This window comes from Anoplopoma fimbria, chromosome 8 (assembly GCF_027596085.1).
Source record: "Anoplopoma fimbria isolate UVic2021 breed Golden Eagle Sablefish chromosome 8, Afim_UVic_2022, whole genome shotgun sequence".
NCBI classification, from domain to species: Eukaryota; Metazoa; Chordata; class Actinopteri; order Perciformes; family Anoplopomatidae; genus Anoplopoma; species Anoplopoma fimbria.
The window spans coordinates 7,864,278-7,936,366 of NC_072456.1; the positions used below are offsets into that span (position 1 = coordinate 7,864,278).

Below are 72,089 nucleotides of genomic sequence, written 5' to 3' on the forward strand. Positions count from 1 at the left end.
AGTGAGTGTGCGTGAATGTGCATTAGTTTGGCTCCTATGGTGGCACCTTACATAGCAGCTACTGCCATCAATGTAAAATGTGTAAGTGAATAGGTGAATGTTGACATGTGGTGTTAAGCGATTAAGTGGTCTGAAGACTAGAAAGGTGCTATATAAATGTAAGTCCATATAAAGTCCAAGTAAAGTCCAAGTCATTGGTCCATTTACCATTAAACAGTATTTTATAACCAGATCAAAGAGAATATTCCTATTTCACTTCCCTATAATAAATCCCCAGGGTATGTTCTCATTGACAACAAATTGTTGAAATCTGCAGGCTCATATATTGAAAGACCTGTTACGTAACTATTTGATCTTTCTTTTCAACAAGGAAAGTTTCCCTTGGAATGGAAACATGCGAAAACTCAACCCAGTTCCAAAGGATGCTAAAATAACTTTTACTGCACCAAACAGTCAACCAATTAGCTTACTCTCCCCCTGATCACATTTGGAAATACGTGGAAACTAATAAACTTCTTATTCATGCTCAGCATGCATATCACAAAAATGATTCTACTGAAACTGCTTTGATACATATGACAGATGAGCTGTCTTATTCCAACTACATTTTTTAATACAAAAGAAACAGTAACATTTGTAGAGTCCTGCCACAGTTTGAGATTATTCCAGCTGTGTGTCAAACCATTTTTATGCATCAAGGGTGCCGAAAACACTGAGGAAACACTGGTGTTTCCTCACTTATAGCTCCTCCGGCAAGCCTCCTAGATGCTTGCTCCTTGCTCCTTGAGATGCATTTTAGGAATTGGGACGATTTCCTTGTCACACACCAGATGATTTAGGATCATGGAGACAAGGATGCCCATTATTGTGAAATAAGAAAGATGCTGTGTTCACCAACCCTCCAGTTCCCCCTCAGGTAAACACTGTAAGCTCTGTCAGCACTGTTGCCGCTGTTTGCACTGTTATCAGGGTTAGCTGCGAGCCATGAGGTTAAAAAGTGACATACTGCCCAGTTAAAGCCACTAAATGGCAAGCTACAAACTGCCAAACCTAATCACTACTCAACAGATAAGTCCAATCATGGTTCTTTGTTTATTTATCAGGGGCAATGCACAATAATTGGCATTATGATAGAAATGCACCAGACAGAACTTTGCATTTTTCTGGGACTACCAAATGATAAATTCATTGCAATTAATGCTTTGACCTCACTTGAATTCTGTCAGGATAAATGCTCCCTGATCCAGTTTTGAAAATTCATGTCTGACCTGGTTCAAACTTTAATAACAATGGTTGGCTTTCAGAGCAATCAATTCTGACAAACACACACAGCTCGGTGTGAGCTAGGGAATTAATTCGTTTTTTTGTTCCATTTGAAACATCTCCAGATCAAGAGATGTGTTGCAAGGCCCACTTTGGTATTGTGCAAACATCTGGTACGAATTAGTGATGCATCTACAACAGAAATATGTCAACATTGCGATTAGATCTGGCAGATGTGCGTTCAAGGTTGTAGAAGAGTTCAAAGTGATGACCTTATGAAACGTACACCCTCCCTCTGAACTAAGTGTGAAACCTTGCCAGAACATAATGGATGCTGGGAAAGGCTTAGACAAAATTTGAACATTTAAATAAAGTACAAGTACCTAAAAAATTGGACTGTGGAACAGAATGGAAGATGCATTAGATATTCAGTGTGTCGAGGCTTTATTTTTCCAGGTCCGAGTGTGATCCTTAGAGCTCAGAGGATGTGAACCCTGAGGAACTGAGAGTCACTAGCAAAGTTTTCACAAGGGACCCACACAAGGAGATTTCCCACGCTTGGACTGTAATATGCTGTTGCGTTCCCTCCTCTAGTCTGTCTCTGTTCTCGCCCACTCGTCCAATATGTTTATCATGTTTCCTCCTCTCCTTTCTATCTGCTCTCTCTTACTGCACTTCTACTCCTTCTGTCACATCCTGCTCCTTGATTCCTGCTTGGTTACAAAAACACAGCAGTAGACAAGCACAAAGGGGATGTGAGGGACATCCTATGAGAGGAAAAGAAAGACCCCCAACCCTCCCCACCCGGAGGTCAGGGCCACAATGAGGTACGTCTGCCTGCATCTGAGGAGATGCACAGCACATGTCCACTCCTGGGGGAGATACTGAGGAATGTTCACATTGGGTCATCTACTGCTCTCGTCTTCACGGCCACAAAGGGGTCAGAACACTGAGTTTTCTCAACACCTATTTAAACTCCAGCTCATACTGCAATATGTGATGAAGACTGTCAGGGTTCTAAAGGGTTTGGTCTTATAATGAACTTATAGTATGCGCTCTCCAGTACATTGGCTCTGTTAACATTCAGGCTGTAACTGACGTTTGGGAAATGAGCTCATGACCTCTCTATTTTTTTCATGTCCATATCTACTTTTCACTCAAAAACATCAATCATTTATGAGAGGAATTCATTAATACCTCCTCAAAGTTAAGTGTAATTTAGATTTATGTTTTATTGATCATGTCATTTAAGTTTCATTTAAGATCAAAAGTTGGATAAACAAAGGAGAAAAAGAAGACAGGGCCTTGTATGTTAAGGTTTATTCACAGCCTTTCACTGCCCCCTGGTGCTGTAAAAAAAAAAACTCATGCAGGAATTCAGTACTGGTTTATCAACCTTGAAAAGCTACATTTTAAATCTATTTGATAAAAAAATGAATAATTATTAATAATTGATGCATTAATTGTCTCTGCTGTTATCAAAATATCCCAAATGTTGAGACTTAGTGTTGCTCAATGTTAAAAAAATAAATAAAACTAAAATGTGAATTTTTTTTAAAGACATTGGTTTCCAACTTTCTCGGTTTGTGACCCATTAAAATTAAGTAATGTCTGACAGATTAATTGGAATTTGATTGCAATTCATTGGAAAATACATTATAAATCCCTTAACTCACTGACAGGACTATTTATTACATTATTTCTTCTTTCTTTCTCTAACTAAAGGCTGTGTAGGATTTAGTGGCATTTAAATAACTATTATTCTTGCTCTGTCTAAGAGAATACTTTTCTGAAGTAGTATCTAATTGAGACTCCTTCACAGGTTATGGAATAGCTTATGAGCATGAGTTGAATTTTGCTCTTTTCTTTTTGTCTCTTTTGTTTCTTTTATCTCAGCTCCCTTTTTGTTAACCCCTGGTGTGATTTAATACTGCATTAATTAACAACTTTTCAGTAGTTGGCAAATTTAGTGATAACAACTCAAACCACTAGATGTCAGTGTCACTTCATGAATATACTCCACGGGACTGCTGTAGGAAGTACAGCACATGTGCAGACACATTTTACCAGGATACATCCAAGCTCTTTATGATTTAATATCCAAAATTATGATTATACAGCATCTAATTAACATGATTATTTAGTGAAATCCTGTACATTAAAAATTACTTTTTGTAATAACCATGAACAAAACAATTTGATTCCTTGTATTGAACCTTGTGTTAGCAAACAAACACTTATAACGTGTATTTATTTGAGCACACAACATTTTTTGTCTAATGTTGGACATGAAAGAGAAAATAAACTGGAGCATCCTACCCTGTGGAGTAGAGGTCAGCTGAGTGTTAGCTTGGAGCACTATGAGTGCTATTTATGGGCATGAATGTAACTATAAATGGTACAATCGTGTTATCGTCCTTTGCACTAATTTTGGCATCAACACCGTGGATACAATACCTTCCTTGTTGGAGAACATCACTTTGCCACTTACATTACATTACATTACATTATATTTAGCAGACGCTTTTATCCAAAGTGACTTACAGGAAGTGTATTCAACATAGGTATTCAAGAGAACTACTAGTCACCAGAAGTCATAAGTGCATCTCCTTTCTTAAACAAGCATCTAAGAGCATAAACCAGAGCAAAAGTATAGTGCAGAAGCAAATTACTACGAAAACAATAATTGCAACAAACTAATACGAATACAATAAGTGCTACAAACTAATACGAATAGGATAAGTGCAACGAACTGATACGAATACAATAAGTGCAACGAACTGATACGAATGCAATAAGTGCTACGAGGAAGGCTCCGGGTAGTACTTCTTGAAGAGGTGAGTTTTCAGCCTGCGCCTAAAGATGGGCAGCGACTCTGCTGTCCTGACGTCAGTGGGGAGTTCATTCCACCACTGAGGGGCCAGGACAGAAAAAAGCTGTGACCGGGTGGATCGGCCGCAGGGACCTCTGAGCGACGGGGCAACCAATCGCCCCGAGGCAGCAGAGCGAAGTGGTCGGGCGGGGGTGTAGGGCTTGACCAAGGCCTGGAGATAGGAAGGAGCTGTTCCTTTCACTGCCCTGTAGGCTAGCACCAGAGTCTTAAACTGGATGCAAGCTCTTACAGGGAGCCAGTGTAGAGAACGGAGAAGGGAAGTTGTGTGAGAGAACTTGGGGCGATTGAACACCAGACGTGCTGCAGCTTTCTGGACAAGCTCCAGAGGTCTGATGGCCGACGCCGGGGCTCCGGCAAGTAGTGAGTTGCAGTAGTCCAGGCGGGAGATGACCAGAGCCTGGATGAGCACCTGCGCCGTCTCCTCAGTGAGGAAGGGGCGAATCCTCCTGATGTTGTAGAGGAGGAATCTGCAGGAGCGTGTGACTGATGCAATGTTTGCTGAGAACGACAGTTGGTCGTCCAGGGTCACACCCAGATTCCTCACAGTCCGAGTTGGCGTCACCACGGCGTCACCACAAATGACAAGACCAGCTGGGTGTCGTCGGCATAACAATGGTAAGAGAAGTCATGCGAGCGAATAACAGAACCCAGGGATGTTGTGTAGATTATTAGATTACTTATACATGAAGTGTTATTATATTTCTATATAAATAAGATTGGTGATCAGACAGAGCTAATATGGATGAAAGAGACAGAGGCCTACTGATCTGTTAGGTCCTGAAGGAAATCATTCATTTCCGAATAGTCCAATCGGTTCTATATCTTTAGAGAAAAGTAGTTCCACTGTTCACAGTGATGTTTGTGGTTTAGTGTTTCTGGAAATGAATACTGCCGTGAGCATCACATATTCTGTTAACCTCGAGTAAACTGGTGTGATAAAAATATCTGAGAGGGACATCTAAAAACCACAGCAGATAGAATCCAATAAATTATCAAGTGGATCCCTACCAGGGAAACAGCAAAACTTAAAACAAACTTATGTCATGTGCTTTCCAAGCAACTGACCTCTTGTGGACGAGTGAGTAACAACTATCATCTCTGAGAAGCAAAGCTACAGTGTTCTAGCTAGGCAAAACATCTCAGGGAGGACTTCAGGATGGATTATTGGGGTGTTACATTTGTGTGAATTAAACACACAAGAGGACAGCACGGTTAATATTTTTTCTTTATTAGAGTGACAAATAATGTGGGATTTTTTCACTCCTGATAATTAACAAAGCACAGTAGACCATCTTTATTTATACCCAATTGTTAGCATTAGCGGTGTATCAACCAGAACTACAATCTTTACTTGCCCTTTAGCAAGTAGTGTTTTTAACTCACCTTTAGCATATGTAGTTTCTACATGAATGTTTTTGCAATCAGACCGGTGTTTACTGTACAAATCATTCACAAATAGTCTGAAAATCCCACCTGTGGATGGTGCAGGGGTAAACCAATCACCTTGCATTCTGCCAGTAAAGCTCTAAAGTTTAGAGCTTTACTGGCAGACTGTAAATACTGTTGATCTGTTTACAGTCTAATCAGATCAACAGTAGTTACAGTCATATAAATGAATTAAAATCTTGTCTACTTCCATCTAGCGGTTGGTCCATGTTGTCCATAATAAATTGCAGCACTTCATAATGGTACAATGAACTATCTCATTTCAGAAACATTAACCTTTCAAATAAAAGATGTAGCAAGATTTAGCACTGAGTTGGCCATCTTCACAAAACCACTTATCTGGAATTGTAAACAAATGGGAATTTTAAAGATGGATTAAATTATTTGTGGCCTTTAGGGGGCAGACATACTCAAACAAGCTGACAGATACACAGCCTCCACTAATCACTATCATATAGAAACTATGGCATAGGTGGCATCCCACTGTCACATCCATTAGACAGGGAGCAACATTAGCATTCATTTGGATTCACGTTTCTGTCTGCAAGCTCAATATTCAATCTACTTTAAGCTCTGGTTTTAACTTTACCAACAAAAAAATATTAGACTGAAAATATCAATACTCCACTATGTTGGATGCACAAACAGTTGCACGCTATTGTGAATATGTTGAGTGCAGTACAAGATCATAACCAATGTTTCAAGTGCATTTCGTTCGCAAGTGTCATAGAAGATTGTGAAAATTTGGCGTTTTATTTAAAACTTGATGTAAAAAACAATGTTTTTTCCTCCAGTATTTTCTATATATTATTGTAACAAATTAAATAATTAAATCTTCAGTCCGGAAAATTTAACATATACCTCTGCAAGGCACCTCTGACATTGTTTGCAATATGCCAAAACGTATAGAGTAAAAACAGTTTTACAGATGGCCATTGTTATGCTAAGATCTAGATCAAATGTCAAATGGTTACTATGGAGAGGGAGGCAGCATTATGAGATGTTCATATGCATCAGGCCTTTGGACCAGCTGTTGTTCACCTGACACTGGCTCCACTCTACACTGATGACATCTGAATACACAAAGTGGACATTTAGCCACATTTTGTACTCTGCCTGCTGCTGAAGTGCACCTTATCAATGCAATCACAATGGCAATAATTAACATTCTGATGAGAACTTATTAGATTACATTACATTACAGTCATTTAGCAGACGCTTTTATCCAAAGCGACTTACAATCAGTAGTATATTACATATCATTCACCCATTCACACACTGATGACAGGCTACCATGCAAGGTGCCACCATCAGACTCTAACTAACATTCATGCAACATCCAGTCCACACCGATGGCAAGCCTTCGGGAGCAACTTGGGGTTAAGTATCTTGCCCAAGGACACATCGACTGCCGAAGCCGGGTATCGAACCACCGATCCTCTGATTGGAGAACTACCTTGCTCTCCATTACGCCACTTTAACTGTAAAGACCTTGTTCTGATATTACTAAAGTAGCATTCTGCATGTCGGCTGCTATAGTCTGGATTTTGTGATAAGAATAAAAATAAACTTTTCTTCCTGCTTGTGTTCAGACAATTCTTAACCACCAACCCTCTGATTGGAGAACTACCTTGCTCTCCACTACGCCACAGCCGCCCGATAACATCATTATCACTGTAATACATGCAAATATTACCAAACCAGAGGGGTTTTGTAGTATCCTCTTTGTGTTTCCTACATGCTTGGTTGGCAGACAGCAGAGAAAGCAGCTTCGCTCTTATTTATTATCTGGAGTAGATGGCTTGTGCAAACAGTTGCACCTAATAATAAAGTTTTATTGCTCATCTATTACGTGAATGCTGTCACATAATCTCTCTGTGCTTCCTGTTTGCTAGAAAGCTCTTTCTTATTCACATGATATGGGACAATAGCTCAGGGCAGGCGGATGCTTACATTGTCAGAGGTCTTTATAAGACAGAGCAGAGCGGTTTCCAAGGTGAATAACAGTTCTGCACAACATCAGTTGCAGAAGGCCTCATGATTCAGAGCAAATATATCATTTAGGTCATGTGAAGTGTTTAACAAGCAGACTGAGACAGAATTTGCACGTGGTTTTGCATATACTCCACCTGACCGTGACATGTTTACATGTTATGTTTTATCTCTGTCACCGGGTTGAGTAGGTGAGATACTTAAAATACTACTGGTATCAGAAATGTCATAATAACTGTGTATTCATTAGTGATACTGTGTCATATCTAAGTGTGTGCTGCTCAGCAACTCATTGTAAATCCCAAAAATCAAAAGAATTCTTAAACCATGATCTTCTTTCAATAAGGACAACACATTTTAGTATTTTTTTTCAAATAATTTACTTTATTTGCATGGACGTAAAAAAAGATAACAGTGATATAAATATCATAATCTAAATTAAATTGCACATTTTTTCATGTTCGGTAAAAAAATGAAAAATATATTACAGGCAAATAAATAAGTAAGTACCTTACATGTCTGTTCATAAACAGTGTAAAACTTCAACAGAGAGACATTGCACATCACAACCACAAGCATTTGCCAATTGGCATAGAAAAAAGTGCTTTTCTTCTTCCCTCCTGTTTGATTGTCACTTTGATTGTCTGTTTTACTTTCACTCGACCTTGATGTCCAAACCATGTCTGTGTTCACGCAACAGTCCACTTAAGGCATCAACCTCCATTTTTTCCTCCATTGTCCCTTTCTCTTCAATCTTCGGCGTCTACAGAACACGCCCATCCACGGCTGCTCTTGTGGCGATCTGTGCATCTGCACCCGCAGAGTCCAGCTTCGTGGTGCAGCAGCTAACGCCATGCATTTCTTGCCTTCTCAAACCTTGAGGCGAACCACTAACAATCCTCGATGGAGAGAGTTCACACCTTTTTTTCCTGCTGGGGCTGCTTGTTGGCCTTGCTGGCGCTCGATGTGGCTTGGCACACTAGATCCCTGTAGGTCGGAGAGCGGAGGAAGCGAGGGTAGCAGTCTTTGGCCATGAGCATGTAGATCTTGTGCTGGGCCGGTTCAAAGCAAGAAGGGGAAGACACCAGCATGTTGGCTCTGGTGATGTCACGAGTTTCGTGATCGATGTTAATCTGGTGAAAAAAGGACAAGGAGAAAGAACCAGATTATTATTTTTTTTCATCTAGTAAGGGTTAGAAGTTTTATCAATGCCCAACTGGAAAGTGTGTTTTTGGACCTCATCATCTAACTTTTAGGATTCAGATTCAAATCCTTTGTTGAGGTTGGTGTTTCCTTACCTCTCGTGGAGCGTCACTGCCGATGAATTCATCATAGATCTTCTGGGCTTTGGCTGGTAATTTGGTTGTAGACTTGGTATTCCTGTAATCTTCACAGGCAAAGTAGAACAAAATGTTCTCCTCGCTGAACTCAGACACCAGGAAGGCTGTGTAGGCACACAGTCCATCTGAGGAGAGAGAGACAATTTATTTAATTTAATTAATTACTGCATATAATGGTCCCCGCAGGGGCTGCTTGCGTCTGTTCCCATCACTACAGTATGCGTTTACTGGACATGCTGCTTAGTGTGCTTATGTGTCAGAAATGCTAAAATTTTGATATTTACTTACATTTGCTGGACAGGAGTTGTTCAAAGGACTCTTTCCACCTAAGGCACTCCTCCAGGGTTGGCCTGAAAAAGATGAAGAGAGAATAGATTAGACCCAGAGTTTCAATCAAGCACACAGTGACAAAGGTAAAATGAAGTTTTAGTAACATATAGGACAGTGTGTGAGATGCTTACTTGTTTTGCCCTATTTTGCAGCAGGATAGATTCCAAGTGGATTTTTGCAAAATGCTTCCCAGCCTTGCTTTCAACTCCTTGGCTCTGTGAGAAAAAGAAGACAGGTTAGATACATTTTTCACAAGATCTTGATTTGCATTCTGACAAACCATTACTGTGCAGTAAAATACAGCTCACGAGAATCCATACTGCAAAGTCTAAATATAGCATAACCTGAATCTGACTCTTTTAGCTTCTCAAATGCTCTCACACAGATACAAAAAGATAAAATAAAATGCTGTCTTCCCTATCCTGTAATGCAAACATCAGCCATGTGGATATTTGCATGAAACTTCATGTACCTTTCCAAGCAGCCGGTAGAAAGCGATGCCAGTCCTTTGCACATACTGATCGAGAGGTTGGAGCTGGTAAAGTTGGTTGCAGGTGGCAGTTAAATATCCGTTTGGTAAAGCTCAGTAGGGAGAGAGATTTTCTGTGAGTCTGGTAAGAGCCAGAGCAGAGTATTTATAGTCCCACCTCCCCTGCTTTTTACATGTCATCAGCCCTCTCAGCCAACCACAGAGAGGTGGAGAGAGAGAGGTTGAGAGAGAGAGGTAGAGAGAAAAGAGGGGGGGAGGTGAAATGACAAAAGTCACTGATATTCTGCAGTACAGTATGTTTTTCTTGCTTGTCCCTGAAAACACGCCACAGTGAATCTTTTGGTGTTTTCTTTTTCGCCCCTTCTTTTTCAAAACAGCTTATTAACACACACGGAAGATTCCACTGTCTAGATGTGAGAAAATTGTTAAACTTGGCACATATAGTTTCTAACAGTTTTTCCTCATACATTGAATTTATAACAATCCTCACATAGGTAAAACCATGAAATTTGATCACTGCATTAAATCCATCTTAAGTATTTTGGGAGCAGTGGGCTATTGTATTCTAGCATCAAACTTGTGTTTTATCATCAAATACTACTTGTTACAAAATAGAGCTTGTATAAATTAAGGTTTCAATCAATCAGTCAGTGTGTATGATCTAACCTTACAAGCCAATACGCTAATAACGTCGAGTGGTAACTGCAATCACACCCAGCATCTTTATGGACCCTATAAAAGGAGTTCATTCAAAGGACTGATGGGAAGGATATGTGGTATTTACTCTGTTTAATTATATTACTGTAAGAAAGCTGGACGTAAAGCTCACTGCTCGCCACAATAAAGCTGAAGCGGGAACGTTTACCATATGGCGAGTTGCAGGTTGCTTATCAAAGATTTGTCAGTTAATAAATCAAATTGAATTGCCAATAGAAAATCTTAGGAAATACGACACTGAAGAATGGTTATAATTCTAAGTGCCGTACAGTGGCCTCTAGCTGGCATATTTCCAAAAACATATAATACAATAAATCCTAATAATGTCTTATGAATTTGTTGTTGTTCTCTTTAAAACTCAAAGACCTTGTGCCACCAGAGCCAACACAGGAACTAAAAGCGTTAAAGACTTTCAACCACAAATGACAATGGAAACATTGTTTTCCACCCGTTATGCAAGTAGAACCATCGGCATTTCAAGGAATTGAGACCCAACAGGGGCATGTGATAGATATAGTTTACTCCTCTCTAATAAAATATATATCAATAAAGTTTTGTTTTCAGATGTCAGTGGTTTTATTATGAAATGTCATACAAATGTGTTAATTAAGTCATTAAGAAGCAGCTATACACAGGATCTTCAGTAAGCGCAGTCAGTGTATGTTTTCCTCTTTAGATGGAGAGAGTAAAATGCCAAGAAAATGTTTTGCATATACTGACAAAAGGAACAATAATTACTTTTCATCTTAAAAACTTGTCATCCAGTTCAACAGTATGGCTCATTGATGTGTTTTATGTTATCTGGACAGCATGCAGAACGCAGAGGAATTACATATCCCAGGCTTTGGATACACAAGCAATACTTGTTTTTAGTAGGATCCACTCATTGTTGGTTTAGGTCTTTTCATGGAATTTGAGGATAATAAGAAAACTATATAACCCGAACAGAATTTCTTTGTACGTATGGCTTTGGTCATTTGTTTAAATGCTTAAAACAACCTTTGTGTTTTCCTTGCAATCGACCTTTTCCAGTGAATGATGATTGTGTCCTCTCAGATGCAATAGTCTTAGTAGACTAATGGTTTTAGACGATATGAAAAGACCGCTGTTTGCATCCCACTACCTGCCAATAGTTTTTTCCCTTTAATCATCGTGATCATTTCCTGACCTTCAAGCAAGACCTTAACCTAAGAGGTAGAAGATCAGATATTAGTCATGTTTGGAATAGCTGCTCAAATGGGTAGTTTTGAAAGGCGCTGGCATAACAAGGGGTTACAACTTACGCTTACGACTGTTGCCATATCCCTGGGCTAAAGAGGAAGCAGCTCAAAGGGCACTTCCTGTGATACAGAAGCATTAAGCAAGATCTCACCTTGTACCATGAGAAGGCAGCACTGATTAGGTTGAGTCAGCTAATGGAAATGGATGTGAAGAGCAACAAGGGATGACCTAAACTGTCCAGATTCATTGGACTTTGGAGGATTTAATTGCCCCTTTTTCGTTGCCAGGGAAGAAACAAAGGTTGTCTAAGAAGCCTGGGGGATCCCGGCCACCCACTCAACTACTCATACACTCATACTGTGATGTCAGCACACTTCTGCGCCTCTGACAGTCCTATTGACACGGCAAACCGGAAACTAGTCAATAAAAGAGCGACCATGGAGAAGAATCTGTATCATATTGTTGAGTGAAGGGCTTTTCTGGAAGCGAGACATTCACTGTCCTTGAAGCTCGCTGATGCAACACACACATACACACCAGCCTAACACGTCACATCACTATGTGCGCAAACAACATTTCTATTAGACTGATATAACACTAAAAAACTCAAAAAATAAAGCTGAAGAGGATTGGAACATGAAGAAATCAGCTTTGAAGGCAGTCCCTGTGTTTAAGCATTCAACCCTTTGTGACAGTGATAGTTAATAATGTTACAGACTGATGTGAAATATATATTAAAGCTGTGAGAGAGGGCTGTAACATCTTCTTTCTCAGAAAAACTCTTCCGGTGAAATCTCTAACTAAGATCTAAGCAACAGAGAGTTTCATTGTTTGATCAACCACCTCCTAGTGATGCCGTTGGTTGCCCTACGGTTATCATGCCTCCCTTCACACTTATGATAACCATATGGCATGGTACCCTTGAAAGTTTTGGGATTCAATTATCTAATAGTTAAATGGTCATTGCTAACATACAGGAATATCTGCCCTGGTTAATCATATTTCTGTAAAATACATCTTCATTCACAATCAGCTATTCAATGGGGGCAGCGATGACAGCAGCATCTTGTGATATCTGGAACCTGGTAATGCTCTGAGGAGGCTCCGGGCATTTTTTCCCTTCCGACAACACACTCTGGATCAACAAATGAAGGAGCCTCATATCTTAGAAGCAAGTCTTGAATGAGAGTTTTGTTGCAAGACATTTGCCTTAACTTCTTTTAGAAATGGTGAAGGAAACAAAAATAGTACTAAAAAATTATTTCAAGAACTCATATCTGTGTCAAAATGAATCCCAGTGTAGACTTTTTTTTATCTGCTCCGAATGTCAAAATGTCCTTTATACGCGAACAAGGGAAAAAAAACACCAAATAAATGAACAAAATGTATGTTTAATGTGTCGCGTTGTAATATTAAATAGCACCAAGGAAATGCTTCACCAGACAATCCTGAAGTGACATTTACCTGTATGAGTGAGTTTCCAACGAAATGTCACATCTCACTCCTAGCTTACTTCATCTCCTCTGGGACAGAATCGAGGCTGAAGCCGATTTAGGACACTTACGTCTCAGGGCCCTACTTTACCTCAACCCACAAATCTATTCAGATCATTTGCATTCGGACTAAGCCGTTTTACCTCAGGCTACCTGATATTAGAATTCGTTTTTCATCTCTGTTCATTTTGAACCCAGTGAGGACCTCTCTATTTAATATGGGCTCAGCTGTGATGGAGGGAAAGCTCATATTCAGCTCAGTGGGCTCCTTTCACTGTTCACTTCCAACTGCGGAGATGAAAAAACAGGATTGGGATCATTTGGGGGATTCTGTTATGCCACCCTGCGCAATGCATTGTTGCCGAAGAGAAAAATGACAAATAAATCAGAAGAGGTCCCTAATACCTCACTGTCACTACCATGTCATAAACAGAGTATGCCTGAAAAAAAAGACCACCAACAGGCAATAACAGTAAGATTTTGAATTATAAATTACACCCTGATGGCAACAAGTATTGTGTGCAAAAACTACATTTCTGCTCAAAACTAGTTTGCATCCATATCCTTGGAGTTAAGGATAACTGGTGGTCTAAAATACCTTACCAAGCCTAGCTTTAAGTTGAATTAATATCTTTCTAAAACATTCACCCCCCCCAAAAAAAGATGAATATGATAACTTCTTTGAGGATTAGATTTATTGCAGAGCTGTTGTATTAGACTGTATTATTTTCAATAAACAGGCAGCTGGTTGAAACACATGGAGCAGCTGTTGCGATGACACAGTCGAAGTTAACTGAACAAGTTGTCTTATGTGTGAACTTCCAGTGTGCTGCCAGACTGCTGATGCCTGTGTACACCATGTTCATGTGCGCTAAATAAAACTTAATGGAGTCAATGTGAGTGAGCTTCTCTGCAGACTTGGTATGACTTCATGCCTGAGGAAGTGCTGAAAGCAAAGCAGAAGCAATCTTATTTGAGTTATTTCCCCGCATTTGTTTATCTTGGAGAAGATAAGGTTAAAACTGGGGAAAACCCTACATCCTAGCCTCATGTCAATGCCACAGGAAGTGCCTGTAATGTTTCCTGGCACTACATCGGCGGCCTTGTTTGTTTGTTTTTTTCTCAAGGTCCGCCAGAGCGGTGAGTCAGTGAAGAGCCGAGGGGAACAGCTGAAAGCCCATTTAAACCAATAACTGAATGGAAACATTCAAACAGATATGAGTGAATTGCTGGGAAATTCTGGCCAATGGATCTGGACAGTATAAGACATTTTTGAAATGGAGATCCAAACAAACAAAATGGATGATTTAACTTATTTTGGTCCTGATGCTTATGCGTTGTTTATTCATTTTGTTGTTGAGTATAATGAGTGGAGCAAATGCATGGTCTAATGCCAGATATCTCTCCATAGACTAAAAAAAAAAAAGCTTTGGTCATCCTTTTTTAATGAAGGGTTTTATCATTGTCATTTTTCATCAGTAGCCTATGTAAATCGGGAATTACATGGTTATAACATTTTAAACATTTCAAAATGGAGACTTCTGCATGTTTACAACTTTGAATATTACATTACAGGGATACTGGCATTGTCCAATTGATACCCCAAATCAATCTTAGGGAAAATACTAGATAAGATACATAATTGTGTGTTTTCATGGTGTTTCATAATACAGCACCAGGTGTAAACAAAGCTTTCACTTTGCTACATTTTTTCATTTCCATGGATGAGTTGGCAGAACTATGTTTATTTTCTCCATCATATCTATATGCTAAGCTAAGAGAGGTATCAATCTTTTCATCTATCCATTTAAATGAAAAAAAAAATAGGTCATGCAGTTCCACATCAGACAGATCACATTTTTTATTGCTGCCATTCCTGGGAATGTGACATATCATGATAGAGCAACACCTTCAAATGAGGCCAAATCCTTGTTTGGCTGGGTTGTAAATGGGGCTCACATTTGACACGTGTTTTCAAAGCATATATTTTCACCACGATGAGACTGCAGGGTTCTGTCCTAATAAAAATATCTTCAGAGTAATATATTTTCATATTGATAATGTATTTACCGAATGCAGCCTTGGCCTTAGTGTAAAATTCACATAAATGTTTCCTGAAATCTAATTTTAAAAACTGAGCTCTCAGTATTTAAAATTCTCAGGAAATAAAATGTTTCTTCGTCTCAACTATTATTCTTAGTTTAGGTTAAAATATTTAAAAGACATAAAGATACATCGCAGTATTAGATGGGTATGTCAAATATGTAACCTTATTCACTAGTAGAACAAAAAGTGCTTGGACAGTTGTATTTTTCACAAGCCTCTAAACATTTGTGAAGTGGTCCGGTTTGGTCTCTTGGGGGATTGCATCTGGCAGTGTGCACCGAGGACCCTCAGGTTGCTCATCTGTCTGATCGTCCTCTGGGGAGGAGAGGAGCATGCATGCCTGCCGCAGGCCCAACCAGATGCTCACCGTGGCTGTTAAACAATAACTACTTTTTTCTTGTGATGTTCTGTTGGAGTTGGCACTCCATGCTGTGTCTGTCTAGTTGTGCAAGATATGTGTGGTCACACTACCTACTTTACTTTGTTACAAGAACTGAAATGGAACTGAATGGAAGAAGTGCAGTGTGCACCATCAGTGCAGTGTGCAATTATACATCAGGTAGTGAAGAACAAGCTGGCTGGATGCTTCACGTACAGTAGCAGGTGGTAGCTGTGATTCTTAAGCGAGATGTTCGACATTAGCATGCTAATATTTGGTAATTTGCATTTATTTGACCATAAACCAAAGTATGGGCCAATTGAAATGTTGAGCTGCACACTAGATGAGAAGTCAGGAGATCAGGGAGTGGTAAGGATTCATTGCTTATCGAACCATGTATGTCTTTAGCAGTTGTTGTTCCAATAACACATTTTCTGAAGATATTTCACTAATGTCATTTTGACCATAATGTGAGGAACCTGAACGTCTTTACCGAATGTCATAGCAGTCCATCTAAATGCAATCAAGTTATTTTATTCCAAACCAAAAATGGTGGTGAAGGTAGGAGGATGAGCATCTTCACTGGACCAAATCTTCAGTAATTCCATATGGCTCTTTGACCGAGTCTGATGATGACTGGAATGGACAAATAACTGAGCTTTTACTGTAAATCATTCATCAATTTGTTGATATAATCTCTTTATAATGTGAATCTGCAAGGATGGGAGGCACTAGCTGCGATATTTGGAAAACCAAACAAAAATGTAATATTTATAGACTTTTCGCTCTCCGTTGTGGATTACTACACAGTTTGATTTGCAGCCTAAAGATTTTCTGCTGTGGTGGATTGAGCATCACTTGTGGTAATCCATTTTGTTCATACAAACCCCATAGTTCCTTTCAAATTGAACTATATAAAAATCAAAGTAGGCTTTAATATGTGTCTTTATGAAAAAAACAAACATAATCTCTACGGCCAAATAAACAAGTGTCTTTTTAAAAGATAACCCATTTAAAAAAAATATGATTGTACCTTCTTTCCTCTCAGCAATATGCCACTGCCTCGTCTGTCTATCAGCTGCCTTCTTGGATATCACCACCCAATCTTTTTAACAGTATGACGTGAGTGAATTCATCATTTCCTGTGTACATATTTACATACAGTATTTGGTGGATGCCTGCCATCAACACTGGTAACCAGGAGCATCTAACTTAAAAAAGAAAAAAAGCCACTGTGAAAAATCATAAAACCTTTTTAATTAATTAATTAATTAAATTCTTATAAAAAAGTATACAATTCTCATTTAATAAATAAATATGTGAATTTATTAATTCATTATCAGAGCCAAGTAAATCTATTCCTTAAAAGGTGCCGAAGTCAATCTAGAGCAAGCACACGCGGCACAGCACGCGGCACAGCACGTGTCCCGTCTGTGAATGTTGTGAACGTGTTTCGGTCATGTCATCATAGGAGGCACGACTGACACATTTAATTTAACAAGCATTTTCTTTTCATCCAGAACTGCGTTGCTATTATTTTAAGGACAAAACCTGTCAATCATTTGTTCTGGCTTAATTTGTGCTGTAAACATCTGTTTTGTCACGTGTGCTCTCAATTTTACCCTGAAAGATCATTGAAATGTATGTGTGTGTGTGAGTGTGTGTATCATGAGGTGTGTAGTGGAGAGAGGTGGAGTGTAATGAGAGGAGCAGGGTTATCTGGCTGAGCTGAAACAGATTTCACAGTCATGAATAAAGTATAACAGTGATGTTCTCTCCAACAAAACCACCTCCAGCTGTTAAATGACTGACTCGTAGGTGGTCCTTTACCAGAAGAGCTTGCCCTGGAGAAATCACTGATAATGATTAACTTGACGCTGAATGGCTTTGTTTTTTTTCCTGCTGTACCCCATAAGGGGTTGTGAAACGTTGGACCCAGACAACAACAGGACTGATATTTGACTCTTGTCAACATCACATACACACACTATGAATGTACCTGCTGCCTTGGAGATCATAACAAACAATCATTCATGTCAATACCTGGGAGCAGCAGGTACTGTTATTCCCAGAGACTGTTGTTTGTGACTAAAAACAAGAGGTGACACACAAGTGGACAATCCAGTCCTATGGGAATTTGACCTGATGGTACACTGTACAGAGAGATTTGTTGAGATATAATGTTTAAAAGGTGCTGCTCTTCATGTTTTTTTTTGCAATACCAAGATGAATATAAAACAGCCTGAAATAACACGGAATTGTACTGCAATTAAGAACGTGTTTTTCCTTGCCTTGTATTTTGAGTTGACCCAGTTCTAAATTTTGTAATTTGAGTGCTTTACCACCTCCCCCTAAACAACGACTGTTGAATGATAAACAGTAGTCTCTTATTGTTTTGCCCAGAGCACTAAAAGCCACCCTGGAATCTAACCAATGGAAACTTTTTTATTTTTTATTTAACACAACATTTTTGTTCGTATTCATGCTCACTATATTACAGGTATTCTGCATTGCTTTTCCTCTTAATTTGCACATGTAGTGCACAAACTTGATATTACGTATTAGTTGTTGTTCATATGGTCAGCTAATTGCAAAAAGCCAGAAAAACTAATACTGTTACCGGAAAATAGCATAATAGCATAACAGGGCCTGTTTAAGACTTTTGACTGCAAATTGCAGACCTGTTATAGAGTGATTTATATAGCAATTTTGGATACACTGATGTAAATGCTAGAGTGCATGCATATAGAAATTAACTGACTTTGTTACTAATCAGGCATTTATTTTATTTGACTATTCTTCTTTCCTGCTTATTATTCCGATGGTAAATAGAAACCAGACATTACAATGCTAAATCTTTCATCCAAAAATGAAACGGAGAGCTGAATCACTAACCAGATTGAGTTTTTTTTTTCTTCTCTGGTCTCATTGGTCTCAAGTATTTTATAATGATGGTTTCATCATTATAAAATGGCATTGGAATCGAGGTCAATCCGTCTGTCTGATCAGTGGATGAATGCATTTTTATATCTCTAATACCCTTTCGGTATGATGAGAATAAAGCCACGCAGCGCACAAAATATGGATGCAGATTCATTTTTAATCGCAAAATATAGTGGGGAGGTTACATTCATGTGGAACACAGTAACATACCTTATAGGGTGATATGTTGTTCAGCCAGTTTGGTTGCATTTCCCAAAAATTGGCCTTTACAGTGCACATGCAAAAAATACAAATATTTGCCTTCCCTGAAATCTTTTCGAATTTTCTTACTTTAAAAAGGAGTGCAAGTGCTGAGGGAGCACATTTCAAACACATTGTCATGTTACTGACATTTTTTTGCAGATATTTTCATTACATACTGTACATGTTGAAGAATATCTAAATAGTTATTCTGAGTATTGCATCATGCTGAACATTGTTTAGGAAATTTGCACAACACATTTTTCAACCTTAGAACAGATTCTTTGGGGGTCGGGGCTGATGCTTTCAATTCACCACTAGCAGTAGGCCAATGTTTGAAATTCTGTTTAATGAAGCACTGCATGCTCATTATGCGGTACATTGTAGCAAATTGATTATGTACTAAATTGCAATTTCCATTTAAGTAAGGTACTGGTATTAATTACTGGTCAGCACTTCCAAACTTTAGTCAAATATTGAGTCACTTTTAAATCCAATGTTGATTTGTAAGAGATAACATTTAACAATTGTGTTTTTGTTCAATGACGTGGCCTAAATCAAATAAAAAAATACATGAATGATAATAAATCACTACATAATCCTGTTAGGCAATGAATGATTGGTCCAATAGGATGCACTATATATACACACCATACGGAGCAGGTTCAACAGGGACGATAGCACATTTCTGTTTCCTGAATAGGAGTGAATTGAAAAAAAAAAGTAACCCAACCCTTCATTATACTCAACATTTAATGTCACATAGAATACCTGCAAGAGTTTACAATACACAGGATTATGTCGTTATATCAATATCTAAGTGCAATCTAATTTGGCACAGTTTCAGATATTAAGTGTTCACTCACTTAATTGTTCAATGTAAACACACAAACTACCCTATAGATCTAGTCACCTGCATACGACGGTGTCTATTTCCTAAAGAACTTAAGATAAGTAGAGGTAGTGCAGGGTGATACAAAGTTAATGATATTTATCACCATACATATTATTTTCCAGATGGAATATATCCACACAGAAGCCTACTTTTAGTCAATTACAGTTTTTTTTTTACAAGCATTGGCTGTGTAAACCCTAACAAGTCAACCAAGTTTAACCAATGCCAATAGCATTTAGAAAATGGTTTTATATCATTCATTTTATGCCTGACCAAAAATACAAGACATCCATGGTAATAAATGCATGCCCCAGCAAAGACCTAACATTTGAATGGTGGCCATTACCACAATTGTCCACAATCAGTAGACCCATCACACAATGGTAAACAATAAAGTGCTCAGAAATAAAGCATTTACATGTAAATATAACAAAGGACTTGTTGAAGTTTTGTTTAATATTGATCTTTGAATTTCTATTCACTGTGTTTCATACAGTTTAAATGATTCTTGAGCTTGAAAACAGTTTGAGCTCTCACCTGCATCTCAAGGTTTTTATTTTCAAGTCAAATTTCCAGCAGCTGTAATTCAAAATAAACATTTTGACTTATGGAAAAACAACTTAACAATATCAAGAGTTGCTTGGGGCATTTCAATCATTGCTTGCTCTGTTTAATAGTTGTAGTCAGTTTAATATCAAAAGCTTTTTGTTCGACCAGCATATCTTTTAATGTCACGGTTTATGTCGGATATCTCTTAAAATAGTGTATATTGTGATTATATCTTTAAACATATCACCCAGCACTAACTAGAGGTAAAACAATTAGCTTATCCTCATCAAATCTGCTCTTCTATACTGAAGAGTGCAGTCCACCAAGACACTTTGTTTCTAGGGGGATTGCATGCATGGAGCTGGTATAGACAAAGGAAACAGTCAAGCATGTCACCCCATCCTTGCAGATTCACAGTATTCAGAGATGATGTCAAAGGGTTAACTAGTGATTTACAGTGTAGGTCCAGTTTGATGTCGACTGTGCTCTTCATCAGAATCGGTCAAACAGACCTCCTCTGACCTTGAGCATTGGCCCTGTTGACCATATCCTGGTACATCTTGGACCTGAGGAATCGTGGGTAAGAGTCTTTCTCCATGAGGCTGTAGACTTTAGCTTGGACTTCGTTGAGGCTAGTTGGGGTCGGATCTCCTAGACTCAGTTTGGTCCTTTCCCTGGTGCGGTAGTCAATGTTCACCTGCCAGGGTAAGGAGAGCAAATGCACATTTTCTTAGAAGGCGAGGGTCACTCATAGTAAGTCAAAGTCAAAGTGACACACGGCAACATTTGCACCGCACACTCTACACCACCTGACCATGATTGTTCCTTTTGGTAAAGGAACAATCATGGAGCAGAAAACACTAATTTGGGAAGGCAATGATAAATTACCTTTTGTGTGGTTTAGCTATGGGGATTTATTGCTTAAAGCCAGTCAGTAATCTAAAACAAGAAATGGGGCTAATGACCAAACTGAGGTGGGGTTATCACGTTAGACAATCAGTGTGCAATGACCAAGCAGGCTTGACCAATACGGGTCAAATGTTTCAAAATACATGATTAACGTTAGAATTAACGAAGAAACTTTCATGAAAAAGTTGAAAAGTTGATATTATTGGACAAAAGTACCTAAACCTCACGTCACATAGATTAAGTACATTTTTGGTAAATCTTGTCAACCTTTTGGAGAGTATGGACGCAGTGAAAAGTTGACAAAGAAAGTAAATATGTGTGTCTCATAAAAAAAAGAAAACTAATGCACACAATATGAAGAGGAACATCTCACTACCTCTTTCTGAAAAGGAAACAGCAGTGTTTATGGGAAATGTAGTTTTAAACCTTGGTGTCAATCTGATTACATTTGTCTACAACAATCAATATATATAGATCTTATGAAAAGGCTTTTACCAAGCATCATTAAGTAAAAGGAAAAACACGTTAAACAGCAGTCACACACACCTCTCTGGGTGACTGAATATCAATGAACTCCTGAAAGATCTTGTTGGCTTTGGACACAAGCTTGGTGGAGCTTTTGATTTTTTTGTACTCCTCGCAAGCCATCCAAAACTCGATATTCTCGTCACTGAACTCTGACTTGAGAAATGTCCGGAAAGCAGCCAGGCCATCTGGAAAGGACAAATTAATGAGACGGTAAGGGGAGAAGGTAACAACAACAAAAGCACTTCAAAAACACGATCGATATTGCAGCATAGCACCTATTTTTGTACAGCAGGACACTTGGTGTTTTTTTCTATCTTCTTCATAGTAGAGTAGCTTGATCATGTCATGATCCCTTCAACCTATGTTGATATTTTTCCAGTGCGTACACACTGTTGTTCCCAGAAGCGGGAAACGGCTCTCATGATTAGAACAAAAACAAAATACTCCCACAAAGAGATCGCTTTTTTTTTGCTGTCTTCATCAGTCAAGATAAGTGATCAATTAATGTGCTCCCCACGGATGATAACACAGATGAAGGGCTTGTTTTTCTAAGGGCTCATGTCAAACTGACATGTTATTTCCACCCTTCTCCTTTCTGCTGTTTACCTAATAAAACTAGTCAGAGCAGAGGGGATGGCCCATCAGTGCATATATATCAAAAATATTACTGTTTATTGTGAGAAGAAAAAACTCGTAAAAACATTGCCCAAGCACGCTAGTTGTTAAAAAAATAAAATAAAAAATAAGAAAAAACTGGACTGAGGCAGTTTAGAAGTGTCTTCAGGATGACTGAGAGAGACAAAATAGAGCATTCAGAGGGCAGGCAGACTGAGAACAGAGTGCAGGTGAAGACTGAGTTCAGGCAAACATTGACTTAATCAGGGAAGCTAGCAGAGAAAGTCTTAAATCAGAGCAGCAAAGGGAACTTAGTGAAACAACAGGAGGCTGTCCAGAGACTCAAGCCTAAATACACCGGAGCAATTAGGAGCAGCTGGCAGTAATATGGACAATGCATGGCAGCTGGGGCTGAAACAATCAGTGGAGACTCAAGCTGCACACTGGGGCATGTCAATATATTATTAAAAAAAGACATTGTAGGTCAGCTTAAAACACTGCTGTTATGCTATGCTGACATTTAGTTGTCACTCTAGATATGGACCTTGACTAGAATACAAAGTGTAACCCTGATACAATGAGCTAGAAAAGCACAACAATGATGCTTATCAAGCACACTCAATGTTCTTGTACTAACAAGCCATGTGCACAGGTCAGGCCCCCAGCAAACACACAATCAGCTATACACACTGGAGAATGACAATAGAATGCAGTCAGGTCCAATAGGTATACACTATCCCTCCTTCTGAATTAAATCATGGCTTAGTTGAATGCAAGGGAACATTCAGTACTGTGTTCCTATTGCTCTGACATTACTTAATGTGATGCGTGTGTGTGTGTGTGTGTTCATGTACATGTTGTTTTTCACCTCTCTAATGAGCAATAGAAAAAAGAAAACGCAGGTGTGTTACGCTCTCTCCGCCTTGGGAGGGCTCAATTCTTGACTTTGTAACATACTATGTTTCGTCAAACAAAGGTGTTATGTTGGAACCTTGATCTGGACAAAACAGATATTTTTTTCATATGAGTGCAGGGTGTTTACAGTTTTCTTTCAGTCTAGGCTGGCTGTCTCTCATCCCTTTGTCAGCACAGCATTTGATATGATCACTATAATCACTTTGATGACAGACCTGTGTGAAAAGTGATGCATCCTATTTTTGAAAACTCAGACCAAAGCTTTGAAAGGTAATTGCGATTGAAGACAAAACTAGGCATTTTTTGTCTTTTCTGCTTAAGGTGGGAGCAGAACTGTAAATTGTTGAAATCTAAAAAAAGTTAAAGTAAAAAGACACTCCAGGCAGTGGTCACAGATGGGTTGTGAAACCACTACAATAAACGAAAGAAAAACATGTGCTTTTTTGCTTTATTAGAGAGACATCCATCAAAAGCACACACACACACACACACACACACACACACACACACACACACACACACACACACACACACACACACACACACACACACACACACACACACACACGTATAAATACATTCCTTGCTTTTTGTTCAGACAAAGCAAGACATCGGATGATGTAACATGGGGCTCTGGGAAAGTATTAGCTAAAATAATCACGTCAGTTAATTGATAAAATTATAGGCAGATCGACTGATAATGAAAATAAGTTAGTTGCATCGCTAGCTTAACATGTTTCTTTTTCATGAAGCATTTGCTAGTAGTCGGATTAAATAACCAGCGTTTTGTTCTTCCCACTGTGCGTATGTTAGCGAATAAGAATTGTTTTCAATCGACAGGCGCATGCTTGCTTTTGGCAATCAGCATACTGCCAAGCCCCAGTATCTTTATGTAAGGAAATACCTTTGCCTTGATGTTTATGTGTTTCCACTGCAGAGATGATTATAAAAACACAAAAAATAGGCTTGTGCTGCCAGGCGGTGAATGCTGTATCCCCTGAGATACGGACTGTGGCTAAGATTAAAAAAATAAATAAAAATGGTTTGATATTCAAGTTTAAGCGAAAAGAAAAAAAAACAGAGCAGACAAGGAAGAAGGAAACAGGTTGATGAGGAGGAAAAGGACCATCTGATCTGTTAACCCCAGATGTGAGACTTGCTGCAATAATTGGAAAAACATACATAATTGGAATATGTCCAAGAAAAGAGGGTGGAAGTGAGGACATCCAGCATTTCCCCAAAAGGTAATTTATTTCATAAGTGTAGTAGGGCTGTACCAAATAGTTTGAAGCTTCATTCATAACATTCAGATTCTCAATAAGCATTAGATGCTGTGCAGCTTCTTTTTTTGGCATGTTTATTCATTCTGTAAAACCTGTATTTCTACACAGTGTCAGATAATGATCAGGCTATACTAATATTACTAGTATTACTATTTGTGGAATTCAATTTCAGTGGTGGCTGCGCTGTGTCCCACTCGTGTGATCCAAACATTTCCTATATTTCAAGTGCATTGTAATGTCCATTTATTGAAAGCAGAAAGATGCAATCACTTCAAAATTTTATAGAACATATTTTTTTATCTCAATCCATATCAAAATATTCTGCTACAACCCATATTTGTTGGCGTTTAACCTTTCAAAAAAAGCGTTTCCACTGCGGTCAAAAAACGGTTTAATCTCCCTCTCCTGTTTTAAATGGCCGGTCTAGCAGCAATCTAACAGCACCATCAATTTCATTTATACAACCACAATAACATCAAATCATAATTTTCTCTTTTTTTATTTGATGGTGTCATAAAACATGTCAACCGACATTCCAAAGCTTAATTTAATGTGATTTATAGAAGCTTATTATGAAAATAATTGATGAGAATGAAAGAGCGTCAATTACAAATTCAAGCAAATTTGGGTCCATTCACATGAACAGAGAAAGTAGCGCATTTTAAAATTTTAAGGACATAATCATTTATATGAGGGCTATACGTGTGTTCTGGGAAGTTGATTTAGCCATAAAATAAAATAATTCAGTGAGTTACATACGTTTGTTTCCCAATTGAAGTCTATGGGGAAAAGTCTTTTTGGGCCCTGTGGCATCATGTGATGGACCTGGGAATTGTAATTCTATCACATCACTCCGCGCAGAATATCTCTACTCTCGCGAGTGTTTGAGAACCACCTCTGTACCGCCACCTATCATCTGCATTTGGGATTGATATCTGGCCAATCCAAAGAGGAGGATTGTTCCAAATTAAATCTAGAGATGCAATGGTGACTGGGTTCGCCCACTTACTGTCAAAAAGAAAACCCACTCGAGCGAGCAGGTGAATATTTCGTCAGCCAACGGGTGTTGTTCACCAGGGGACGCTCATCGCCCTCAAAGAATGGTTTTCTCCTCGCGGACTACAGCCAAATTTGACATTGAGTTGCCTTAATAGTGCTGGACTGTTTATGGACATTGAAAATAAATCTCACAAAGTGCAAGTGCTTTGAATCCACTTTGTGATTTTTTTCATGTTTTTCTTTCATCTGTCAGCCCAGTGATTTTGATATTGCCGATGTTACCTCACATTGCTTTTTAGAAGTTAGAAAAATAAACACATGTCCTGTTTTTGCAGATGGATGTCTGTGAGTGAGTCTGTGCAAGAGTGTGCTTGGTCCATGGGGAAGGTCACAGACATGTGACTCATTATGCGGAAAGGAGTCCTCACAACACAGAAATGAGACCCTTACATAAGAAAGGCTACGAGGGGGGGAAATGGACTTGTGCTGTGCAAACAGAGTATTAGAGAAACAGGAAAGGACTACAGATACATTAAAGTGGCTTACATTTTCTTGATCCTGTAGTACGTGACTTGCACAGTGATGATTTTGAAAAATAAAACATGTCTACTTACATTTATGAGAGAGGAGATAATCAAACGATTCTGACCATCGAACAACCTCATCCGTTGATACTCTGACAGAGAAAAAAAAAAAAGAATACTGCCACAACTGTGCTTTCATGCATTTTTAACACAAGATGGTACTGTATGTATTATTGATGGGCAGCAGAGTTTGATGTATGATTTATCCTCTGCTCCCGGGCCATCATGTAATTGTAATATCAGGTTCAATTTAGAGAATGATGAATGGAGGAAGGAGATGAGGTAGAAGAACAATAGCTGCACATTTTATCCTTTATAAAGTGGTGAAGATGTGATGGGATAAAAAGTATCTTGGAGATTAGAGGGATGAATTAATATTATTTGTATTGCTCAATCTTTGGCGCATTAGGCTTTACATGAAGCACATTCTCGTCAACATAAAAAGCTCAAGAAAAACATCTTTTAATAATTTCAAAAACCTGCCACAAGTTCCCTCTCTATAGTTTATGATATGATTTTGTGTCAGAGCACATTGTTGGGTTACTTGGTTGCCCTGATTTACGAATGAAGGAAAACACATTTTCTTGGAGATACTTTAAATGTCATGAGGCTTTAATTGACCACCCACATACCATGCATAATATTACTTTGAAATACTTGCAAATCAAGGCATTTATACGCCTGCTGACTGCCCTCATTTGCAGAAATGATGCTGCTTACTATAGTATATTGATTATGCCAAGGACAGCTAACGTTTAAACCAATTAAATGACACTGAGAGAAATGTTTCTCTCTTGGCATACATTAACAATGTGCTTGTTCACTGTTTTTTTTCCCCAAATGAGGAGTTTTTTATTATGCCCTTAGCCTTGACCAAGTAAAATTGTAACACTCAGATCTTTAGTATAATGAACAACAGAATGTTGAGTTGCTCAATTATGTTCCTGGCTATTTTGGCTGACAGGACAGTACATTACATTGAACATCCCACTAAAATACAAAAATCTGAAAGAAGACTTTAGGTCCTTCAAGAGTTTTAACATTTTGAATTTAATTTCATAACATGTCCAAACTTTGAAGGCCAAGTGTGGTGTCTAGAGAGTTATTTAACACAACAGAAGCTTGGGATTTAATTTGTTACAAAATTGTAGTCCCACAGAAGTAGGCGGAGGATTTGTTGGCAGACTCACTTCAGACACCTCGCAGTGGTTTCGTGGGCAGGAGGCAGGAACTCAGAGAAGTCACTGTAGGAGTCAGATTTGTTGGACAGGCAGCCTAGTCTGGTCTTCATGGTTCTGATCCTGTTGAAGAAAACACACAATACTTAGAGGCAAACTGCACTGCCAAGCAAATAGCATTACATTTGTACATTTAGCGCAAATCTACCCTACTTTTCCATGCAAATGAGCCTCAATAAAGTATGCCTCAGCTAAAACCCTTTCACAAAGAAAACATATCTTATGCAGTCTATGCAGACTGACATGTTGGCTAATGGATTTACAAAACATTTTTATTTAATTTCAGAGAGAAGCAAAGTTGTGTCCTGTAAGTTGTATGTTAAGATACCCAGAACCAGGAAGGACCAAAACACAGCAGGAGCAATCACCAATAAACTGTTGCATCAAATGTATTGAGCTGGTTGAATGTGAACCCAAAGCACAACTGGAAAATAGCAAATATATTTAGTTAATGTGATAATAATGGTAAGTGCTTGTAATCAACAAATCACATAAAACTGTAAAATGAATTTCAATTGTAATCACAGCACCATCAAGAACACGTCATATTTGAACTGTTGCCAGGGTGGCTAATCATATGTTTATGCTTCATGTAGTTGGGCTGCCCCTTTAGATATTTAGCCTATGTATAAGTTCTAAAATGTTGTTGGGAGACCAGGTGAATAAACTGATTGTAAGAAATAAGATGAGAGAGATAAGGCAGTCTGACAGGACTGGGCTGGAGGTAGACAACAGGTGCAACTACATATGCAAGAAGCTGAATCAGTATGCTTCAATCAGCAGGGAGCTTTAAACATCCCTGAAATCCAAATTCACACCCTGATAAGGTTTCTTATTTAAGTGTAGTTTGCAGAGTTAAAGAAAACCTCCTACACAACAATTCATGACTGTAACAGAGTTCTAGGGGCAGCACTGTCTGATAATCTCACCAACACTATCCAACTTGCATGGATTCAAAATATGCTTTTTGTCTGTGCTTGCTCTCTTTTGCTTCTACAGATTACGTGACTTCACTCATCAAAGTCATCATTGTGATAGAGCATTGCTCACCAACATCTAGAATTATTAAAAGAGTAAATTATTTTTTCATTTCATTTTTTTTGGCTAAGGAAAATAGACAATGGAATTTTTATTAATAGCCCTTTATTGTGATTATTCATTTTTTTTTAAATTCATAACTCTCAAACTGAGAATGAAATGAACCATATCCCCATGTTTAACACAGTCTGTCCCATCTTATTAGTACACTGCTGCTGTCATGTACTATTTGTCAGTGTTCTCCCTCCGGGACGCATCGGCCTCTCCAGATGGGGCACGGTTGTATAAATGCTCCATCGAAGGCAAAATATTTGTGTAAAAGTAGGTCTATTTCACCGGAAACAGTAATGATAACCATTGAAGGGACAGACATTTAGGTAAAATCCTCCAAGCTTGAATGTAAAGGGCATTGACAGAGGAAACGGTGGACAATATAACTAATGAATAAATGAATGAATGAATTTTGCTTCTCCCCCTTTTTGATGTCATTGGGGTTTTTGTCCCTGTACAATAAATCAGAATATACTGAATCCAACTGTGAAATGTAAGTGCTGTGAAAAATAAAAATGAAAATGTTAAACCCTTTCTAACAAGAAAAATAAGTATTCCCAACTTTGTCAATAAGACCCTGCCAGATTGTATTTTTGTTTAACTAATATAAAAACAATAAACTTGCAATAGGAGTTATGAGCCAGACTATATTAGAATTTGTTTACATTAAAGATACAATATATAAGGTTTTGCTTAGTGAGCTTTAGATGTGTTTTATACCTTGGTTCAGCACACATTTAGAAGTGTTTCAATCTTCTCATTTAGTATTCCTTTAAAAGAGCATTAAGAGCTTAGTTTGCACCAATGATACATTCAAATGTTGCTTGGCTTTTTTATATATATATAACCTCTGCTTAAGCATCTCATTGAGATCAAGATCTCTCCTGAGAGACCTGAGTACAGCAGAGAACAAGAAAAAAAAACATAGCTAGACAAAACAAAACAAAAAAATACATAACCAGATAAACAAAAGAACATGACATACAAAGAACACAGGCATATATAATAAAAGCACACACAGCTTCAGTGACAATCCACCTAAATAAATTAAAAATTAAATGTTCTGAATTGACAAGTGGAATGAGACATTACATTTTTTTTAATCCTCTCCAACTCATATAATTTCTAAGGTTCAAAGTAGTTGACTGCAGTCTTCCCAGTCTTACCCGTGGGGTATCTTAAGTTTTGTGACGGATCTGTTTTGTAAAAGTTTCTGGAGTACTCGGTTAGACGAAGACAAGCCTAATTAAAACAACATGTTTCTGTTTTCATCCATTAATCCCTCCATTCTTAGTATTTGTGAATTCACTCTAAGTGTTCCTCTTCTATTCCTGTCTCTTGGATGGTATCATTGCAGTAGTAGAGATGGAGCAGTGGATTGTTTTGATGCTTGAACCTTCAATTGGGAACATTGCCTGAAATGTGCTGTTCATTAGCCACCTGAAAGCCATTTGCTTGAATTAATGGACTCCATCCAGCACGTGAACGCCAATGCTTTTTAAAATGTCTCTTTGTGTCCTTCTTCTTCAGAAAATTTGTAACGTGTTTGTATGAGAGACAGCGCGTGCATTTGTGTTTTGGTTGGACTAATATTTCAGGTTTCTGATATGGCCTTTAAATGAAAATGGATGGCGGTCTCCTTTCATCAAGTGTGAGTACCAGAGGGGTAAATACATGAGTGTTTTCATATGGTTTTCAAAAAACAATAACAAAACATAATTGAAACCCGACACAGTCTCTCCACTGAGGAGGGAACATTTATTTGTGTTTAGTGGAGAGTGGTTCACTTGCTCTCTATGAAGCTTTTCCAACCGATCAAGAATAGCTCAAATAACACACTGAAGTGTTCACAGCGTATTTTTTAATGCATGCCAGATATGAAGCTGTCAGCCCCAGAAAAAAAACATGTATCAGATGTTATATATAAACAGATGCACTGGACTGGAAGAGTAGTTGGCGTGTCATCTGTGTGAGTCATAATCTCAAGGTACACTTCATTTGCTAATGCAGAGGTATTTTTAGAGAGGATTAATGCAAATAATAACGTCGCACACCATGTATAGAAAATGAGTTTGAAGTTCACCAGTGGGGGTTGAGTTTTACGTCAGATTTCTCTGCAGACTTGTTGAAGGTTATAAAGGAATGCTGTTAGGATGACTTTCTCACACAATGACGGCAATAATTCATACATTTACACCAATACTAATTCAGAATACAGCGCTATTCTTTAAGTGCCTAAAGTCAGAGAGGCTAAACAATATATATAGTTAAGGATGAAAAGCACACTGAATGTCATAGAATCACAAAATGCAAAGGGTTATTCCTCTGAAGAGCATACATGTGCTTATGAAACACATGGCCACCACAACATTGTGTAACATACTGTATGCAAGTGAAATATTGGTGAAAGGGTCATGATAGAGAAGAAGTCACCAACCCACTCAAATTAATTGGAGACATCCTTTGGGGAACATGCAACTTATGCAGTTTTTTAACGGTAGTTGGAAACAGTTGTTAAAGTTAGTACGAGGAACTTTCTTTTTGTGTTGATTTTGGGTTTGGCCCGCTGGAGCCTGAGCTGAAGGACTTTCTGGTGAACCTGTATGATTTGTTAAAGGTTTACCTCAGAAGCCGACCCTGTGGCACAGATGACAAGCATTACGAATAACTATATAGCAATAGCCAATCTTCTTACTGATGGTCTGGAAAACCATCTCACCACAAGGTCAATTTAGTAGCTCTTCTGGCACTTTTGAACTCATAATGCAAGCTTTGCTAACTAATTAAATGAGTGCTCAGGAAAAAGGCCTGCTGAGGAAGAGTGAGCAAAAGCTTAAGAAAAGAAACTAAATGGATCATGCTGTTGGATTTTTTTATCAGTTATATCAATAAAGATGTATCTTCTGAGGATCATGAATCAATGACATCATAAGGCATGGCTATCTGGCAAGTAAATGCCAAATTATCTTGGTCTGGACTAAAATAAATGATATCTTATTTATCAATCCATTTCTATTTCTGCGCCCCAAAATGTTGATGATATTTCCTTGCTGTTTGGAATGCTTCTCGCTTAATTATTTAAAATCAAGGCTCACAACTTTGCCACTACTTTCAGTAAATGTAACTGTAATGGCACTGCATTTCTTCTTCTTCAGCTTGATCCATTTTATTTAATTATGCATTTTTATAATACCTTATGTTTTTATATGTTTTCTTAAATCTTCCCTTAGTCCTTTTTATGTCTCGCGTAAATCACTTTGAATTGCCTCTTCCTGCCTTGCTCATGTTAATGGCTTCATCTCAGTCAAATTCCACCACTGAGTTATGCTCTCGTCCTTCAAGTTGTACACTGCCATTCAAGGATTCTGTTATTAGATAGAGCCACAATAGGTAAAAATGTGGGAGATTATTTCATGCAGGTTTTAATGCATCAACACACTGCAATAAGTGCTTTGCATTTCATGTAACACATTTGGTCTTGAAACTTTGTGTGGCATGAACAAATTGGAACACACATATTAAAAACTGGCACATTGTACAGCAGCTTCAGTACATTAATATTGAAAGAGGGAACCAGCCTTCAACTATTTATTAAGGTCGAATTTGTAAGCATGTCAGCATGTGCCATTTTTATAGCAGACAAAGGTCATCAAGTGAAGTTGATGAGGAGAGAAGTGAACATATTGATGGATCCGTTTGGCGTGTGCCAAACTGTCAATAACATGATACCAGACCTCTCCCCCTCCTGCTTTGCCTTCTCCACTCGTCTCTCTTGACAAATCTGTATCTCGCTGACTGTTATGAGCTAGATTCCTAGTCTGCAGTATGGTGCAGACACGTGCTGCCACTGAGCTATTTATAAAATCCTTGACAAATCCATGTAGTCAGGAGGAAGCAGTGCATGTTCTATTCAACCATGCAGCAAGGCCAGCTCCTGGAGAAAAGATGCTAAAAACAGCAACGGCACTTTAATGTCTCAGATATATACTCGTACGCCTCATGAATCTTAAAGTACAAGGAACATCCGCTAGACTTCGGATGTCTGATTTGCCTGTTGGGGTTGGTGTATTAAGAAGTAAAATCTAGATCATGGAAATAGTGTCTGAGTGTGTGTGCATGAACATCTTCTTTGATGTTACCTAACTTGGTGCAATGCAGGTTTTAAGATTTCCCTCCGTCTCCTCATTTCTGTATGCTGATAGAAGACACCCAAGTTTTATGGCTATATGTTAGCTGACATGCTGCAAAGTAATTATGAAACAGGGTTTTAATGATGAGATCAGATTAATCTACACAGAGATAATTCAAATGAATATGCTATGCAATATCTTCTGCTGAAAAATTGCAGAAAATGTACACAGTATTAGCAGTATTGATGAGTAGACGTATACTTTACTGTACCATACCAAGCATGATAACGTGTGCATGAACGCTCAAGTGCACATATTTGCTCTGACGTTAACGTTGACGTTAAAGGCCACGCGCGTCTTGTGTCATCTCTCAAGTTAGAAGAAGAACATCTTAAGGACAGGTCACATCCCTCCTTTTATTCCTGCTGAGTGCAACTAAAAATAGCAACTTGCCAAGCTGAATTCTTGGACACTTTTTGTTGTGCCCAATAATAGCAGATCGCATTTTTATCCTAAATCTGGATCAATCTTCCAACATACATCATGCTGTTTTTAGATACCACTGTATTCTGTTAATTCAGAACTTATACTTAAGTTACTATTACTAGTACGGAGGCTAACTAAAGGATAACCAACTAAATTAATATTAATAATCACATATAAAACAATTTGCAAATGTTTTTTAAATATCAAATATGTCCACTCCAGTCTTCTACAATACAACCTGTCCTGCTTTACCCCAGCCTCACTTATTGGGAGCTGTCTCTCACATATCCATTAATTGATTCTAATTCATAAACTTGTTAATTAAATCAGACACTCACTCCCTGTCAAGAGTTTCAGCCCCCTCCACTTCTTCACAAACATTAAAACAGGATCATTTGCTTGTCTCATCTCTGCAGAACCACTGAGCTGTGACGGGGTGATTTGCTTCTTTGTCACTCTGCGGCTTTCTTGTGCTTATTTTTTTGAGAAAACACAGGCTTTGCTGCTTGCTCTCGCCTCTGCTTGGATTTATGCTAATATTCTTTTTTTCTCTCCTGTGAGAGACTTTGAGCATCGTTAATGGATGCTAATAAATCACTTTGACTGTAATTATTTAAACATATTAAGGCTATTGACGTATTTCTACATTTCTACATCTATCAGCAGATAGATGCCCCCCTTCTCCACAGACAACCACCACAAACTTTTACAGAAGATTGCAATGCTGCAGAACCATATTAATGGTTAGAAGTGAACGCTGTAGGACTATGTAGGTACCATTTTACAGTTGACTCAAAACAGTGGACAACAGCTGCTAGCACACGGCTACTAAATAGTTGTTTTGGGAGCCAAGTGGGAACTATTAAGAGTATGCGCTCAACTTCAATCAGCAAATTTAAAAACCTCAGTCCAAGCCATAAATATCCGTGTTCTTCATGGACTAAAACCTGAATTTAAACAGCCTCATTAAAACAAATAGAAAGTCAGCCAACTATCATCTTAATAATATAATTATATAATAATTATAATCAAGGATTAAATTATTTATGTCTTAGCAGAATTTGCAAAATCTTCATATCACTTCAGTTCTGAGGTCTTTACATTGGCTTTCTACATTCATGAGCTTCTGTCAATGAGTCAAGACTAAACACTTAAAACAGCATTCAGTTTTTATGCACCAATGTAAAGGACAAACTCCCAGAAAAATGCAGACCATAAATCAAGACTCAAGACTTTTCAGTTTGCCGTTTGTTAAATAATTTCTTTCACTGTACCGCAACTTTTATTCTTGTATTTTATACCTGTCTTATTTTTTCTATTTTCTTGACATTTTGTAACAGTTTTTAATTGTATTCCGGTCCTTAGAGTGTGTTATTTTGCACTTTGTCGTGATGCATTTTGATGTTTATGTAATCATCTACATAGATTAAAATGAGAGCCTATCTGTTTTGTGAGACATGTGAGTGACAAAGACGTCATTAGAGCAGCGGCTGCATTCTACTGAATTTTCTTCTACTTTCATTATGTAATTGTTCTTTTACTTTGTGAAGCAGTTTCTACAGTGCCTCAAACTGAATAATTGAATATCTTTTCATGATTAAAAATAATGATTTAGTTGTCACCACTGATGGCTCAAAGGTACTTGTGATGAATTAATAAATAGGTACCAAATATAGCCACAGCTATGAGTAACAGTCACATGTACAGCTGGACTGACACTGTTGGAGAAGCTTGCCGCCTTGGCACAACGGGTAGGACTATAATTACACTTCTTTTCATCGACAGGTAGAGCAAGTGGTTCAGCCGGCAGAAGTATTAATATGCAAACAGATGATTATGAGCGTGTCTGCATCCATTAATTCATGGAGAAGTTTCAATATTCAAAATGTTATGCTAATTTAAAAAAAGTAGCACTCTGCTCTCATATGGCTGGTAGAGCTGATAACGCCGTCTGGACCGACAGCATCGTCGCAAGTGTTGGGCCAACCCTCCGGTTCCCCCCTCAGGTATAAACACAGATATGCACTCAATTTTGGGTTTAGCAGCTTTAAAAATGTGGACTAGTGAATTATGTTCTTTACTATTTATCATGTTCCAAAAATCTCTGGGGCCTCTCACTCCTCTGAGGCCTACTGTTGTGACACCTGAGCACATTTCTCACAACAGTCTGATAGGTCAACCTGGGATAGAGCTACCCAGGGGCTTTTCAGCACATAATACCCTGATACTATTTTCATCTACTTTCTACAAAGAGAGGTACGTACATGTACGGTTAGATTAATGTCATCCCCGTCGTGCGGGCCCTCTATCTTTTTTTTTTCTCGTATCAACTTAATCTGTATTCAGTTCACAAGCTTCAGCAGCTTATAATTTAATCTCCAAAAGAATATAACTGCACTGTGCAAGCCTGCAGCTTGTTTGGCAACCTGTTAAAGATTGCCATCTGCTCAACAAAATAATATGATGTTCATAATTTTATCTTCCCTTCACCCAGGTACATTCATGTTCATTTGGATTAATGTTATTCTCCCGCCTGCATGTGTTCTACTGTTGCCACTTTTTTGTTTCGGAATTGCGCTGACAAACATGTGCATGATTTGGTTAACATTGCTCCATGTATAATTATTCACCTTTTATGAAATATTTATATGCATTGCAATTCCCTTTGTAATTTTGAAATTAGCTTGAACCAGGGAACAGAGATGTATAGCTTGGGAATGGAGGCATCTGTAAAAATATACATAAATGCTATTGAGATGGTCAGGTTTTTGTCCATCCATCTACCTTTACTTTGATTTTCTAGTTTATTCACTGGCAAGTTTCTTTCATGGTAATTCTTTGAAACTTCACAACAAATTTTAAATGAAAATTACATCTGAATATATGAGTCTGATGATTAAGAATGTAAGTACCTGACCAAATTAAATTTACATTTTATTTTTACTTTACTTTATATTTCCATTTCTATCTGTTAAAGAGTAGAAAGAAATGCAGTCTTCTGTGCTCCGTTTCGATAGTCTGGGTGGCTTGCCTATGGTGGTTTTGAAGCAACCAGCGAATAGAAACTGTTGTGTGAGATGTGTCAGGTGAATATGGTATAGTCAGTTGGGAAAACACTGGGGGGCTATTTGGGACACATTATTATTTAATCATTCTTGATAAACAACTGACTGGTTTCTGCAAATGAAGATTTAATGAGCTTTTGCTCATTCACAGCACGTTATCACTCTATTGGCATGAATGTGATAAGCAAAACTGAGCTATGACATTGTGTTTGCTAATCGCAATTTATCTATTTTTACAGGAGGGTCAGTTAAAATATTTTAAACCACTTTATAAAAATGTAATTAAAATTTTTAATAAAAAAAACCTTTCAAGTGCTAGGCAGATTTGCTAGCTCGCTAATCAGTCTGATGGAACTTGGTAATACCCAAATCATTAGCAAAAGCCTCATGACTGGCAAGTCCAGTATTCACTCTACTTTGAGTTCTGTTTGTCTCTACAAACCCCTCAGCTGCTAAATAGTTGACCATGTTTACCAGCCAATCTCAAACTTTGTTTGTCTGCTGTTTGTTGCTGTACAAGCAGCATATAGGTCGGTTGATTTATAAGACTTTTTGACTGAAAACAGTTGTCTGTTGCTGCTAGAAACAAGTTTAATAAGAGTGGTAAGAGTGAGCCATACAGTAAATGTACTAATGTGCTGTAAAACCAAAAGGTCCGGTGATAAATCTCTGTGGGTTTGTCCTCACAAGCGACGTCTTTCACATTATTCACAGTCATTTTACCCATCGTTAATTAAAAAACATTGATTAATGTAGCTTCAACTTTCAGGTGAGCTAGTTAACTAGGATCAACCAAAATCAATAGCAAGATTACTAGCTTTCATCCAGCAAAGTACGCTTAGAAACCCAACCAGCTATTTACCGTTACTGTCCCAATATGGCATGCCTCTTGAAATATTTATATTCTGGATTAAAAACCTGTTTTGCATATTTGACAAATATCAGACTAATCTTAAAACTGACAGTAATTGAAGCTCTTGCCACTCTCACTCATCTTAGAGGCAAAGGAAAGGAGAAACGACTTTCCTATCTTTAGCCATGTATCTGACTCAGAGCTATTTCAGATTACACTCAAGTAAATCTGCCTGGTTGTGGCTGGACAGGAGTATTTAAAGCACATGTGTGCCAGGGGTGGTCAGGGTGATAAGGGCGCACCACTGACATGGATTAGCTTCTGGAATAACATTCTGCTTGGTTGTTAAAAATAGAGCCTATCATCTACTGTAGACTATCCCAAGATGATGGGATGTGACTGGGTTTGAATGGGCTTTGTATGTTCCAGCTAAATTTCTCGTTTGGGGTAGTGTTAGGATGAGGATAATGACGATATACGTCTGACAAATTACTGTATCTGTGATTCCGTTGGGTTTTGCTAACAGGCTTTATCCGTACACTGCAGCTTAAAGGGAGAAATATTTAGAACAGTGATGGAGTTATATGAAGGTACAGGAAGCCTGAAAGTTATTTATCTATTTAGGGGCTGACTGTAGAAAAGATGTATGTCATATGGTTGTAAACATCCTAGATATTTGCAATGGATTAGCACATCCTACCACTCACGCTTGCCACAACGTGTATGAACCCTGTGATGCAGGTGTACAATACTCAAGTGTTTTTTTTCAGTCTGGACATGTGCTTTGTTCCTTTCAGATTTAAATGCTCAGTGCGCCAGATGCACACGTGTCTCTGCTCATCCTGTCTTTAGCCACTTATGTAATCAGTTTGTTCCAGGTTATTCATTTTGCATTGCAGAAACTGAAATGATTTATCTTAAGCAGGATGTGAAATTGGGTTGCCATATAGTATGCATGTAAACACAAGCGGACTTGTAACGTTGACGTTCAATTATGCACCTGCTTTCTTGCTTGAATCACCAAATGTGTTGATTAATTGATGCAAACTTTAATAGTCGATTTAGGATCTTTTTTTTTTTTTTTTTTTTCTTCTGCTGCCACCTGAATATCATGACTGGGATTTTGTTATTGGTGCTCATAGCATAAAAACTTTACAGCAAAGAAAATCAATAGCAAATTGTCTCTCCAGAATAACAATAAGCAAATGGATAATCTACAGATCTGGCTGTAAATTTTGATCTACTTTCCACCAAACAAAAGATCCCAGTATTTCGTAGAGTAGTGAAATGACATTGACCTTCACTGTATTTGCAAGAAGGCTAAAACCTGACGTGCCGAATTGTTTTGCTAACAGAACCATATGAGAGGGTGTCATTGGCAACTGTTTGTAAAAGGCAAGAACCCCCCAAAAATACTTGGCAGACCAAAAGTATATTTGCTGTCCCCTCTCCCTAACGCGTGAAACACCCCTGAACCACACCCTTAACTGACACTAAGTCCTCACAATATGCTTATTGGTCAAGATACAAACTCATTACTTAAAGCCTGACAAGATGGATTTATGTGTGTTCTTGAGACATTGTGAGGATCCAGCTGCCGTAGAAGTTAATGAAGGCTAGGCCTATATTTTAAAACCTCAGTCGACTTAGATTCTTAAGAATTACATTTATAAACATAAGGAGAGAGCAGGGGGGCTTTATCAATTTAAGAAAGTAGCATTAATAATAAACATGTCTGCAAACAACACACTAATGCAACATTAAATATATGTCCAAAATATTAACTGTAGATATATTTGATTGGTTTACCTTAAAATCTCTGCTTCTGGTAACTCGTGCTTTGGGCATTATATTGTTATGTTTAAGGAAATAAAAGCATTGGTAAGGATATAACTAGACATTTTGGGGGATAAGCTTATTTGCTTATTCAAGAATTGGTGAGAAGATTGATATGACTCTCAAGTTTTTGTTTGGTACATAAGAAGCGATCGCCAGTAGCGCTTAGCTTAGCACAAACATTGGAAGCGGGGTAAACAGCCAACCCGGACATGTGCTGAAGATAACATCACCCTCCTACCAGTACCTCTAATGCTCACAAATTAACAATAAACAAGATGTAACAAGTATCCTGGTCAATGACATGCAAAAGTAGAGTAAGTAGGTGTAGAAAGGTTCAAAATTGAAACATTTAAATGTTATGCACGGGTTCTGATACACCGCAACCTTGAGGTGGCACTTGTGTGGGCTTCAAAGCCCTCTTACATCTTTGATTGCTCTGATGAGTGACATTTACTGGACTGAAAAGCCCTCAGAGCTTTTTGCATCAAGGGAGGAGAGGTGGGAGGGTATGAACAGGTTTTCAGTAGTGCTCACAGGAAATGATACCAAAAGCATGTGTGGATAAGCAATCACGTTGGCAGAAATTTGAATTTGAACATGCAGCCAAACAGAACGAACACAAGCATGCATGGAATTAGCTGGAAAATAGGTTAGAGGACACTTTTCTATGCAGCTTGTACGTATTTCTATCCTCCAATAGTTTGATTACATTTTCCAATGTTCCACGCAGACGTATAATCCCTTCATCAACAGTGTTTTCACTGATGTAAAAATAAGCCATTCCAAGCAGCAGATAATAATCAGCCCTGTGAACCATTTAGAATGACAAAGACCCACATAATGCCTACAGCTCTGTGTCCACAGCAGAATTATATAACACTTTGTCATCCAATAAATGAATATGGATCCTTTACCTTGAGCCTGCTGTGTGCGAGAGATGCTGGACTCTTTCTCCCCTTCTTATTTATCACTTCCTATCCCCAACGTGTGTTTTGGCAGAACGCAGCCTCCGTCTAGCCAATGCTGGTTTGTATTTGTATGAATCTGTACAGCTGAAGATATCTAGTGTTTCTGATGCCAGCGAGTGGGAGCTACACGCGGTGTGCTCATTGGTGTGAAATCGCGGGGGGGAGAGAGCAGCAGAGACGGATTGAGGGAGAGGCTGAGGGGGTGGAATCAGAGAGAGATGGAGGGGGAAGAGAGCTTTGTTTGCACAGGGAAATCTCCAAGGACAACCTGAACACATCTGTGAAGTGGAGAGGAACTGTTCTGTGATGTTGCGGTTGAAGAGATGCAAACGTAAATGTGTAGCTCAGGAGGGGCGGTGGGGGTGGATGAAGTGGTCTGGAATATGGCTGTTAAGGGGTTTGAGTTCTGGAGTGAGATTCTAGTTCAAAGCAGAAAACTCATATAAAAACAATGCATTTGCTTTCATTTCGTGCTGAATCAATGCTATGCATTTGCTGGATCCAGCTTCTGAAAGCAAAAAAATCAAATACAAAAATCAACTGAATATTTTTTTTTTTTTCAACTCCTAAATTGACGAAATAAGCTATTTGAAGATGCTAATGTTATATTGCATTATGTAAATAAACGTTCGAGCATGTGACAGAAAAAGACAAACTAGCGGATAAAGGTCAAGACCAGAGGGGAGAGTTCTTTACTAGGTATTACTAAGTATTCCACAGATGATATATACTAAATGCTATGAATTCCGCTCTCTAGAAGCACAGACCACAACAAATTCACAACCTTGCCATGTGCATCTTTGTACAGAGACATGTTATGTAACACAGTATCTAGTGCAAACATGCAAGCTAGCACTCAGAAGGTACCATGGAAATAATAACATGAATGTTCTTTCTAGCAGCAACAGCAAGCAAATCGTTTCTCTCACAGTGTCTCTCATCTATCTTAATGTTGGGTGCTTTAGTAAATATTGCATATACACAAACACACGCAAAGCACACAGGAATTGCGATTGCACCTTTATTTATACAAACCTATTGAAGATGATATGTTACAAGTATTAGAGTGCATAGAATAAAGAGGGCGTGCAGGACATTTATCTTGCAATCTTGAGAGGAAGATATGATCTGCAAGGAAGTGAGAGTGTGGAGGAGTCGGCCTGGCAGAGGACAGATAATTCCTGCTACTGAATAGACAACCAAATGTTACATAAAATCACTCACACACAAACACGCACACCAACACACACAAAACCATGCAAAAACACTGCCTACACACACACACACACACGTTCTAAGTCTCGGTCCTTCTGTCTCTCTCACCTCAATTTCAGACACTCACAAAAACATTTGCAGAGTTTTGATAGGGTGGTATTAGAAAATGAACTTGGGCATTTAACGCCATCATTTTATTGGGAAAGTAAATCAAAGACCGAATTAAAATTATTTAACATAAATAAATAAAACTCAGAACAAAACATAAATAAATTAAATCATTTTAGACAGACCCCAAAATTGTATGAATGCAGTCCCTACTGGTTATGCATTTGCTTGCATATACATATGCAGGTCCTTTGTAGTTTCTCTTCATGTCTGCACAGTTGGCCAATTGCTGTGCAAATGGGCAAGATCATCAGATTTCAGAAAGCTGTGAAAATTTCCAGACGCTGCAGGACAATGCGACAAGCACCTTTTTTAGAGCACACTGAGAACCTAGCAGTATGTTGTACGATGTGAGCTCACAGAGAGAAAAGTTAGTGTGCTAGCTTTGTGCCATGTTGGCAATGATTAAATAATTTTATTCAAATGAAAATGGCCCACTTATAACTTTTACCACAATGGGACTGCAGTACACTATTTGTCAAGAATTCAGGGTTTTCACATGACAGCTATGGTTCAAGGAATTAACTCAAGATGCAAGCAAAAACCATTAAGAAACTTAAGTGTCTGATATTGTTTAATGCTGTAAATATAAATGTTTAAACAAGCATTTTAAGAATCAAGAGATGGGAAAACATGTCACAGGGTGTGTACTCCCCATGAAGATGATGGGGTGTTGAAACAATCAGTTTTAGCCATTATTGGTGTGATTTCTATATTCTGGTGAATTTTACATAACACATTACCGCAGCAGTTGTTGGGCAGTTGATGAAAGCAAATACCCTTTAAAGAAAGGAGGGAAAAACCCCCAAAATGTTTTAAGCACTTCCGGTCAGGAGTAAAGCTGCTAAAACAGTGGTTCTGACTCAAGTCTCTTCCTTTCGCACCTGGCAATAATGACAAATGGATCCCCTGAATCACCCATTGTGGCGTAGGAAGAAGAAAAGCAGCGTACAAAAGAAAATGTCTTTGTCACGCAGCCTCACACCTGAGAAAGGAAATCTTGCTGCTTGAATTATTCTATTTTTCTGTCATCCAGCAGTGAGCAGTTCCCTAAACTATGGGTATTCAAAGCCTTTTTGAAACGCGAGATTGAAAGCAAGCCACAAAAGGGAAAGTGATAAAAAAATATTTGCCCGCATAATTGACCAGAGATGTGTAACCTTCATGACGCTGCAGATGTTTGTATCGTAGCTTTACCAGTCAGACTCTGTCTTTGTCCCTCACAATCTCTCTGGGTGACTAATCAGAAATCTACCGGAAGCAAACATTTCACACGTCCTTACTCCATCTAATAATTAGTCTTTCTGTCAGACATGCACAGCTCTGTGTGACATTTCACACATTTCAAATGCCAAGGCTTAGGATCTGAAGACTAGACGGAACATCTTTTAATTTATTCCTTCCTGTTGATCAACCCCTCCACTACTTCACGAAATGGTAGCCATGCTAGCAGCATGTCTATCTATCGGTTGGTCGATCACTTTGATCCATACTTAAATCTCGTAACAACTATAGGATGGATTGCCATGAAATAATGTTCAGACATTCATGGTTTCCAGAGAATAAAACCTTTCCTCTAGTGCCATGATCATGTTAAACTTTTAATCTGTCCAATACTTTGGTTTGTGAAAAAATACCTGCAAAACGAATATCATTTCCATCAGCCTACGGCCGCCGCCATCTTAGCTTTTTGCAAACAATCAATGGAAGTAGCCATATTTGAACTGAGGAGTGACACCATTTATGGCTCTGGTAGCAGCAGGAACCTCTCAATCACAGTAAGCCCGCCTTAAAGCATACTACATTTTATGGTCTATTTTACTATAAATGGCGCCATAATTCAGTTAATGAACATCACTGTGTTGAACAACACTTGAAACTAGCAATTGAGACCAAAAACTCATCTTTGCAATGTAACGACGAGTATATGCTTATAAGATATGCTTATAAGATCAGTGTTTATAATATTAGTAATGGATGTCATCCACAGAAAGAATTGATTTACCATTCAGCCCATTTGTACAATTTGAAATCTAAAAATATAAACAAACCCTATTTTACTTAATTAATTCAACAAGGACAGCACACAGTAATTCAATAAATCTGATGTAAATGTTTCAAATTTTCATCTGCAACCCCTGAGATGTTATGTATTTCAAGAAACTGTCACTCTGTTTCGTCCTTATGTTTGTAATTTACAGACTAATAACATCAACTGTCCATTATCACACAACAAGTAGAGCTTCTGTCTGGTAGATTTATTGGATACTAATTTTAGTGTCAAATCCTCTGCATCTGTGTCCCAGCGTCCCCCCTCTGATCCCTCATCTTCATTATTATGGTTTACACAACAAAGCCATTATGACTTACACAAGAAGAAGGCTTACAAAACTGCTAAAAAAGGTTCAGGGATGTCATAATACCCCTGGTATACGTGGCGATCCAAATGTATTGTACCCAGGTTTAAATAAATATCCCCCGTGTTAGTCATTGCTGTTGCGTCTGCCTCCATGATTATCTCAGGCTGTCAGATTTAATTTTACGGCTTCTTCATTAATCTTTCTCACCATTTCTCACATTGTGTTTTGCACAGATGGCCTTCATTTAAACACCTGTGTAAACCAGTTTACCAGGTTAGAATCTCTCTATATAAGAGACTCAAAAATCAATAAATCGTGACATAAAATTAAAAAAAATGTTTTTTTGTCATCAAATGTGCCTTAAGAAACCATTCAACTTTTGGGATGTTCCGAATCTGACTGAAAATTATATTTTTGGTTTGTTTTGTATTTAGTCTGTTTAGGTTTCACAGTGAACAAATTAAGGTGGACCGAATAGGAAAAATAATAATTCTGAAGGGGTGTACGAAGGGGCTAATATATATTTTTCGTCCTGAGAGACACTTTCATTCAGGGAAGTGTAGACTTTGAAATATTGCTATCAAAAAGCTTTTCTTCCCTTCCTGCAATTTGGTCAGATTATGTTCTCACTGCAACCAAGCTGCACTAGGGTCTGCTTGGAAGCAGTCTGAGACCACTTCTCGGAGCTGATCTCAGACCATTTGTTTTGGTCCGCATCAAAGTATGACTACTGCTTTCAGAACTGCCCCAAACAAACCGCACCAGAATTCATTTTAAATGGAATAAATGTTGGCTTGTGAAAGCACCAAAGGTAAAAGCCAACATTGGAGTAATTGACTGCTGCTCGGATTTTAGCTCGGCAGGTGAGAAGGTCTTACACTGGACACAGATTTAAAATTTGTTTACTACTTCGATATCACAACTCATGTTTATGATGCAGTCTGTCATGTTTATTTAGTTAGCACCTTTGATTTTGCCATGACAGTAAGTCACTCTTCAAGGGTTGTGATTATTTCAAGTGGAAGTTAATTTAGGCTACATCTGACCCGTGTAGTGGCCTATTATTCTGAAATCACAATAGGCCAAAATCTTCTTTTTCTCAAATAGAAGAAGTTAGCCTTCAGTCTGTCAGAAATCTCCTTGGCTAGGTTGAGGAAAAGATCATACTATTTCTGGCTTGGCCCTGAAGGCAAAAAATATTTATATATAATAAGTTATTCTGCATAATAAGCCATGTTTTTATGTTTGCCGCAGGGACAGTGTGCATTTTTTAGAGCAATGTGTGCATGTTTTCGGTATAATGGGCCATCGGAACAATGGCATTACACTGCTGTAGGCTACCTAGATGTTTTTCCTCTTGGCTTTAATTTGAGATGCATCTCTTTTATTGGTGGCGTGACTGTTAAATGTTAAAGTAAAACGCCCATTCATTGTTATATTGTTTTGTTTGGTCTTGACTGTATTATCCCTATAATGGCTAATCCACACTGTAAATGGTTTTTAAAGAAAAGATAAAAAAGAAAATAGAAGAACATTTCAAATTGCCTAAATAAATATCCTATGATTACAATGGAATTGTTTCTTTATTGATGTTCGGCAACATACTCAGAACCTCTATGTTATTACCTGTGTTTTGAGATTAGAGTAGATGTCTTCCACTTGGAGCTGGCGTTGTCAATCTTGATTTGTGCCAAAAGACTAGCTTGTGGCTTCACTACGGCGACCAGACATCCCAGACAATTAGCTAGCTAGCAAGCTAACTAAACTTGTAGCCTATTTAACGTTGGACAATTTCAAGTTTGGTACAACTAGTCTTCACGTTTACAAAATGCAGGCACAAGCTGTTCTGGCTGAAGTTTACTCAATGTAGCTGCATAATTTCAGTTTTAGGGTTTTGGGGAATGACAGCACAGAATCTTCGGGTTTGGAGGGATGTTTGCTATACACATTGTTAAGCAGATGGGACAAACACCGTCCATGCCTGCCTCCAAAGATCAGGGCAGAGATGACTTTAGAGGGCAGAGGATGAGAGAGGGAGAAATAGAAGTGCAGAAGCGCATCTCCTGCCATATTTGCGCTTAGTTTGGATGGAGGACTAGCCCAGATGGATTATATGTTTAGCAGAGACACCCGTGTTACAGCTCTCTTCATCCCCTCCGTCTCACGTGGCCTGCCACAGAATCATGTGTGCTAACCCACGTGCTTGCCATGTGATATTGACAAGTAACCTCCCCAATCAGTCTAGCGTGTCATGGACTGTACATTAGACAATCTGGATTAAGGGCATTCTGTGTCAGTAGGGGCACAATGTCATGTTGTGACGTGGTGAGAAGATGGAAGAACCATTTATCAAAGTGTCGCATGAAGCAGTAGGCCCCACTTGAGTAATACAAGTGAGCGTGCCCACACTGTGTTTGATCACTGTTCGATCAAGGGGTGAGAAGACTGGACGGCTTCCAATTCAACACCAGCAGGTCGTCAGTCTAGGCTTATTAATCATAAGGTACGGCATGCATGGTTACCTGATGTTTCCTCAATGTTTCTATTTATCTTGAAAATAAAACAGCACCGCAATGTTCAAATGTTGTCAGAATCTTTAGACTTTCCACTACTAAGTCCTTAACCTTGTGAGATCTTAAGTGACTCAAGCAGAATGCAAACCCACTGACGTTACCTGCCTCTCACTGTGCGTATATGGTGGATCCATGTGTCTGTCTACACTTTGAGTGAAACTAATTGATGCTCAAGAAATAACCAAGGACCTACCCATCACGTTATAAACACTGTATTTCTCAATCTGTTGACATTGGAGAGGATTGAAAAATGGGGAGGAAGTGTTCAGTTGCTAACGTTGTAGATGTGGTTTGGCAAAGCAGGGATGAGGATGACAGAGCTTCAAAGTCTGAAAGGCTTTGATTCCTTTGATAAAGAGAGCCTTCTTTACATGAACTATGTAGTAATGAGTGTGCTATTTTTTTATTATTATAATGCTTAACAAAGTGGATTCACAGTTGCCAGGGCCCATTGAAAGAAGTGCAGCATCTCCCCAGCTGCCACCACCTTCTTCTCTCTGCCTGCTACCAGGTCAAGATCAGCCTCAGCACAAACACCTCCACCACAGCCATCACCACCACCGCCCGGTCAGCACAGAGGTCGTGAGCCCATCAGCAGTACCTCCCTGTAACTCACAAGCGCCCCCTCCTACACAGCCACGTCAGCCTTGTTGCGCACTGTACATATATGATGAAGCTTGATATGTAGTATGAAGTTGTTATTCAGTCCCATTTGAGTTCCTCTATGGTGAAAGAAGATAAAATGCAATATTTTAGACATATACATTTATCTAGTATTTAATCATGGATTACACTCCTTTTTGAACCTAAGACTTTGGTAAATGTATTTTAAGCACCAAAACAAAATGTGACACATCAGTAACGGTGTGTTTTAACAAGATTTGAAGTATTTTTAAACAATTTGACTTTCGAGCTTTAGGACCAAATTATTCTAGCGAGATTAGTCCGCAAATTTTCATATAAAACACATGGATATGATTTATGTGAATTTAAAAAAGATATATAAAAATCAGAAAAAGCCGTTAGACCCCTGGGCCTGTATTCATAAAGTTTTCTAGTACATAGAGTAGCTCCCAGTGAAGAATTTCAAAGGAAATTCTTGGAATTTGGACATTTCTAAAAGTCCGAATTCTCTGTCTCCTAAAGTTAAGACAGGGTAAGAATTAATCACAAAGCAGCTTAGCTTTAGAGAGCGCCTATGGTAGGAGTAGGGAGGTGGATCTTTAAGAGGTATAAGAGTTTCTTAAGCATTTTTAGGAGGGTATTCTCAGACTGTTTGTGAATACGGGACCGGAGGGTCGAAATCAATATTAATTAAATCACCCAAACTGTCTGGAAATAGAAAGTATTGGTGACACAGTGACATTTTCTCCCTGGATCCTGATTCATTGGGCAGGTACAGGAAAATCACATCACATTCGATTAGTCTGCATCAAGCCGACTTTTCTGTATTTCAGTAATTTTACCTGAAAAATTATATTAGGTGAATGTGGAATATGTGCAGAGGTGGCTTTGTCACTCCCCACAAAGAAACACCAAACACAGGCTCAACTTAGCCTACTTTCAAGGTCCAATTGTCTAGAGAGCACTTCAGGATGATTCTTCAGCAGCTTGACAGTTTGATTACCAGGGCCTGCTGTCAACATATCAAAGTGTGCTTGAGCAAGACACGGAACCCCAAATTGCACCTGATGGCTGGATCAGTGCCTTGCTTTTGAAGCTTGCTGCCATAGCTGTTTGTGTGTGTGAAAATATTTAAATGAGAGTCAAAATTTGAAGGGATTTGGATAAAAAGTATTGTATGAATGCATTCCATTGAACTAATTCCCCTAAACTGCTGCCAGCCATGTGGAATGTGTTACATTTAATCGAATTGTATGTGAATATTCTTGAAATAAAAGTCATGACTGAAGAAAATGATCATGAACTGAACATGAACTCCATCAAAAACAAGTTGGACCACATAGAAAGCCAATAGGTTGATGTAATATTTTCTCTTCACGGGGTGCTCAGTGTGAGTGTTATCCAAAAAGTTTCACTAAAAATAAATCACAAAAAGGACAGGACCTTTAGAGTTACAGAAGCATATCCTCATATAAAGTTATTTTAAGTGAAAAATCCCCGCTGTCATGACTGACCTTAACTATATATAGAAAAGGAAGTTGTCTGAAGTCCTGGAATGCCCCTTTGCTTAACAACATCTTAGAAACTGGAGTAGACCTGAACAGTTGGGAAATTAATAAAATTATTGTTTAATCTTTTTTTTTCCAATAGCTGAATAAAATGAAATTATCCCACTAGCATCTAGCAAAAATAGGCCCTTTGGCAGCAAACATGTTGGCTGAATGAACAGGTTTGTGTGGGAGCTACAATAGAACATTCTACAGACTGCGATCACACGGTCACCGAACTGAAACAGTTCTTCCAAAGATAAAACATTCTGTGTTTTCATTTGTTCAATTCATGGAAGTGAAGACCATGAAGCAAACCTCACCAAATAAGAGGGAATGTTTGATGTTACAATGGAGCCGAGTGTAGTTAAAGCTTACTCTTATGCATAACACATTTGTATTTAATGTAACAATTAAGTACTAAGTACTTTGAAGGACTTACAGTATAAGCACTATCAGCTCTTTTATTTTATCCCTTTTTAAATAATATTAAAAAGGTAAATCAAAAAGAAAGTTAAATGTTTTATATGTATGCAAACATAAAAAAATTGAAAATAAACCAAATTGAACTGATCATGTCATTTTTGTAAAATTTACCACTACCTAAAAACTTTCATTCATTGCTGTTAGAGGGTAAAATAATCATACCTAACCTGGGTGTCACTTGTTTTACCCACACTTCTGTTAACCTACTGTAAAGTTGTGATGACTCATCTCAACCTGAAGTTCTTATTTTGTGCATATATACTAACCATTATCACGCTGCAGATGACCTGTATGGCTCATGAGGATTTTAACTTTAATTTTATGTGCTAGGGTGCGTAAACCTGTGCGTCAGCCAAAGTATTAAGAAACTCATTAATTCCGTCGATCTTTAGTACTTCAGCCTCTCGTTCAATAAATCCATCCCAAGTGATCTGTTTGATGCTTTCATTTCTCTCAGAGGTGAAGGAATGATGACTATGCGACCTAAGGGAAATGCGTGGCTGTTTATTTGCTGAACAGCTGATAGTGAGTTACTAGGTGGATGATTATATGAACCTGCTTCCTTAATTCGCAGCCTTTTTTAGATTTACGATTTATGAAAGCTTGAACTCACATGAACAACCATTTTAAACTCAAAATAGAACTAACCATTTCCTTGAAAGAATAATCGTTACTCCTCCTAGACTCCAAATTCAATCCTAATCTTAACCTCAGTCTGACAGCACTGAAAGAGCAGTGTTTTTTAAATTTCAGGTAACTCGACATTAAATCAGTTCTAAGAATTGATTCTCACCGGAAGGCACATTATCCAAATAGGCCTTTTTCACAGAAGACATTTTGAACTGTCACAGCAGGAAAAGCACAAGTGTGAATAATGAAATTAATGATGGCTGAACATCCTTTGGCCTCTTCAGTTTTGGGATGGGCATGCGAGCTCCGTGTCACACCGTGTCATGGCTCACTGTGACATTTATATAGAACACAGAACGATTGTTATTGGTATGAGTCACAGTTGAACTTTTCCAACTATGAAAAGTCAAAATCTCTGCTCTTTCCCTTGTTTATATGACTTGTCTTAAAGGGCCAGCTCGCCCCCAAAATCACAAACATCACTTATAACTAGTTGTACCTAATTCCAGCATCCCATAATATGCAGTAGATGTTGTTTGGAATTGGGAAACTTTTTAAAGCAATCATGAACAATGCCAAAATGAAAGAACCAGTCTCCAACAATAGATGAGTAGTTTTAGTTACAGTACAATTTTTCGAAAAAGACTGAAAAGAAAACATTTTCAGCTGAAGTCAATTAAAAAAAGACTAAGACTCTACTGACATGCTCACAGCGACAGGTTTAACACGCTGCTGACGTTGTGGGTATAATATTAATAAATTGCCCGATCTTAATTTAGCATTTGCTATTTAGCACTAGACACAAAGTGCAGGTGCATTTTTTACCTTATGACAGCTGAAGATGAAGGGGTCACCAAAGTGATTAAAATCCGTCCTTATGGAAATATACATATCTGTACAAAATGTCATTGCAATCCATCCAATGGTTGTTGAGACATTTCAGTGTGGACCAAAGTGGTAAGTGTCTATGTCTATGAGAAACAATTTCAAAGTTATGAAAGGGGGCGTGGCTTAAATACAAGGGATAGGGCTAACTTACACCACTGAAGGAGGAACTCTCTGCTTAGTGAAACGATGCCACCCACAAGGGTCAATTGTTCACGTATCGCTGTCAGTCAATTTGAAGTCAACCAAACTCTTCCTAAACCAAGGTGGTTTTGTTGCCTGAACCTAACTTCCAGTGAAGACGGAAGTTTATTTTGAAAAGACTCAATGCATGTAATAAGTGGAAACTGACCCACCGTCCTTGAAATGTCCAGAACTGACGCTAAATAGGTACCAGTAGCGTCTATCACACAAAGAAAATAATAGGAAAACAAAATACATACTTAGATACTCTGCTTATTAATGCTGACTGCAAAGTTCTGAAGCGCACTCATAAATGCATCAACTTTAACACAATATCATCATCTTTAGAACTTCTTGACCCTTCCTTTAACCAGATGCTCACCTGTTTTAGAGCAGATGACTCCCAACGCAAGCAGAAAAAAATATCAATGTATTTGTTGAAGTTGACTGATATATTTACTGACAACATAAAACCACAAGTTTGAAGTTATACCTGATAATGTTGCAGTTAGGTATTTTTAATATTGCAGCCCTACTTTTGAGTGGGAAAGAAGCTCTTTACAATACATTTAATGAGAGTCTTAATGAAACCAGACAAAAAAAAGGGACTTGTCATCATCAATATATTAACAATAAACATGTGCGACGCATGCAATGTGCCGGCTCATTCCAGCTAATAGCTGCCCCTGATATCCATCTCGGGACCTTAATTATTTGACTGTTTCAATTATGAACTATAGGTCAGACATGACTACACATTCATCATCCGACCACTTAGGGAGGGTTATTTCCATTTTATTTTTGAATCTGCCTGACTGCTGTGTGGTGTCATTCATGAATGGAGACAGACATTTCTCATTGTCTGATATCATATGCAGAACAAGAGCATCACCACCTGCTGAGAATCACAGCACTGAACTGATTATAACAAGGTTGCTTTTCCAAGGAGGACGATGATTACAGCACATGATTAGCACTACTTCTTAAGATTTACATCCTGGAAATGAACATCTATGCAAGCATACCCCTACATATTCATAATAAAATAAGTTATACACATACAAACAAATCAGTAGCTACAGCAGACTGACTCAGACCTTTTTGAGCAAAGCTAAGCCTAGCAAACAAAATTGGTCTGTTACCTGGCAACTACATGTTGCTTTTAGATATTCTTCCTATCGCACCTAATAGTGCCTCTAATTCACCAAATTGAATCCCAAGTTTATTGCTTATTCAGTGTCAAAACATCAACATCCAGCTGAGAGGCATTAAGAGGTTTTTGCCATGCTGTAACAAAATACAGAATGGTACTCATTGTAAATGATGCAAGCAGGCTGTTGGTGCTGGGGAGGCTGTGCAGCATTTCTAACAGAGCTTACATAAATTATCATGCAAGCTTGATAAATATCCCCTAGATGCACTTTTGTAGATTTTTTCATCAATCAACCACAAATAAAAGAAGCAAACATTAGACACATTATGGATTAGCCATATATTTACACATATAGGTGAATATTAACAAACATACAAGTATTGGAAACAACATAGATTTCAAAATGTCATCATCTCAACTGGAAGGACTACTGCGATTCATAGCTTTTAACCTCCAAAACATTATAGGTCACATATTCAGTCATACTAGATATATTTTCTTCAGAAATATACATCTAGTATGATAGTCTAAAATTGTTGTGCTTACGCTAAACCAGGACAGAGCTGCAATGTAGTGTTATTATTGTTTTATATTGTGCAAGTAGTGTCCTCTGGTGGCCATATTTAAACATTGCACTTTCATCATTCTAGTCACAGCACGTCTGTAGAATAGATAAGTTGCACCCTGCTGATGACAGACTGCAATGTGGTTGAGTTATCAAAGCTTGATGTACATGTAAGTAAGAATCTCTAAATATTTGTGTTTCTGTAGCTGCTGTAATAAATTATGACAGTATTGATTAAATGAAATTTGGGTCTTCAAAGGCGTGAGGCCTCTGGCAGGTTGACGGCCCTCTCTGCCTGGTTGCCTCCAGCGAGACGATTCATGTGGAGCAGAGTATACACACCTCTGACTGTGAACAGCAGGGAAATGGCAACAAAGTACGAGGCGTAGATAAGGAACTGAAAAGACATGAGAGGGTTACTTGCACTGTGGATGATGACTCAGAAATCAAAGAACAACTTCATCCAATCATTCTCTCTTGATCTGTCTCCCTGTGTATCTTTATTAAAGGCCCTTGAAACATCAACATTATATATTAATTAATATATTTTAGCTGTAATACAAGCTCTCAATATTCCAAGTTAAATTCATATACCTCAATATTCTACTTTCAACGCATTAATAAATTAAATATAAAGCATATAAATCATCTTCTGAACTCATCCTGTGATTTGTGAGTACTGCGGTACCTGCAAGGTGATGGTGAGCTGTAGAGACTTGGAGCTGATGACGATTGCGGTGAGTACACTCTGAAGAATTGTGCCCACAAAACTGTTCATGCCAAATACCAACGCATAGCGCTCCCTGTTCAGCATCTTGGCGATCTGAAAACTAGGAAATATTTACATGATAGGCCTGATAGGTTAAGATTAATTTAGTTATAACGTTTTCCAAACTAAGACATTTAACAAAGGACATAACATTTTTAAGAATTAGACACATTGGTCATATGAACTAAATGCTAAAGTCAGCATGATATTATGCTGAAAATTATAATTTTAACATGAGGATGTGTAGCCGATTCTACCAAGCATATTCATTATCCTATTTAAGGCCTTTAGCATAGTAACCTTTACTAATTAGCAATAAACCCGAAGTATAGCTTTTTTGATACTTCATAAGATAAGTAAGAACCTTGACTTTCTGGTGGCAAAAGATAAAAGACCGTCATTAGTATTCATCTACTGCGAATATGAATATATGTATCAAATTTCATGGCAATCTAGCCAAACGTTTTCAAGACATTTCACTAAATGATAAAAATTAAAGGTCTTGAACTCTAAAATCAGTAGTATTCTTCTATAAGGGTCCATGAGGGTAATATATATCCAATAACTGTTGAGATAAGGGGACAAGTTAGATGTGTGTGTCACAATGATAAAAATGAAGGGAAATAACCGAGGTTGAAACTAATCAGAGTAATTCCTTCATCTTCTGGTGTTAGTGGTGGATGTAATTGACTTATGTTGTGCTCAGGGTGGATATCTTTGCACAATCTGAGTATTAAGCATGGCTGGAGCCCAAATTGCAAAAAAATAGTACAAATAAAAAGCTAGACCAACCTGCACAAAGCGATTCTGTCGTTAACTGTGCAACAACAACTACATTAAATACGGTTAGGATGCGTTTGGAGGCTTAGAATTCTCTCCATTCGCCATAGAACCATTAGAGCCTGTGAGGCACATCTAGACTTGTTTAAAACACAAAACATCTTTATGGTGTCATATTTTCAAATTCAACACATTAGATCCTTGCATGTGTTCACATTGATACACATTATTCGTGGACTGTTGTGCTGCTGACACAACTATAATGCATTCTTACGTGCAGATGGTGGAAAGCTGCATGTAAACAGTTTTGAAGATGAAGAAGCATGTGTAGCTGATCCAGATGCTGTCAGTCAGATCCATGAGGAATAAAGCTCCAGCGATGAGGAACGTGAATCCCCCCAGGACCAGTTCCCCCCACACAGACCACTCCAGAGACAAGTGTCCCACAGCAACAGTGGCTGCAGCTCCTAATAAAAGAACACGATCACTCTGAGGCACGGCATGACTATACAGGGTTCATTCATTCATCACTGAAAATGTATATCACAGTACATCCCAACACAGTTATATATTCAGCAACTCTATTTTCACTCTATCACATAATATCTATGCCTCCATAAAACTAATGGCAATCTTTAGCAGCAGCAAACACATATTATAGATGGAATTCTGTCCAACATTGGACTAGTTGAACTCTTCGCCTTTGAAAAGTGACGATTCTCATTTCTGCCACAGGGTGGCACAGTGCAGCCCAGACACATCACAAGGTTTTTCTAACCAAATGTGAATGAGCTATGAGACCTTCATCCCTGTGTATGGATGTTCAGTGGGAGACTCTAGTGGCTCTTTGAAGCGTTGGTTATTTTAGGATACTTTTCTCCTTTGAAATGTTCTCTGGTTTTGTCCCCTAACTCTTCATCTCTTCCTCTCAGATCACTTTAACTTGCTTGCTACATATTCATCACAAATCCTACAACCAAAACTACCACTGTCATGTCAAAACCTTCCTGTATTTGCTGAAGATTGGATGAAAACTAAACCTGAGGCGAGTTCGTTGTGGTGAGTGTAAATGGGAAACCCCTGAGTCCCCAAAGACATGGATCTCTTCACTCAGAGCTCTTTATCCACTAGAATATAAAGAGAAGCTGAGTATAATTGCTTCACTTATTTAAATGTGTACATTTCCTTTGAGTCCTTGTCCATTCATGATCAATCAATGCTAATAGTCCAACATGGACACCACTGGAGCCTGTGTGTATTTAAGATATATTAAATCAATCCCAGGGTGCTGATTAGCAGAGGGGGGTCAAATGTAGATGGAATAATTAGACCAGTTTCCTCAGCAGTGTCAAATGGAGGCTTAGCAGGGTCATGATCCAGCTGTACAGCTTCATAGAGAGGAATCAATAATGCAGCTGGGCTTTACAGTATGTTTAAATTGGTCTCAGTTTAATTGGATAACTTTGTGTACTTATTCTCTCTCTCTTTCTCTCTCTCTCTCTCTCTCTCTCTCTCTATATATATATATATATATATATATATTTATGTGATAGCAAGAGGAGCTAACAGAGATTTTGAAAGTTAGAGGATCACCAAAGGTATTGGGATTCATCCCCTGAGAATCTGGAACAGCAGCAACGTCTTATTATTCCCATGATGCAACTGAAGATTTGCCACTTAATAACCATGTTTTTTCCAACATCGTGCTCACAGTTTGTAACGCAGGCTTTCTGTAAATAATCTGAGTTCTTGATGCCCTAATTGAGTTGACCTTGATGCCATCATTAGTTTCACCGTGATTATAGTTTTGAAGGTTCAAACACAAGCTGCATGCAAGTACCCCTGATTATTAGCCAAGTTTTAATATGTGTGGCATAGAAGAGGAAAAATATGTGACATCACGCTGTGTTTGCTTTTCACGCTGATAAGATTACATCATACTGTGTGTGTATTGTATGTGGGGGAGTGAAATATAAATTTGCATGTTTAAACCAGTGTGTGGCCTGAATCTGAACGGAAATAACAGCAACAACAAAGTATGACACTTTTAATGAATGGTTGGGGGAATTAACCAAATTTGTTTAATGAACAATCAATTTTTTATTTGAGCAAAATACTGGAGGTATTTCTGAAAACATGGGGCCCCTACATGATTACAATATTGAATGGCTAGAGTGAAGCTGACAATGTTATAAAATATTATCTCGGGTTGTGAGGGATGACCTACAATGTAGGTCATTTTGTTGTCATTATGATAAGTGTCCGATAGCAATGTGATAAATGATGTCCTGATAGTGGGAGTAAGTTGGACAAGGGTTGCTACTAAATATGAGTAATAGAAATGTAACACAGATTCTTGCAGGGTTTGTTGTCTTACAGTACGATATATGAATGAGGACGCCTTTTCCCAATATCTATCTTTACTATTTGAAATTACCATATCAGCTATTTAGGTACATTTATTATTGTTTTTTCTCTTAGTTTTTAAGTTTATAGTTTTGTTGTTATTATCGTTTTACTTTCTGTCGGTGATGTCTGATGTGACCTCTTTTGCATAAAAAGTGAGTAAAAAAAAGATATGTTTGAAGTGTAAATGATTTGTAATTACTGCTTGAGACCATAGATGAAAAGAAAGAAGGCTGTAACTCCTTTTCCATTGAAAATCTTAGTATACAAAAACATATTACTGAACATAACTCAGTTTGTTCTGCATACACATTTTATTTTATCTTAATCCTAATGAGCTACTAGATGTTGTTTTTGAGCTCAAGGACATACAGTTATTAATATGCTGAACATGAAAATAGTAAATTATATTGTGCTTTTCTGCCATATTTTATCACGCTGGTCATCCATATTCATATTTTTCCCTCTCTGTTTCCACCAAGTTTTTTTCCTCAGGGAGGTTTTTCTAGGTGTGGAACAGAAGAGAGTACAGCAAGAATCTTTGGGGAAATATCAGACATAGGGCCCTACAGCTTGACTGCATGTTGGGCAGAACCATTTACAAGTGAAATGCACACAGCTGGATGTGGTTTACACAGAGTAATTGCCTTTGGCTTCTGGGGAATACAGGAATGTATCAGTTCTATAATCAATAAAAGTGTACAGGCTGGATGGCAGCAGCTGCTATACCCATATGGGGATGAGAGCACGCAATTAAACAGTCTAATTAATGCTGCTGCTATTGTCTGCCGTACTTTGGGGATTGTGAAATACTGATAATAGAAAGGGATTGTATTTTCTTCCGGTCTTATTATTCAATTATTTTTGCAGCAGAATGTGTATAATGAAATTGTTTGGAAAACAAAATCCAGCTACCAGCACCTCTAAAGCTCAATAATTAATACATTATGTCACATCTGCTTAATCTTTGTTGCTGACAGGTTTTGGGTTCATGCAGACTTACAGTATGTGCGGGGTTATTTCTTTTCAAAGAGCCTAAAGTCTTGTCATCAACATCAGATCGCCAGGCAACCAGTTGAGACTGTTATTGTTGATTGTTAATTGTTGCTAAATGGATTGATATCACTGATGCATTATCATGAGAGCAAAGTTTTCATGTTATAGCTGGTTGAAGTGGTGCTTATAACGGTGGATTAGTTACCTGCCAGTGTGCTGATGCCGTCCACCGCTCCATTGTAGGCCGTGAAGTTGTGGGGCTGCTTGTAAACCCAGAGGAGCTGGACGTACCCTGTAACCTGGTAAAAGCCACATCTCCCTGTAGCTGCCCATATGCAGAAGAAGAGCACGGCAATAGACGAATAGCATTTCTTGCAGTCCAATGCCAGTGTTCTTAACATCCTCGCAACGTGCCTGGCAGCCATCACGCTCTTCATCCACGTGGAAAAGTCTTGGCTTTCAGAGTCGTGACTGTCCTCACCTGAGCTTCCCTGTTGTGCAGAACACGTCCCCTTATGAAATAAACTAGTCTCAGGCATAGGCAGGAAAAAGGAGGTTATCAGTGCTATGGAGACAGAGACGAGAGTCACAATAGCTAAGCAATACAAGGACACCCCACCCAGAGACACTAGCAGTTGCCCCAGCAGAGCGCCCAGACCATAGCCCAGCAACACGGCCCCTTTCACATAACCAGTCACTCTCTGATAGAAGCTAGGCGACACCACACTGTAAATGTAGGACAAACAGGCCACGTCTGCTGCCACGGCAATGCTGTAGCTGAAGAAGGCAAACTGAGCCGAGCGGACCCCCGAGCCAACTAGTACCAGCAGAAACGCTGTGAGTTGGCTAAACCCCTGGAGGATGATTACAGGCTTGTACCTGAGGAAGTCTGTCACCAGGAGGACTGGGATGAGGAGAACCAGGCTGGAGTAAGTCCACACAGGATACACCTGTCTAGTCACCTGGAAATGGAGAAAAAGGTAGAGACCTAATTATTTTTTAAGAAAGTTATTCCTAACTGCTGATAGGAGTAGCAAGAGTGTCTGTGCAGCGCGATGACAGCAGCACACCAGATGCAGTTCCACCTCTTTTCATAATCAATGAAAAACGACTTCTGCATGTACATGGTCCAACAGGAAGCAGCACAAATGAGGCTCATAATGTGACAAATTGATTCATTTTAATATTATGAAAAATAAACACAATGGCTGCAGTTTGAAAGGCAGGTCCCTTTTAGAAAAAAATATGGTTATTAAATGACTGTTCCCATTTAGTTTTTCATGTGTTCCACTTTGGCCTTGACCAAAGTCAGGTTTTTATGGCAGTGGCACGATTTGGATTCCGCTCCATCTCTATCAGTTGAGTAACAAAACAATGTACGTGGATGCAGGCAGCCAGTTGTTGAAAATAGGGATTTTTCTAGTAAGTGTCAGAGTCCATGTTTACTAAACAATTTTAAATCTTAAGTAAGTGTTAAGGCTTACATAAATAAAAGGTTTGATAATGAGTCATCTGTCCCCAGAGGATGAATCCTATAGTGACTTTGGTGTCACCCTTCATTTTCTTATTGGTACCACAAGGTCAAACCTTCCTCTTAACTAGCACTTTGGTACAGTAGGGATCGTAGGTGTTATTTTATTCAGTTTTTACCTTTCCAATCAGTAGCTAAACATTTTTCACATTAACTAAATACATTACAATTACAATACATTACAATACATTGAAATAGAGATGCATTTTTACAAGCTGTTTGAAATCTAGAAATAAACTTTTGATTGGGAGAGATTGGAGACCAAGGCTCTATATATTAGCTGTACCTCAAGCCTGTACAATTAAGGAATTTCCTATTTGTGGGAAATAAACATGGACTGCAGACACACTCCAGTAGTGATTCCGTAAAAAAAAAGCATGGCAAAATCTGTGTTGGTAAGTGTTCAGTCTAAATGCATTCTTAAGAGCTCCTTGAGCATATTTGATTCACTTATGTATCAAATGTACTTTGTTGGTACAGCTATGTTCATGTGTAATCTGAACAGCCACTTGGGTACACAAGTTGAAAGCTAATTTGCATCATACATGGTTGAGCATGAAATGGTACATCTCGGGTGAACCTGCCATAAAGTGGCTTCCAGCCCGCCTTGTGCGTCACAAAGTGATTGTCATTGCAGAGGTGTGAAGGACCCCATTCAGTTTCTTCTTAAAGCCACCATGCGAGGCGCGATACTGTGGAGGCTCCCCTGGTCCCTTCAGTCTGCACCAAAAGCTTTGAATTCTCTTGTGTAAACAGGGCAGCTCAGCTGATGCTAGTCTAGCTAATGCTTACATCAGTTTCCTGTGGCTGTACATTATTATTGTTAATCTTTTCTCTCCATATATGGAGACATTTTGGTGGAAAATGTATGAAGTAATGAATATTACAGTAAGAATCATTCCTCTAAGATGAATCCTTCCTCTTAGACAAAATGGTAATTGATCAACACTGATTGCTTTACTTTGTACGGGTATTTTACACAATTGCCCAGGTTGAAGGATAATCTTAACAAAGACTGGCCAGATTGACAAAAAATACTTAAACTCTTGGTAGCCAGAAGACGGATCCTATTTATTTTAGTGACCTTCTGTACCACTTTGTTTTAGTGCAACCATCAGGTTAAACATTCTATAAAAATATATCTTATATAACCACCCTAAGGATGTAATTCACAACATTAGGCTACATGTAAAAATATAATGTGACTCAATTTAAACTGATAGTTTACTAAACTATATTAGAAGCCTAGCCATCTGAATACCACCGAGATTATAAACACAGTAATAATTTGTCATAATGGCATGGATATTCGAATAAAATTCTATTGACTTAAATATTTATTCACATATTAAATTTGTAACCATTCATTTGTTCATATTAAAGAAACTGCTTACTATAGTTGTGACTATATGTGGACAAATGCACCTCTGAACCAAATGTCCACTATTGGGATTCATACTTTATATTCATAACTTTGTTTACAAGCATTTACATTATTCATATTATGTATATTAAAACAAAAAAAAACGAGCAAACCTAATAACCTACGGTCTCCCTCAGTGTGCAACAGTCACAAATCTCATTTCATAGCTCAGTGCCTCACCTGCTCGGTGGTGAGATTCTTGTAAGGTCCTGTGAGAAACTCTGTCATAAAGGGCTCTATAGGCCTCATCATGGAGCAGAAACCATAGATGCAGAGCGGCACAGTGGGGCCCACCCAACTAGCTCGGCAGGGCATATAATGGCCTGCCCGGCAAGGCCTGCTGCCACACTCCCCGCTCCAGCAAAAACCCATCGTTCCTCTCTGGCTCCCTGGGGACGTCTCGCCGTGTCCGTCGTGAGCACAGTCAATTTTAGGCCGTTTAATCTGTTGAGATATGGAAGCGCCGGATAAGGCCAAGGTGAGACTGATTGTGAACACCGAGTCACCTGCTTTGCCATTGTTGTTTCTCTCCTCTGAAGTTTTCTACGGCGAGACCGGAAAAAAATGTGAAGCTGTAAGGCATTAAGATGAAATATGAGGAGGGGAGCCTCTGGGACTTCACTGGGTTATAATGAATACTGTCTCCCCCTCTGTCTTTATATAAAAAAAAAATCATTCCTGCAGATATTGAGGAAGGGGTGGAAGTCAAGCAGAGGAATATGTATGAGTGTGTGTATCCTTGCAGGTGTACACACCACCATGCTTCCCCCCACACACACACAACACAATGTGTACATATGCACCATTAGCCAGTGGAGTCCAAAACAATGTGAGTGATTCATAAAATGATTCAACGCAGTTTTAATCAAAGAAATATTATATAATATAAACTATAAATTCTCAAAATACTTAAGGCACCTTCTCCAGGCTGCTTAAGAGTTATGTAGACACTTGGACACATCCACAAATATCACTCAGCTCTGAATTCAATTTACCCAAATTTCAATTTTCCAGAGTAGCTCATCTGATCAAATTATCTCAACTTTCAGCGTTTTGTCTTTGTGACCGTCATAAATAACAAGTTCATAACTTTAAAACCAGTTTGCAAGTTTGCAGGATGGCTTGGCAGTGAATTCTTAATACTTAGGGAAAGAAATAAGCAAGGCAATCATTCCCGAGCTGAGAATTATCGTAGTCTGTAATTTAAAATATCCTACGGCGAATTATGAGTCACCAGTGGGGTGTCAACAGAAAGCTCTGCCTCAGCTCAAACTGTCAGACTGCCGCCATGACTTAATTCTCAACATCAAGGTCAAAATATTATTCATATTTATATATTTGGCATTTCTAGTTTAATGTTGTCAGATTTACAGTATGTGATGTTCAGTGACTATGGCTGGAGGGAGCAGATACAGAGACGCACAATTTGACCTTTACACTGTCAGAGTTAAACTGTAGTGTTACTAACATTTGGTTCTATTATCAATCCATGTTGTAGAACAGCAATAGAACATGTCAAATATTCATCCCCTTCATCTACAAAAGTACCTGTGTTTTCATTCATGTTCTTCTATATGAATTTTGCTGATGTATTTAACATATTAAGTTCAATTCAAAGCTAATAGCCATGATCACAGCATAGGCAACCCTGAGTCATCATTAATAATAAGAGTAGTAGTGATTAGCTGCACTGGTAGTCAGCAATACTCTCCCTCTGCTTCCTCCTCTTATGTTTTGAAATAAGCTTATACAATATAGCTAAATACATTATAACAAAAATTCCAGACAAAAAAAACAAGATTAACAACACACGACGGCAAGTTGCTGTGCCAAGATCGCACCATCTTACACCCTCACCCTACTCTCTGGACTCATTAAGCTCTTAATCATCTCTGACCTGGAGTCTTATTCCTTATTAATCTACAGCAGACAGAGATGGACCTCATTCTCATTTTGAGAAGCCAGATTAACTCATTTTCTTTTCTTTTTTTTTCTCTGCAATCTTCTACAGTCTGTACAGGGACAGAAGTGATGATCAAAGGTATCTATCTTCCATTTCCCCTTCCTTTCCGTCTGCAAATTCATGGGTAAAGATAGTGAGACGGCCTCATGATAGCTGGAACAGAGTGGGGGCCATGGGAGGCAATGGCTGGTAAACGTCTGAAATTGCCTGCTGCGCTCAGTAGGGCCAAATGGAGCTCGGCATGGTGAAGGACATCTAAAAGCTCAGGGCGCCATATATCGGTGTGTCACGTGCATTGGCCCAGTAGAAAAAAAACCTTATAAGAAACCATTTGGAATTTGATTTTGGGGGGAACACGGGCTGAGGTCGACACTTTGTTGAGTAAGCTCTGAAATGCCCTGGTTGACCCTGCTGTGAACAAGGAGTTTAGCAACACAAGCATACCTTTTCAAAAACTTTACTGTTCCAGCACATCATAGATAGAACACAAGCACCAGCTCTATATTTTTTTTTAAATCTCACCTTTGTCAAAGGGACATCTTTTACAATATGTTTTGTTCTTAAAAGCATTGCTCTTGGGTTATGTGACTATACTTTATATTTTGATTAACCTATCCTATTTGTCCTTTCTTCGTCATCACTTCTGAATTGCAGGATCTGACGAGTGGTCAAAGGCAGTCCGGATGAATTGATTCCTAATTTGTCACAGACCAAACCCCTCTTCCCACAATCTCCTTTTTTTCCTTCCTTGCTGGCAAATCATATAAGGCCTCTGCAGTCAGGAGCCTGACTTTAAAACAAACAGTGAGTGTGGGATGGGGTTGGTGTATGTGTGTATGTGTGTGTGTGTGTGTGTGTGAGTATATTAAGGTGTTTTGTGAGGCTCAGATAAGCATATGTTCGCAGTGGTTTGGCTGAAAAACAGAACTCCCACTGCTTCAAGCTGATAAGACGTAAGTTCTGTATATGTGTGTGTGTGTGTGTGTGTGTGTGTGTGTGTGTGTGTGTGTGTGTGTGTGTGTGTGTGTGTGTTTCCCAGCCCTCCATTATGGCTCTTGGACTCATAATAAGGTGACTGACGCAAGTTTCTGGTTTAAACAAGAAGACAAACACATTATAATCCAGCACCACTTACAAACTCTTTTTTTCGTTTTGTTTAAAATACTTTACATAATGGCAACGATTAATTTCTTCAGTGCCATTTTGATACAGTTATGAACAAGCCTAATGCATATTCAATATAGTGTAATTTGTCTACACATGGCTGGATGAATAACTTAGGTGGTTGTGGGGTAAACATTTGCTGATGGTCCCCCTACGACATCCCCGCAGCAATTAATTTATGAATATCGTTAATTCATATATATAGTAAAATACAGTAATAGAAGTGTTACCATTCGTGTCTGATTAGGTCAGAAAGGACCTGCCTTAGTTGTATTTTTGTGTTAAATTTTAAATATATTTTATCAAAAGCCAAGTGATCTGCTGTGAACCTTAGGTTTTTGGGGTCCCTAGACCTATGGGGTCCTGAGAAAGTGTTGCTATAGTGGGTAAATCAGCCTTTTTACTAATACCTGCATAACATTCTAACCTTAGCATGAACCAAAATCTAAATTGAATTTAACCATATGTCAAATTATCAAATACCAAAACACAGACTACATTTCACTTTACTACCAAATCAAACACATCATAGTTGTGATATAGTAAGTTGAATATTTGCACTGGACTGTCTTAATAAAGTAAGACCTCATCCAAGAGTGCATTTCATTCCAATATACTGGATTGAATTGGTAAACATCCACATCTTTACTGCACCAAGTGCATTTTGTTGGTAATATTGAGAACAGAGTGTTAAAACATCACTTGTAATCATCTACTGAAGGTTTTCAGGAAGCCTTTGGGCCAGAAGCACTAAAAGCTGGTCATAATGGAAAGCACTTAAGCCATAACACTAGATGGAGCTCATGCTTCGTCATACACCCGCAGCATCACTCCTCATCTCTGTGATGCACGGTGCTCATGACACATTCCTGACTATTTTGACAGTCTCAAACTTGTGAGAGCTTCGGGAACAGCAGCACATGATTGACACGCTGATGGACAGACAAACAGTGAAAACCTCGAAACCAGCTGTCCTTACCACGCGGCCATCTGCCGCTTCCTGTCTAATTGGATGATGAGTGCTTCATTTGGAATGCTTGCTTGATTGCTTAATATTTTGTCTCCACATGTTTTAAATTATCTTTCTGGCTTTTGTATTGTTCATACACAGTTGCAATAGATATGGCAGAATTAGTAATAGCTATGACAGTACAAGCAGTAACAGTCAATAGATCATAGCTGTAGCTGACAGCAGCCATGATCTATTGACGTGCTTGTGGTGAAGATATAACTTGGTCCACAGAATCATATAAAGAGCTGCGTTGTTAGCTTACAGCTAAGCCCCCTTGACATTTTGTTCACTCAACCATGGGGTAACATTTCCTGACACTGAGAAATATTGTAAAGATCCAGGATTTCACAGTATTCACCTACAGTAATGTGGAAAAAAAATGCTTTATCCCCTCAACCTTGACCACATTGTACAATCTGATGGACAAATCTGGATGTCAGGACATTGCTGCTATGGTTAAAACCAGAAAATATGAATGGTATGATAGAACCAAATTGTAACACGGGCAAGTTCCAGTTTTTCACTCTACATTTCAGTCGGAGAAAAAAAAGGAAAAAAAAATATATAACAGATAAAGGGTTTATCTCTCCAGGTATACAAATGGGGTGATTTCAGTTTTCACTGGAAACACTGCCACACCACTGCTAATTACTTACTGTGTAAAGAGAGAAAAATAAATCAAGAAATATAGTAACATTATGTTGCAGTGCATGTAGGAATCTCCTCAAATGAATGTGGAAAGAAAAAACAAACAGAAAATAGAAAGTTGGAGAATTCAAATGTCGCTGAATATCAATACGTCAAAGGCACTGTCGAGCCCAAAAGGAGCTGCTTCCGAACAACACTTCACATTTAAGCCAAGTGGACCTATGGCTGTCAGAGCTGAACCCAACCCTGTGACATTTAAAAAGGGGAAACAAGGAGGGTTTTCACTGCCCCATTGCACAAAATGACAGTAATATGGTGTGTGACAGGGATGATAGCAGTAGCTGCAATTTCTGGCATTCAGAGCTCAACTCTCTTGGCCATACTTGTTATTTTGTTTTTTAACAGAAGCTCTCTGCCTATTCATTCATTTTCTTTGCAAGGTAACTCTTACGAGGTAAGTAGCACATACGACTGCAAACAAGACTGAAGGCCTTGGGACTCTGCGGTGGTGTTTTTCATCAGAAATTGACGCACAATTAAAATTACGCACAACCTCACATTGTGTGGATTAAGTTTACACACAGACTCTGAAACTTTCGCTTGTCATTTATGTTTTAGGAAGAGTTTTGGTTGCCTGTGGTTTTTTTGCATTTGTTGAAAGCCAAATTTCATCAACCAAAAAGGCATATTATCAACTTATTCACTTCATCTCCAAGAGCAAGGCTCTTTACGACAAACAACGTAGGGACATGCAGTATTTGAGATGTGGTAGATTGCAGAGCAGTTTAAATTGGGGATAATAGCAACTTATCACAAAATAAAGAATAACATAATATTAGACATTAATGAAAGTGCTCTGGGCAGCTATATGGTTGTTTTTTGCTAATGTCACGAATTCATTAACCCCTGTTTTGGACTAGCGCACATACAGTTGATGCTTAGGGGGATGTCATTAGTTTTGCAGGTATTTGGCCATACAAAGAAAAAAACTGGAACTGACGATGGTGCTACACGAAACATTTTACAGAAATGCCCACCTCAGAGGAAATTTCAGGGAGACTCAGTTAATGTCATCCTCTCTCGACCATGAATGTCTGTGCAAAATTGAATTAAGATCCATTCAGTTGTCGAGATATTTCAGTATGGACTAAAGTGAACCCACTCATCAACCTACTCGACAGCATTGTCATCCATGAAAACCCTTTAATTTTCAAACGTAGAATCCCCATTTGTTCTGATATATTGTCATGGGAGTACCTGGTACTCTGTATATGTATATGGATAGTTAGATAGTCCAGGAATACAGATAAACTGAAATGAACTTTCTCCATTTGAGTGTCAATGGTGTTCAATGTATTTAGCAGCCATTTTGCCTCATTTTAGTAAAAGTTGGCCTCCAAAACCAGGGAAGAAAAAATGAATTGATTTTAATGGCCTTGCGGTGTGCAATGTCACAGGGTAGTCCATCTATCTTACAGGCTACAAAAGTTTCAAAGGATAAGAGTGTTAAGACAGGTGGACAGTGTTAGGGAAGTGACACGTTCTGGACTCCTTGGAGCAATTTCTTCTGGTCCTACAGAGGTCACTGATGACTTAATACCACTTTAACAAGTCCTAAACAGATAAATTAATTGAAAGAAACTACGCAATATGGCAATATTCACGCCAGTTAGAACATATCTATTAGAAGCCATTCATTAGAACTCATTAGAGCTTGTTTGGAAAGGATGGGAGGTCATTGGCACCAATCAATCAAGGTCATTGCTAAGATGATGCCATGCCATAGCTGGAGGGCTCTTAGACTGATGAGTGTCAGCGGCTTCTGGTGAGCGCTGGAGGGCTAATGTCCCCCTTACTGGGCTCCCCCTTCTTCCCCCTCGTCACAGATGAGTCCTGTTCTGACAGAAAGAGCTGCAGGAGGCGGATGGAAATAAAAGCTGACATATCAGCACCCTCTCAACATCTTGCCGGAGTGGTACTCGTTTGCCCCAATTCAATATCCAAGGCTCATCTTCTCTTTTTCTCCCCCACTTTCACCCTCTGTCTAGTTCTCAATCATATAGGTTTCTCAGGCTAGCTGTGAATAGACTGCCTTTTCATTAGCTCCCTGTGTGGGGGTGTGCATGAGTGCAAGCACGTGTGAATGTGTGTGCATGTAATATTTTTATACTTTTAGCACTCCTTTACCAGTACCTCATTCTCTTTGCCTCTAGTCTTCCTGTTTCTGTCTTTCCACCCTTTATCATCTTCATTTGTCCTCTTTATTCTCTCTGCATCTTAAGGTAATAGATACAGATTTGTGGGGGTAATTGTGGCAGAGGAGAAGGAGGAGGAGTAGGAGGAAGAGGAGTATATGAAGAAGGAGGAGGAGATTAGCTCAACAGTTATTTGGTGTGGTAGGACGGGTTATTTTCTGCTGCAATTTTGGTTACGAGCACCACTCAGCCTTCCGTTTGACAGCTATCATCCAACTCCTTCAGGGTGCTTCCTTCCACAATCAACTAATCATATTCTTTATAGTGCCGTCTTTCGTAAGACTCTCTATTTTTGGCTTCCCTCCAAACAGGAAACAGTACTTATTGCACGTCATTTGGGCAGAGATCGAGGCGGGATTTGAATCACGGTAACAATTGGTTGAAAAAGCAAACATTTAGTCCAGACAAACAGACAGATAGTTAGACAGATAGAAATATAGATAGATATGTCCTTTTTTCACATATGTTAGTATGTATGTTTCACACAAATCTTAAAAACACCAGATATCTCTAAAGAACATGGATTGTTAATTTTAACCTCTAGGCAGTGTTCCCAGTAAATGTGTCGCTTTTTGTCTTCTCTTGGCAGTGCAATTTGCAGCCATTCCCATTAAGCCTTAATGGGAAACATTAAAGGAGAAAGAGGAAGAAAAGTCCAGGGAAGATAATCAACAGTGCATTTCAGGCAGCTGACAATAAACTGCACTCTGCGCTAGATTAAGGCATTAGTTATTCTAATGAAAGCAGGGAATTCACTTTGAGTTCAGATGTCATACTGTATGTTAATAAAATCTACATCTCAGAGAAACGCTGTGCCAAATGCTACTTTCTAAATGACCTTGCAGATCAAGTTACCCTCATGTTGATGCTCTCTCTTAATGGCATTGGCTCATTATGAATTAGTGCTCTATTATTGGCCATCTGAAAATAGCAAACAGTCATCAATTCTCTGTGAATTGCAGACAGTACTCAACACTTAACACATATATATATATATATATATACATATATATATATATATATATATATACAGCGGGTAAAATAAGTATTGAACACATCACCATTTTTGCTTTTTGCTACCTCTTTGCTTTTACCCACCATGAGATGTTTCTTGTGTGACACCTTGGTAATAAGACAACTTTTTATAGGCCATTAGTTGGGAATGAACCAGCTGATAGTAATTTGCACTGACAAGGGGCAGGATTGCTTTCTAATTACTGATAGATTTCAGCTGGTGTCTTGGCTTTCCAAGCCTTTTTGCACCTCCCTTTCTTAATGTGTTCAATACTTTTGCCCTGTTTCATTCCATTGTATTACACATAACTTAATTTCTGAACTTATTTGTATGTATCTGGTGAAAAGTTCATGTGGATTATTTACTGAGACAAATGGTTCAATACTGTTACACAGCACATCTGGTGAAAAGTTCATGTCAATAGCACCTTTAGAAATATATTTACTGAGACAAATGCTGACGTGTTCAATACTTATTTTACCCGCTATATATATATATATATATATATATATATATTGAATCACAGCACCCAGCACCCATTCGCTATTGAAGACTACATTAGCAACTTCATTTTGCGAAAAAAAATAAAATATACAATGTAAGACTCCTAATTTAGATATCCCAGTGTTTTGTCAAAACATTTTTGATTATTTAAGTACACAAATCCCCAAAAATGTCTTCAGTGATAGCACTTACTACATCAGTGCTCTTCTGGGCCTTGAATGTTTTGTGCCAACTTACAAACTTTACTTATATTGTAATTTGATTAATGCAATATCTGTGTGAACTAAAATGGTTTGTAATATACCTTCAATACCGCCACAGGCAGATGGCATGGTTAGCCATCGCTTAGCCCTTGTGTGATTAATTTGTGCCCTACCATGTGATTCAGTCCACTAATTTGTGTCATGGTTTGAATCACCATGTAATTGTTGGAGTACAATTTTGACATTGTTATTTGTCTTTTTCCATCTGCACAATTCAACCAATGAAAAAAGGCCAGATATTCTACTTTTTTATAATGAGAAAGGAATGCAACACTGAATCTGTGGGAGCTTCTGATCATTCAGCAGGTGTTGAAAATCACATATGAATAGTAATGTCTAAAGGGATTCAGTCCTAATGTTTGCAAGCTAAAACAGCTTTCACTTTCTGAATACAAACTCAACAGCACAATGGGTCCTCTCAACGTTTGAATTCTATTAAGGGACAGAGCTTGAATCACAAACTAATTAAGCCAAAGGCAGCACTATTTAGGGGCTAGGATGGGGCATGGTGGTGCGCTGTGATCGGCTCTAGGTAACTGCCTGCGATGAAGGTGGCTCACGGGTCTCACCTTGAGCTTCATAGTCGCCCTTGCCTGGACCTCGGGAAAGGGCCCTCTGCCTCTTGTCGCGTCTGCTAGTCATCCCTATTTATATATCTATTCAAGCACTTTGTGTACAATTTTCTTTTAACAATTGTATTGTTTACTAGAGCACACAATTGTTTACAAGAGAACACATTACTTCCCAAATCTAGCCTCTTGCACTAAAATGTACAACATTTTCTGGACAGAGATCCACAAACCACAGGGGGAAACACTGGGTTAGGCCATAGTCGGACTGGCCATTGGGACATCATTGGGACTTTGTAGTGCACCATAATATAGCTTCTCCATACCTGATACCCAAGCGCCCCCAATGGCCAAAGCTATACAAGCTTGTTCAAAAGGTAGGAAAATGGCATATCAACATCCAAAGGATATGCGATCATGGCGTTCTCCAGTCAATAGAGTACCACAGATGTTGACGGCATCTCCTAGCTCCTGTCATCTTAACTCCTAACTTTTCACATAGCTTCTTTCAAACAGATAAAATTTACTGAGGCACAGTTTGCTGTGTGAATATATATGCCTACGATGCTCTGTTAAAGATACTCACAATAGACTTTAAAATCCACATTATGCCACTTCTCTAGGACTCTCTGACGTGAGCACCTGTGCTGCTGTCAACACTGAGGTGCTCCTTTGACAGAGAGGAAGTGGGTATGAACTTTGTGAACTTGTAAAATGTTGGTTTGAACTTGTGCACCACTTGCAGCTGTGCTAACAGCTCTGAACCAGAATACAGACCCATATCCTGTGCTCTTCCTCAGCCACCTTTTCCATCTTTTCTAATTAATTCTCTGTGGAGCCCCACAACTGCAGGGACCGGACCAACTCTGCTCTCTTGTTTCAGGCTACATGAGACAGTAATAGATGTTCACCTATACAAAAAGAATTGCCCCAGGTCGCAGGGATGGAGGATAGTATAGGAAGTCAGAAGCTCACTATAAGGCCATTTTCACTGTGGCTATGATTTGTAAGAGTCCAGAACATTGTCACATCTACATTTAACCCTCCTTGTCTGCTTCCTGACTTCTTAACTGTTGTTCTCTTCTAGTTGTCTGCTTTGGTTGTTAGTCAATAGAGGGCAGCTGTGTAGCACTATTGCCAAGAAATTAGATTATTGCACGTTTTGGAAGGTGGAGCCACATGAGCACTATTGACAGGTGCACACCGCCCTCAAGCAACCAAAAGTGAATGACCGGCTTCAACAAAACGTAAAAGAGCTTGTTTGTACAAAGCATCGTCCGACCAGATCTAAAGGTTTCTACACACGAAATTTGACTGAAGTGGTTGTTTCAAGGACAAAATAAAAGAGCTTGAGACATGTACTTGAAGGGAAGTTACAAAAGCAAAATTTTGACGTCGGAAAGGTGTGAGTGTTCAAAGTCCATGAAGAATCGAAGAAGAACTGGAAACAAGATTGCAGTGTTCGGGTACTTTTTTCACCCTATAAAATGCAGATATGATTCCACATCTGCTGAAGCAATAATTGGATTCTGACTGCACATTTAGACAATTTAGAGTACCCCAGCTCGACTGGATCCGAACTTGTGCCACCTTGTTCCAGAAAAAGTGTTATATTAACCAGTGTTTCAGGCAAATCTCTCCCAGATTCAAATAAAACTGCCAGCGTGAAAGCTCCCCAAATTTCTTTCCTTTAAACTGTTGGATAAGGATGCAACCTTGGCTGCTCTCACTTGGCACCCAGTTGTTTCTGATTGGAAGCCTTAAAGCTGAGCCAATGAAGCGAAGCATCTCGTTTGATCTGCCAGGACTCAGTTCCCTCATCCAGACGAAACAGTGGGAAGCATAGAGACGAAAGCCAAAAAAGGACATCTATAATTAGTTAGTCAGTTAGGCTTCACCTCTCTCCAGCTCTCTCAGCTGGCCAGGCCCCCCAGTATAAACACACACAGTCACTCACACCCACTGTGCCCACTACCACTTTAAGATTCATCTCCACTCACGGCTCTGGTTTGTAATTGCCTCACAAGCCTGGTTACTGAGAGCCAGCCTATTAGGAGAGCACTGGAGTGGAACATAACATTTTCAGTTTCAATTAGGTCTTTGAGGGCACACATAATGCACGGGGGAGGTTTGGTCCCCTCGGAGTGATGAACCGATGAACTCATGTGGGGAAATGACGCAGCACTGGTCGAAAGAGCTGAGCTGAGCTGACTGTTCGCGCTGCATATGGCTGTAAGATTTGTCAGCCTTAAGTGAATTAGTTTGTGCTCATTGGAATGTGGAGATAAGTTTGGAGTGAGCATCTATGAGTGTGTGTGTGTGTGTGTGTGTGACACAGAGAGAGAGAGCGAGGCATTAAGCTATAAAAGCGAGGAAATTGCACCAGACTGAACTAACTGAATTAAATTCATGCGGCTACAATTACCTGGTGTGGGACATTGGGACCTCATAATGGAATTATATTATTTCATGTCATCTTGTTGTATGTATGTTATCATCCAAACCGACTCCCTACATATACATTTGCATTTAATTATTCTCAACTGCAGTTAAATTACTGTCAAGTTCTGTCGGCTGAGCCACAGCATATCACTTCCAAGTTTA

At 38.7% G+C, this 72,089-nt stretch overlaps 3 protein-coding genes across 3 annotated transcripts; all 3 read right to left on the reverse strand.

Moving 5' to 3' along the window:
* Positions 1 to 7,991: 7,991 nt before the first annotated feature.
* rgs16 (regulator of G protein signaling 16) lies at positions 7,992 to 9,841 on the reverse strand. Its single transcript, XM_054603033.1, has 5 exons — positions 9,737 to 9,841; positions 9,396 to 9,479; positions 9,223 to 9,284; positions 8,893 to 9,059; positions 7,992 to 8,727 (listed from the first exon to the last, which is right to left on the reverse strand). Exons 1-5 carry the CDS (start codon positions 9,778 to 9,780, stop codon positions 8,509 to 8,511), a joined length of 576 nt encoding a protein of 191 aa, XP_054459008.1. The 5' UTR covers positions 9,781 to 9,841; the 3' UTR covers positions 7,992 to 8,508.
* A 10,756-nt stretch (positions 9,842 to 20,597) lies between these two features.
* Positions 20,598 to 39,821, reverse strand: rgs8 (regulator of G protein signaling 8). Its single transcript, XM_054602980.1, has 6 exons — positions 39,745 to 39,821; positions 27,321 to 27,431; positions 26,161 to 26,222; positions 21,753 to 21,919; positions 20,810 to 20,994; positions 20,598 to 20,658 (listed from the first exon to the last, which is right to left on the reverse strand). The coding sequence occupies exons 2-6, from the start codon at positions 27,419 to 27,421 to the stop codon at positions 20,598 to 20,600; spliced, it is 576 nt and encodes a 191-aa protein (XP_054458955.1). The 5' UTR covers positions 27,422 to 27,431; positions 39,745 to 39,821.
* A 12,619-nt stretch (positions 39,822 to 52,440) lies between these two features.
* On the reverse strand, positions 52,441 to 67,346 carry LOC129094664 (thiamine transporter 2-like). Its single transcript, XM_054602924.1, has 6 exons — positions 67,321 to 67,346; positions 60,273 to 60,390; positions 57,344 to 58,100; positions 54,011 to 54,203; positions 52,876 to 53,017; positions 52,441 to 52,584 (listed from the first exon to the last, which is right to left on the reverse strand). Exons 1-6 carry the CDS (start codon positions 67,344 to 67,346, stop codon positions 52,441 to 52,443), a joined length of 1,380 nt encoding a protein of 459 aa, XP_054458899.1.
* Between the last annotated feature and the right edge of the window lie 4,743 nt (positions 67,347 to 72,089).

Excerpts from the sequence above, each read along its gene's own strand:
- rgs16 (XM_054603033.1), bottom strand. The coding sequence starts at position 9,780 with ATGTGCAAAGGACTGGCATCGCTTTCTACCGGCTGCTTGGAAAG. Across the intron at positions 9,285-9,395 it reads TGCAAAATAGGGCAAAACAA|GCCAACCCTGGAGGAGTGCC; the intron begins GTAAGCATCTCA and ends CATCTTTTTCAG. Across the intron at positions 8,728-8,892 it reads GCAGTGACGCTCCACGAGAG|ATTAACATCGATCACGAAAC; the intron begins GTAAGGAAACAC and ends TTTTTTCACCAG.
- rgs8 (XM_054602980.1), bottom strand. The coding sequence starts at position 27,421 with ATGAAGACCAGACTAGGCTGCCTGTCCAACAAATCTGACTCCTACAGT. Across the intron at positions 26,223-27,320 it reads ACCACTGCGAGGTGTCTGAA|AGTATCAACGGATGAGGTTG; the intron begins GTGAGTCTGCCA and ends TTTCTCTGTCAG. Across the intron at positions 20,659-20,809 it reads AATGCTCAAGGTCAGAGGAG|CTCCATGCATGCAATCCCCC; the intron begins GTCTGTTTGACC and ends TGTCTATACCAG.
- LOC129094664 (XM_054602924.1), bottom strand. The coding sequence starts at position 67,346 with ATGATAGCTGTCAAACGGAAGGCTGA. Across the intron at positions 60,391-67,320 it reads GCTGTCAAACGGAAGGCTGA|TTGGGTGGGCCCCACTGTGC; the intron begins GTGGTGCTCGTA and ends CTGCCGAGCTAG. Across the intron at positions 53,018-54,010 it reads CAGCTTTCCACCATCTGCAC|TTTTCAGATCGCCAAGATGC; the intron begins GTAAGAATGCAT and ends AATATTTCCTAG.